This window comes from Mesocricetus auratus, unplaced genomic scaffold (genome assembly GCF_017639785.1).
Source record: "Mesocricetus auratus isolate SY011 unplaced genomic scaffold, BCM_Maur_2.0 Super-Scaffold_4256, whole genome shotgun sequence".
NCBI lineage: Eukaryota > Metazoa > Chordata > Mammalia > Rodentia > Cricetidae > Mesocricetus > Mesocricetus auratus.
Window position 1 is genome coordinate 93,074,867 of NW_024429182.1, and position 72,089 is coordinate 93,146,955.

At 40.0% G+C, this 72,089-nt stretch overlaps 6 protein-coding genes and 1 pseudogene across 6 annotated transcripts in view; 5 read left to right on the forward strand and 2 right to left on the reverse strand.

The window, feature by feature from the left end:
- The window catches only part of LOC101828880 (olfactory receptor 52B2), a 1,665-nt gene extending 1,274 nt beyond the window's left edge, over positions 1-391 (forward strand). The window contains exon 1 of the mRNA XM_005087458.3: positions 1-391. This exon is cut by the window's left edge and continues 1,274 nt beyond it. The gene's annotated coding sequence lies outside the window, so the exon portion shown is untranslated.
- A 6,521-nt stretch (positions 392-6,912) lies between these two features.
- LOC101829144 (olfactory receptor 52B2-like) lies at positions 6,913-8,127 on the forward strand. Its single transcript, XM_005087459.4, has one exon. The coding sequence runs from the start codon at positions 6,961-6,963 to the stop codon at positions 8,002-8,004; it is 1,044 nt and encodes a 347-aa protein (XP_005087516.2). The 5' UTR covers positions 6,913-6,960; the 3' UTR covers positions 8,005-8,127.
- Positions 8,128-18,218: 10,091 nt separating this feature from the next.
- LOC101829409 (olfactory receptor 688) lies at positions 18,219-19,798 on the reverse strand. Its single transcript, XM_005087460.2, has one exon. The coding sequence runs from the start codon at positions 19,357-19,359 to the stop codon at positions 18,394-18,396; it is 966 nt and encodes a 321-aa protein (XP_005087517.1). The 5' UTR covers positions 19,360-19,798; the 3' UTR covers positions 18,219-18,393.
- A 4,901-nt stretch (positions 19,799-24,699) lies between these two features.
- LOC121135088 lies at positions 24,700-27,563 on the forward strand (annotated as a pseudogene).
- Positions 27,564-35,416: 7,853 nt separating this feature from the next.
- On the forward strand, positions 35,417-36,367 carry LOC101829682 (olfactory receptor 52L1). Its single transcript, XM_005087461.3, has one exon. The coding sequence runs from the start codon at positions 35,417-35,419 to the stop codon at positions 36,365-36,367; it is 951 nt and encodes a 316-aa protein (XP_005087518.2).
- A 19,087-nt stretch (positions 36,368-55,454) lies between these two features.
- On the forward strand, positions 55,455-56,401 carry LOC101829953 (olfactory receptor 56A4-like). Its single transcript, XM_013126242.2, is given in 2 exon segments — positions 55,455-55,758; positions 55,761-56,401. Coding segments are annotated over 2 exon segments (930 nt in total). The 5' UTR covers positions 55,455-55,469.
- Positions 56,402-61,118: 4,717 nt separating this feature from the next.
- On the reverse strand, positions 61,119-62,069 carry LOC121135098 (olfactory receptor 52L1-like). Its single transcript, XM_040733401.1, has one exon. The coding sequence runs from the start codon at positions 62,067-62,069 to the stop codon at positions 61,119-61,121; it is 951 nt and encodes a 316-aa protein (XP_040589335.1).
- Positions 62,070-72,089: the final 10,020 nt, after the last annotated feature.

Genomic DNA, 72,089 nt, shown 5'->3' on the forward strand with positions numbered 1-72,089 from the left:
GTTTAATGTTTGCTACTCACTTCATATCCTTAAGAACTGGAAATGATAAACTAAGTGTATATTTCTCTGATATGAGAATTTGACTTTATCAGTAATTGGCTTTATCACAAAAAGTAAGGTTATAACAAATTAATACATTTAAACATATTTAACATATGGAGAAGCCCTGATATTTTAAAGTCCCTAATACTGTTTCTTTATATAGAATCAAGTAATCTGGGCTTGGTGGTTCATGCCTGTAATTCCATCACTCAGGGAGCTGAGGCAGGAGGATTGATCTGCGTTTGAGAACAGCCTGGCTTGCATAGTCAGTTCAAGACCAACCTGAGGTATAAAGCAAAACTCTGTCACAAGCACCAAACAACCAAAGCAAATAAAAGTTCTCCACTAACTTCTATGGTATCAGATGTTTTTTTTGTTGCGAGTTTGTTTGTTTGTTTGTTTTTCGAGGCAGGGTTTCTCTGTATTGTCTTGGAGGCTGTCCTGGAACTCGCTCTGTAGACCAGGCTGGCCTCGAACTCACAGAGATCCGCCTGCCTCTGCCTCCCAAGTGCTGGGATTAAAGGCGTGCGCCACCAACACCCGGCTAAGATGTACAAAAGACTTGCATGTCTTTCTGCCTTCTGGGAAATTGTCTCCTTTAAATTTCACCTCAAGAACTACCTTCTCAGACAGGTAGTGGTGACACATAATTTTAATCCCTTTAATTCTAGCAGAGGTCGGCCAGGGGAGGGAAGGTAAGTAGGGGTACAGGAGGACAGCTACCTTCTCTGTCAAGTCTTTCTCTTTTTCTCCAGATAAGTCAAGCCTCCTTCTTTTGCATGCCTAGATCATCTCACACAAATCTCTACCTGTGCAGAATGAGTTGTAATAAGCTGCTCATTACTTTGTAACCAGAAGTGACTGTAAATGTCTTGAACCAGAAGAATATGTATGCTTCATATTTGTACCTTTATATGTGAAAAATGTTTGGCATTTAGTAAGTGTTTGGGGAATAAGGGAAAAGATGATGACCTCCCTGAACTTAGAGCATGAATCTCTGGATACACTGAAATGGTCAGTGATGTCAGTCCACAAAAACCAGTAATGGTTTATCATCCCAGAGCTAAGTCAGTGGCTGCATGCAACTCTGTGTCTCAAACCTTGGCTCTAACTTGGACACTAAAGAATAGATAAGGCAGGGAGACACACAGCTGGCTCCTGACATACATAACAGTGCTCATGGGACCAGACTGGCAGAATTGGAGTACTCTCTTAAGGGCTCATGTCCTTGACCATTGCTCCTTCATACTTATCTAGGAAAGGTCATGTCCATTTATTTCTTCAGCTACTACATACATTGTGAGCCCTAAATTCGTGTCTCTAATCTCTCTCTCTCTCTCTCTCTCTCTCTCTCTCTCTCTCTCTCTCTCTCTCTCTCTCTCTGTTTAGATACACATATCCTCCTATCCACTCTGGAACATGGAATCTTCTTTCAAGCTAGATTTTTCTCTGTGTTCCTTTTCTTGGGGAACAAATTAGGGCAATCTCATCAACTTCACCAAACAGGAAACCTTAGAGTTTTCTCAAATTCTTCCTCTCGGTTTGGCTTCTCCAAATAAGTTATTATCAATACTACTAATGATGAAATGTCTGCATATTTATATAGGTGGCACTTGGAATCATAAAATTTCATTTGAGTCTTGTCCCCATTATTTTCTGTCTATGAAGACCTGGAAATTCATTTAACATTTTTTACTTTTCACTTTTTTTTATCTTGTGGTAACTATGGGGAACTTTCATAGAGTTGTTGAGAAGGTTAAATGAAATAATCCATAACACACACACACACACACACACACACACACACACACACACGTGTATATCACTTATGTAATTGTTAGCTCAAACTCTGCAGAAACTTCTGCTAGTACTGCTATTTGTTTAATTACAGTTTTATTTTTAATACTACCTCTGCAAATTACTAATGAATTTTATCATTTTATCTCCGGTTTTGTATTAATTCCTTCCTTCTTTCCTTCTTTCTTTCTTTCTTTCTTTCTTTCTTTCTTTCTTCCTTTTTTAAAGACAGTTTTTCTCTCCGTATCCTTGGCTATTCTGGAACTTGCTCTGTAGACCAGGCTGACTTTGAACTCAGAGATCTGCCTGCCTCTGCCTACCGAGCACTGGGATTAAAGGTGTGCACCACCATGCCTGGTTTTAATTTCTTAACTGAATTAATGTTTTACATATTTTATACTTTAACCTATTTACAAGTGACTTTATGTTAATCATTGTAAAGGGTGAATGCATCAAGTTGCTCCTTTCTGCCAGATCCTCAGAGGGTCCTTCATTAATTACAAAATGTTTTTCAGGCTGGAGAGATGGCTCAGAGGTTATGGTTGCTCTTCCATAAGTCCTGAGTTCAATTCCCAGCAACCACATGGTGACTCACAACCATCCATAATGAGATCTGATGTCCTCTTCTGGCCCACAGGCAGAATGTTTTCCATAGAATAGTCTGTAGATGTAGGCATGAAATATTGATACATGCTTTATATTTGATGTTCCTTGGTCAAATAAGAGTGAAAGATACTGACATCTTTGAGTTGTGCACATGACTGTCCAGAAGAAGATAGCACTCCCAGTTTTTCATTATTTCTGGGACCATAGATATCTGTTTCCATGTCCACAAAATTATTGCTGATTTCACAGAAATTTAAATTGATAATAAATATAGTCTAGTATTCTAGTAATTAAAGCATGGGAATTTGAGTCAATAGTAAACTAAGCATTAATTTAATAATATGGTCCTGACTTAATGTCACTGTACAATAATATATTAATATATAACATAATAAATAATATCAATGATGGCAATAATGCCTATCATGATGTGGGTATAAAGTGGTCCCTACAAAAGAATCATGTGATTAAGACTTGGGTCCCCGTGTAGCCTATTTAGGTGGAACTTTTCTTTTCTTTTTTCTTTATTCTTCTCTCATACCATATATCCCAACAGCAGGCTCCCCTCCCTCCACTCCACTTCTGAGAACCTCCTGCATCCCCTCTCCCCCAGATCCACCCCTTCTCTGTTTCCCTTCAGAAAAGAGCAGGCTTCCCAGGGATAGCAAGTGAACATGGCATAACAATATGCAATAAGTCCAGGCACAAGCACTCATGTCAAGACTGGATGAGGCAACTTCGTTAAAAAATTGAATCAAAATAAATGAATTCCTGTTTTTACAATTAAAAAAAGATTAATTTATTTAACTTATGATTATTTTGCCTTCATGCATGTGTATGCACAACATATGTGCTTGGTGCCAACAGAGACCAGAAGAGATCATTGTATCTACAGAAGTGAGCCATTACATGGGTGCTGGGAGCCAAACTTAGGTCTTCTGCAAGACAGCCAGGGCTTTTACCTGCTGAACCATCTCTCCAGCTCTTGCAGGTGGTAATTTTGAGATGTGATTAGATTATGATGGCTCTGGTTTTATCAGTGGATTCATCCGCGTATGGATTTATAATTTGGTGAAACTATTGGGGAGGTGGCAGAGTTCATGTCTTACTCAACATTATAGTTTCAGCATAATGGGATAACGGTTAATCTCTCTCTTTCCCTCTCCCCTCTCTTTCTTTTTCATTTACATGGTCCTGCATACTTAGCTCTTTCTGATCTACTGTTTCTTCTTTTTCTCCAATTCTCTATATATTGAGGATTTGTGGGTATAGGTGGGATCTTAATAATCCACACACTGAGTAACAGCAGATCAAATTCACAGATGCCCCTATGCTAGTGATCTGGAGTCATCAGCAGATGTTGTATGTGCAGAAACTGTAGGAAGGATTCTCTCTGGTTTCGGAGCTGGTGATCTCTGGAGACTAGCTCTTCTGGGGTTTGCTTCTGTCTAACCAAACCAGACACCCTCTACAGAACACGGGGGAAGAAGCTAACTCCCGATCTTAGGGATCCTAAGATGAGGTACAAATATCATCCCATTTCCACCCCAGAGCCTGCATCACACGTGGAGGAAGAACTTCCTCTTCAGCCCCGGTAAACTTTGGGATAAGTGTTTGGTTCTTACGATTTTTAGGTTTTCCCTGTATGGTTTCCCTGTTGATTTTGGTAGGATGGATTTTTTTTTAATGTCGTCTGGGGAGTGGGCTATGGTAGAAGCACTCATTTTTACATCCTGAACTGCTGTGTTGTACAGGAATGGGACTACAGTTATTTTTCCCCAGAATATTAAAGTAACCAACTTAAAATATTGAAATACTGAAAGCAAGCATATTAAAAATTACAATTTCAGTTTGCTTCAGTTTGTGTGTGCATTGGTTGTGTGAGCATGCCCTTGTGCATATGCAGAGATTAAAGGACATTCCATATCTTGTCCTGTCACTCTCTGCCTTATTCTCATGAGCCTGTCTCTCACTGGACCTGAAAACTAGGAAGGTGACAAACAAACCCCAGTGACCCCCTTGTGTCTAGCCTCCATAGAGTTGAGATTGTAGACTGGAAGGACCATGGCTGTCTTTTTTGATGCATAACAAGCACTTTTGCAGACCGCACCATCTCCCCTTAGAAAGCTTTGTATTCAGAAGCAGAGTAAAGACATTCCTGTCTCCTCAAGCCACAGTGGGTTTGGCTTTTCTGTTGCTTATAATGTAAAGTAGTGTACCTCACAGACAGAAATCAGATTATGCATCTGGAGCTACAATTAGCTTTTTGTTTACTTAATTATGTGGCATGGTTGACACTTCTTTGTGCATATGTGTGTGTGTTCATGTGTGTAGAGGTACACATGTGTGTGCTTGTGCATGTGTGTGCAATCCATGTAGAGATCATATTCAACTTCAGTTGTTTTTCTGCAGGAGTCATCCATCTTGTTTTGTGAGACAGGGTCTCTCACAGAGATCTTGGACTTTGCCAAGTATCAGGCTGGACTCCAGCAAACCCCAACAATCCCCCTGTTTCACCTCCTCCCAGCAATGGGACTACAAACACATGCCACCACACACAGCTTTTTATGTGGGTGCTGGGGTTCAAATCATATCCTCATGTCTGTGTGGCAAGCTCTTTACAGAGAGAGTTATCTCTCCAGGGCCTATACATTGAAAACACGGAAACAAAACATTTTGTTGCAATATAGCTATCTTAACTTACTGCTCTAGGGTGGTTATGAAGTCATACAACTTGATATTGTAAGAATGTAGATGTTTGTAGATCCTTCTGCTGTAATTTCAGAAAATAGATGGCAGAAGTCACAGAACAGAACATTTGCAAAGTTAAGGCTTTTAAAAGCTATTGTCAAGTTGCTGTCCAAAGTGGCCATCGAAAGTTACATGTCTCAGCATTGGGAGCCATTTTCCTTATGTTTTAAAGATGATATAGTTTGTTTCCTTAAATTTTATATGATTTTAATTTCTTTAAATTTTATATGATCAATCATCTATTCATATGTACAGACTGATTTTATTATAGTATATGTCATCCATTTTGATTCTTTGCATGTTTGAAAATACATTATGTATTTCTCTATTGCAAGATTAATGTTAATATATGTCTTTTTCCTAGAATTACTTATTTTTGGAATCATACATTCTGTTTTTATAAAATTGTAAGTCATTTGCTACTTTCTATGAAATTTGGTTCTTTTATTTTACTCAGATCTTTCCAACACAAAAATATTTATATTGAAACACTTGTTTTAATTTTAAAGTTTTATTATTTAGACATCAGACTTTATCTGTAGTTTCTATATGTTCAACTAATGAGTTGGGAAATAATTTTATATCCTAATGACATCAGTTGAATAGATGTTTTTTTCCCATTAGATTGAAATTGTAAATTCCAAATGCATTTCCATTAGTTGCTTGGGTTTCTGTTCAGTTGTACTTATTCATTCACTAACAATAATTAGTATTGATTTTGTATTTTTCTGCTAGGCATGATGTTGGGCAGTTTGTGGAGTGTATTTAATTTTGACAAGAAAAGTATGACTGATTCACCATTACAGATCTTGCCAAATTTCTAAGATGTAAAAAACTTGCCTTTAAAAAAAGTCAGGAATCCAGGATTTGAACTGAGGAGGGTTTCCTGGGTAGTAATATACAGTTTGTAAACTGAAAGACTTTCAAGGTAGAAAAATTTGTTCTAGATGAAGAAATGCTTGTCAAAAGCGAGGAAAACTGGAAAATTCAGGTTGAGTGGAGAGCAGGTGACACTGTAAATTAACCTTGACAATGTGTCTAAAGCTGGAAAAAAGAGTAATTCAGGCTTGTGGAGGGTTTTCTATGTTTGAAAGTTTTGGCTTTAATTTGTATGTTGGTAGGGTTATTAAAAACAACAATATCATAGGGACTGGGGAGGTGGATCCGTGGACAGGAGTGATAGTGAAAACAAGAAGACCTGGGTTCAAATCTCCAGCACCCATATAAAAAGTTAGGCATGGTTGTAAAGTGCCTGAATTCCAGGATTGGGGGGTGGAGGTGAGACAGGAGGGTCCTGGAAGTTTGGTGGCCAGTCAGCCTAGCCAAAAGTGAGACATCCGGTGATGAGTGATGAAGACACCAGATGTCCTCTTCCTCTAGCTATCATATGCACATGTTCACACACACACACACACACACACACACACACACACACACACACACACACACACACACACCCCAAACCACCCAGTTATCCCTATACTTCACATTCCCCCAACAAAACAAACCTTGTAAGCCTTTTGTTTAGAGTCTGTTGACTGTAAAGGTGTGAGGACTGGAAACAGGAGATGGGGAGCCTTGCCTGGCATAGGAAGCAGTTGTAGTGAACATGGGAATGATCAAAGCCTGGGAAAGAGTGAAGGTGCAAGTGAGGACACAGATGTGTGTGTGGGTTCTAGACACTGCCAAAGTGTGGAACACTCGTTTGTATTTGCAGTGCTAATGTGGGAAGTGGAGGAGGAACATTGTACACTTTAAGTCACTATGATGTTTGCTCACCCCCTACTAGAACTTACAGCTGACTCTTCCTGCTGCCCCTGCCTCTCCTTTAGTCTTCACAAGGAGACATCAAAAGCAAGTATGCTTGGAGCTAACCTCACCATCATCCATCCAACTGTGTTCATCCTACTTGGAATCCCAGGACTGGAGCAATACCACACTTGGCTTTCTATCCCCTTTTGTCTCATGTACATCACTGCAGTCTTGGGAAATGGAGCCCTCATTCTTGTTGTTCTGAGTGAACACACCCTCCATGAGCCCATGTATGTCTTTCTATCCATGCTAGCTGGCACTGACATTCTCCTGTCAACTACCACTGTGCCCAAGGCCTTGGCTATCTTCTGGTTCCATGCTGGGGAGATCCCCTTTGATGCCTGCCTTACTCAGATGTTTTTCATTCATGTTGCTTTTGTGGCTGAGTCAGGAATCCTGCTGGCCATGGCATTTGACCGCTATGTGGCTATTTGTACTCCTCTGAGATACTCATCCATCTTAACTCCTATGGCAATTGGAAAAATGACACTGGCCATCTGGGGACGGAGCATTGGGACCATTTTCCCTATCATATTCCTGCTGAAAAGGCTGTCATACTGCAGGACCAATATCATCCCACACTCATACTGTGAGCATATTGGTGTAGCCAGGTTGGCCTGTACTGACATCACTGTCAATATCTGGTATGGCTTCTCAGTGCCGATGGCTTCAGTTTTGGTAGATGTTGCACTCATTGGTATTTCTTACAGTCTGATCCTCCAGGCTGTATTTAGACTTCCTTCCCAGGATGCCAGACACAAGGCTCTCAACACCTGTGGCTCTCACATTGGAGTCATTCTCCTTTTCTTCATACCATCATTTTTCACTTTCCTTACCCACCGCTTCGGCAAGAATATCCCACACCATGTACACATTCTTCTGGCAAATCTGTATGTGCTAGTTCCCCCCATGCTTAACCCTATCATCTATGGTGTGAAGACCAAGCAAATCAGGGACAGCATGACTCACTTGTTGTCTGTTGTGTGCAAGTCTTGAGAGTGGTCTCAGTTCTCAATGCTTTCCCAGTTTCTCTTACCAACATGAAAAAAGGGAGGCCCTGGCAGTGGGACCAGGACCTATCCCTGGGTACATGAACTGGCTTTTTGGAGCCCATTCCCTATGGTGGGATACTTAACTTACTGGAGGATAATTTGGAGTTATAATGCTTTATTGGGAAGGTTCTATCTTTACGTTGACCATTGCTGTTAATTGCTTTATGTAAATTGTTTATTGGGTACCCTGCTCATATCACAGACTTTTTCCTTAGACATTTTATTTAACTGGAAGTTTGGTTGGGATATTTTTGCTAGAAGATTTGAAAAAAATCACTTCTTACTGTTTGATGTTTATTGAGAAGCAGTGCATTTTCTATATCTACAGGATTCAGCTTATTTTTAATTCAGTGTGCCTCCTCCTGACATATATGTATTCCAATCTGTGGGATGTGGGAATTGGGTTATATGGAGAAGGAAAACTCATGTTACAGATTTGATTAATATCACCAAGCAGCAGATCTTAAAATAATGGAACATTACCCTGAATTTTGGGAGTGAAATCTGATTTAGTCACAAAGGCCCCACAAATGACAAAAAGCCCCACAGATGTTGAGATTAGTGTTGTGAGTAGGAAAGACACAACTGGATTTTTGTTAGTGTTGGAAATGAACTGGTATATACCAAGAAATGTGGGCAGAGGAGACAGATTCTCTCAGGGCTTGTGGAGTTATTTCCAGAAAAGTGCACAGCCCTGCTCACACCTTTGTTTAGCTTTGGGAAACACATTTCAGACTTCTGACCCACAGAATGGGAAGAGAATAAAGACATATTGTTTCAAGCCACTAAGTGTGGAAATTAGTGGTGTTGACTGTAGGAATCCAATATACTCACCATTAACATTTTGTTTCCTGCTTGGAAAGTGACCAATTATTTCCACACATTTTCTGCCCAGTTCTCATTTAGCTACCTCAGAAATGCAGCCAACACACATTACCAACCTTTTCTTTCCCAGCATCTCTTCTGCTAGTGCTGTGAGTTTAGGGACAGGTGGTCTGATCACACAGGACACCCATGAACCAAATCCCCCCATTGTCACTAAGGTCTCCAGTTTCTGACATAACTTGGCTACTATTCAAATTTCACAGACATTGTGTGAAGAGGGTGAGAGATCACCAAGAACACACATCCTGTTAACCACCAGCAACGTAAGATAAATGTTCCTGGGAATCGATTGGAGACTTTGTAATCTGGCCTCTAGATGGGGCCACCAGACTGACTCATCAAGAAGTATGGCTAGAATATATAATGTCTCTTTCACATTAAGGTGATTAGGTATCCTGCAGATTTCCCATGGCCTCTTGAGGACACACTGAAGACAGCAGCACTGAATGCGGAGTAGTTTTAGAAGTCTAGGTAAACACATGGGGAAGTACCACCAGCAGTCACTCATCCAGAAAGATTGCAGAATTTTACAGTTTTTGGTGAGTGAACAGCGTAGTGTTTTGTTGCACTAAGCAACTGAACATTTGAAGTTGTTTTCTTACTAACACTGTCACTGATTCTTAGAAATGCTGTGGGCCAAGAGGCAGATTTAAGGAACTTCGAAGGACAGTGCAGCTGTGTTTGGGGCACCTTAACACTGACCACAGACATAGCTGTTATTTGTTTGTTGTTTCATCAGGTGTACTATTGGGTTAGTTAGAACAGTTCCAGTTTATACATTTTCAGCTCATTTAAATGGGATGATGTGCCTGGAGAGGCACAGAGCCAGTCATTATTAAAATTACAAACATCCAAGTTTGAGCCTGGTCTACAGCATGATTCCAGGACAGTCAGGGCTACACTGAGAAACCCTGTCTCAGGAAAACCAAAGTACAAACATCATTTCATCTCTCGTTTGTCACGCAAGGTGGTCAAGTAAGTTTTCAGAACTGTGTGGCATCTCTTCCTTGAAGGCAAGTTTTTCTCCTAGTGACACTAGGGCTTCAGAATGAGATTCCGGGGGAAGTTGTAATTTTCTGGAGTTCATTGTTTCAATAATCTTTTGCCAAAGGGAGGGACATACGTGTTTCTATTTAAAATATTTCCTATCCCACCAGGATGATTACAACTGTTTTAATTCATTTGACAGATGTAGAGCATAAGTCGCTTGTACCTTTCATTGGGAGGCCAGCTTCTGCTCAGTTTCCTGCATCCCTGTTAAAACCCTAATTTCTCAAGTGGAAACAAATGGGGACAGGCTGACAGTCAAAGGGAAGAACAGGGTGTCACCCCTAAGAATGTCTCCTCTCTTATTGTTCAGGATTGTTTTAGCTATCCTGGGTTTATTGTTTTTCCGTATCAAGTTTCCATTATTCTTTCAAGGTTTGTAAAGAATTGTGTTGCAATTTTGATGGGGATTGCATTAAATCTGTATATTGCTTTTGGTAGGATCCCTATTTTTACTATGTTAATTCTACCAATCTATGATCATGGGAGATCTTTCCATCTTCTGATGTCCTCTTCAGTCTCTTTCTTCAAAGACTTCAAGTTCTTGTTATACAGGTCTTTCATTTACTTTGTTAGGGATACTCCAGGACATTTTATATTTTTGTGGCTTTTGTGAAGGGTGTTGTTTTCTTATTCCTTTCTTAGTCCATTTGTCATTTGTATATAGCAAGGCTACTTTTTGAGTTAATTTTGTGTCCAGCAACATCACTGAAAGTGTATATAGGCTGTAGGAATTCCCTGATAGAATTTTTGGGGTTGCTTGTGTATATTTTCATATGATAATCAATATGGGGGTTCCTTAGAAAATTGGACTCAGTTATATTACCCTTGGACATATACCCAAAAGACACTCCACCCTACCACAAGGACACTTGCTCAGCCATGTTCATTGCAGTTTTATTCATAATAACCAAAAGCTAGAAACAACCTAGATGTCCTTCAACCGTAGAATAAAGAAAATGTGGTATAATTGTACACTGGAGTATTACTTAACTTTTAGAAAAGAGGTCATCGTGAAATTTACAAAACTACACAGAGAAACCCAGTATGGAAAAACCAAAAGAAAAAAATGAAAGAAAAAATCATCCTGAGAAAGTAAACCCAGACCCAGAAAAATAAACATGGTCTGTTCTCACTTATATGTGGATATTGTCTGTTAATTAAGGATCATCACACTACAATCCAGAGACCCAGAGAGATTCAGTAACAGGGATGGCTCTGGGGCGGGGGGGACATGGATCTTCCAGGAAAGGGGAAATAGATATTGTGGATGAACTGGAGACAGGTGGGGATGGAAATGGGAGGGATTAGATGTAGGGGAGGGATGGAGTTGGGTGGGAGAGAGTATGGGGAGAGAGTATGACTGGAATGGGGTATTTAGGGGATTATGTGGAAACCTAGTGCAACAGAAATTTGCTTGAACTTATGAGGCTGACCCTAGTGAGAAGGCCCAGTGAAGTAGGATATGGAGCCTGAACCAGTCATCTTCTGTAACCAGGCAAGGCTTCCAGTGTTGGGACTGGGACACCAACCCAGCCACAAAACCTTTGACCACAACCTGTCCTTTGTTCACAACCTGCCCTGTCTGCAAGATCTGCTGGGACAATGGTGGCTCAGAGCTTGTAGAAGTGGCCAACCAATGACTGGTCTAATTAGAGGCCCACTCCACAACAGGGAACCCATGCTAAACACTGCCTGAATGGCCAGGATCTAGAAACTGGATGGCCCAGAGACCTAGGGTAGAACCAAACACAACTGGCAAAAACAAACAAAACAAAAGTCAGTGACAAGATTCATCGGAGAGACTTCCTCTGGCAGCTGATGGGAACAGATGCAGAGACCCACAACCAAACATTAGGTGTAGCTTGGGGAACCCCATAGCACAGGGGGAAGAAGTATTGCAGGAGCCAGAGGGGTCAAGAACAACATGAGAACATGACCTACAGAATCACCTAAGCAGGGTTCACAGGGGCTCACAGAGACTGAAGGGACAATTATGGAGCCTGCATAGATGTGTTCTAGGTCCTATTCATACATGCTGTGGATTTTTAGCTTGGGGCTTCTGTGGGACTATGAACAGTGGGACTGGGAGTGTCTCTGAGTCTTTTCTAGCTCTTGGGACCTTATTCCTCCTACTGGGTTGCCTCATTCAGCCCTCATATGAGGGTTTGTGTTTAGTTTTATTGAATCTTGTTATGCTGTGTTTGATTGAAATCCCTGGGAGGTCTGTTCTTTTCTGAAGGAAATGGAGGAGCAATGGATCTGGGAAAGAGAATGTGTGTGTGTGTGTATGTTTGTGAACTGCGAGGAATGGAGAGAGGGGAAACAAACAAAAAAAGTAAGTGGTGTGTGTGTGTGTGTTGCATATTTCTCTGCATCTCACCTTCATGTTGACACAGTATACTGTTTTACAAATTATATATGAAGCCATAGTTTTGTCCAGGCTCCTGCTCAATGCTCCAGCAGAACAAAGCAGAAAGGAGTCACTTGTGCTAAGTCTCATGTAATTCACCTGAATTTTGTATTGACCAGGTTTGGTTCTTTTGTTTTTGTTTTTCTCATATAAGAGACTCTAGTCAACTCAAGTCAGTACAAAAAAGAAGTTCCTTCAATTTTAACCCTTAGGGACAGTAACAGAACCAGCTAATGCACATTTTGCTGTCTTTCTTTTCTTCAGCACTTTCTCGCAGCCTCCTCTGCTCAGTTCACAGAAACATTCATTGGATTTTATGAAGTAAGTTGGTGTTAAATTCTACAATGATAGATAAAATTCAATTTAACCCATAAACTAGGTTTATCATAATTCTGCCTTTTAATGCTGCATTCATTATTTCTAGTGGGGAGAGATGCTCTTAAGAAAATATGAAATTTAGTTAGAGTCAAATTGTTTTCTAAAATATCAGTAATTTTGGAACACATTTATGTATTTAAAATAAGTGATTACATCCCCCTTTTCCTCTCTGAAAAGTTTTCCTCCTTCCTTCCTTTCCTTCTTTCTATACATCTTTCTTTCCTTTCCTTTAATTGTTTTCTTTTTTCTTTCCTTTTTTGAGACAGAGTTCCTCTGTGTAGCCCTGGATATCCCGGAATTTATTCTTTAGATCAGGCTTGTCTCAATCTCAGAGATCCATCTGTCTCTTCCTCCCAAGTGACCAGCATTTCTTTTCTATCTTGAATAATGCCCCTGAGATTATAAAGGTGTTAACGGCTTCTAATTTAAAAAGTAATGTGTATTTCAAACATTTTTTTCCTTTGATCTCCCATCATACTTCCTAGTTTCACTCTGTATTCCTAGGGTCTGCCTTTCACTGACCTAAGTTCTTTGTATATTGCTTTCACTTCCTAATTTCTTTAGTGTATGTCTATACATCCAGGGTCATATCACAACACTAAATCACCTTTTCTACAAACTTCATAATCCAACCAGTCTTGTATTAGAATCTCATTAGATAGCAGATGGCTTAAATTAGAATAATTTGAGAAGTGTTTCCTTGTAAAAGGATACTGACAGTGACAGGGAAGTAGTCAATTCAGATATTCTAAGTGACAGCCACTTATCTGGGGGTATTTCTGCATTTCCTAACCCTGTAGGGACAATGGAGAAGTTGGTAAAAAGAAGTTCAGTTTGACAGTGTTTCTGATGTGAATTGTTGAATGAATACATACTAATCTCTATGGATGTGAGCTGTTAATATTAATGCCTCTCATCTGTGTAGATGTTACTAAGAAAAAAAACCTGATTGTTTTCAGTGCTAAGGAAAGATTGCACAGGGCATATCATGCAAGCAGGATTTTACTTTTCCTTCCCTCAGTGCTGCTGCTATCATGGGAGAGAGCAGAGACCAAGCCTGGAAATTTTGTTTTGCTAGAACAAAAATGGGCACGAACTTTGGGAGTGGTGTGATTGAATCTATGAACTGGGGTGAGATAGTGTGAAACCCTTTGAGGACTTTGGTGGAAAGTTTGATTGATGGTATTCGTGCACACATTGAGCTATTCCTGAGTTATAAATGGTTTTCTCTGAGGATAGGCCATTGACATATGTTAAGTGATGCCTGTTGAAGTCCATCTTCTAAGCACCTAGAGACACTGAGACTTGGGCTGCTATCCTCTTCAATACCTACACTTCAGGAAATATTCTCCAGGTCTTTGGGAAAGGCATGGCATGATTGTAAAGTAGATGATATTTCAGGATAAGATTTAGGTAAGTTTCACATAAAAGCATTTACAATAACAAATTTATGAAACAAATGCTATGAGAAAGGGAGGTTAAGGCTTATAGGTGGGAAGAAACCTATTTAAAGTTCTGCCAACCTCATCTAGCCATTGGGTGTGCAGTTGTCGTCATTTCTATTAGATTATCGTGGGATGTGACTGTATGTCTTTGATGCAACTTGTAGGGGAGTGATGGAGGGTGGTAATGGCTTGATTTATTTTCAAGCATCATTCCTCATAAGGAATGACAATTTATAGCATTGTAAGTCCATGTCCTGTCTACCTGTTCAATCTCCAACATTTTAGGACCATTATCACTCATTATTAATGTGAGGGTTATGTGTGGTAGGACAGAGCTGCCTAGATCTTTCTGCTGTGCTTCATCGTTATCTACTAGGTTGGCATTTTACTATTAGACATGCTATGTTTGTTTTGTAAGACTTCAGAATGTAAAAATTGTGGAGTCGTGCAGATACTTAAAGGCCTGAGAGTCCAGGCAGTGTATGGAATGGCCAGAATCCTTATAGGTAGGGCCTCAAAAGACAATGAACACAACTATGTAAGTAAAATTAGAGCTAGAATGAAGAGCTCTTGTAGTTAGAGATGCCAGGAGCCAGGAAGATCTGCTGAATTAAGAAAGTTCCCCAGTAAGCAGAGCTAGCCCAAGAGACATTCCAGTTTGACTATACCAAGGGGAATCATATGAATGGAGCTGTCTCAGTCCTTTGGAGCATACATCACAGCATCATGTGCCATTGATGATGAACATGGACTTGCAAGTTCATGCTTGTTCTGGATTTTGATCTTGCTGAGCTACTATTTGTTTTTGTTCCCATGTCCCTCCTGTTTTCCTTTTGGGGAATGAGAATGTTAGTTCTATATCATTATATTTTGGAAGTGAGTACATTTTTGATCTTTTTGCCTGGGCAGGAAACTCATGGTAAGAGTGTGTCTTGAGTTTCAAAGTGGAATTTGAACTTTTGAGAAATGTTGAAATAGACACTTATGGAAACCATAGAACTTTATGCATTTTTATTAGAAGCTGGACAAGATATCAAGAGGTAGAATGTTAAAGTTAAAATATGAAGGTTCATGCCAGCCTACAATCCTATGGCCAGAGAGTCTGGGAAAAAGAAACTTCATTTAGTGGCTGATCGAAGAAGAGGCAGACTCTCTTGGTTAAGTACTGAGCTGAACTCAAGAAAGCCAGTAACAGAGAGGGAGGACTGATGATCAAAGGGATTAAGACTGGGCTGGTTTAACCCCCAGAAACAGCTGACCAGACAAAGGTTAACTCTTGAATCCCAGGCATCAGCCTGGGAATCCAGCATGGGACTGATCAAGACCCCCCTAAATCTGGGTGTCAGTGAGGAGGCCTAGGGAATCTATTGAGCCTTGGGCAGCAGATTAGCACCCATCCCAAGTATACACATGGACTTTGGACTCCCATAGAACAATGTGAGGTGCACTCTCACCCTGAACTCTTGGGGAAGGGTCTAGGCCCTGCCCTATATGAAATGACAGACTATGGACACCCCCATGGAGGGCCTCACCCTCCCTGGGGGAATGAGGGGATAACGGGGGGGGTTGGGGGGAGGGCACGGGAGGAGGGGAGGGAATAGGAGAGGGACCTGGAACTGACTTGTGAAGCAACCTCGTTTCTTATCTAAATTTAAACTGGAAAATAAAATATAAAAAAAATAAAATATGAAGGTTCTTACCCAAAGTTGAAGGCATTGTCCCTCACTACTAGAAATATTGGGGGATACAACTGGATTATGAAAGCACTAACATCATCAAGAAATTAATCCATTGATGAGTTCGTAGGTACACATGATCTTAGGAAGTGTCGCTTAGTTAGTTCATGTAGGTTACTAGAAGCATGGATTTGAAGGCTCTTTTTCATAAACCTTTCTTACTCTCTCTGTAGTTTTTGACTTCCGTGAAATGATCAACTTTATTACGCATGCTTCTATACTCTGAATACTTAGTCTTGACACAGACATAAAAGTAATGGCGTTAGCTGGGCATGGCCTGAAACATAATGTCCATTTTTTTCTCTGAGTTTTTTTCTCAAATATTTTGTCACAAAGATGGAATGCGACCAACATAGTATGCCTGAAGAATGTCAGATAAACACATGGGGTCAAATTTTGCTCTATCTACAGGAGGATGTCCATGTCATCTAATTGACTCTACCAAAGGGAAGACGATTTAACTGCTTGGGAGCCAACAGTCTAAAGTTTCAAACTTAGGTTTCCAAATTTACTGACAGTTAGTCTTTTCCCAAAGTCTATCACAATGTCATGCTACTGTGTCAGGAAAATGTCCTAATGTACACACATTGTCTCAAGCCAATATGTCATCTTTTTAATCCATAATTGGACATTTAAATAGGTGATAACCAAATTTGCTCTATACATTCTCTGTTCTACTCTGACATCCCTTTTCTTATGGTGTGATTCTGCTTTAGAGTCTCTGATATTCTTTATATTGCCAGTGAACTGCATAAGAATTTTTATGTTTCACTAGAGAAGTGTGAGTCAATTTGAATGGTTTATTTTTTAATATTTTTGCTTTATTTTTTTGCAGAGCTCCAAGGCAAATTAATTCAAGAATTTGTGAACTGAAAAAGTAACCCCTGTCAAACCCATTCTAAAAAAGTTATCTAGAGTGACTTCTTGTAGCAGATTTAAAAATTACTGTATTTTTCACTAGATAGGAAAATTGCTGCTGACTCCTTTGTTTTCCTCAAGAATGGAAGAACCCATTGTCTGGGGACCAGAGACTGTGGCTATGTCCATATCTTCACATTTCTAAACTTTACTCTTTAAATTTTTGTTCTGTATGGGTATACTTGGCAAAAGACACTATAGAAATGGGACCATTTCATCTTCATAAAACAAAGAGACAAATAAGTTTTTCACAGGAATGTTTTTCTATCTTAAATGTGAACAATCATAAAAATCTTCTGCGCTCTGCTGTTTACTGAAGGAAATAGAGGAGCTGTGGATCTGAGGGAGAAAATAGGGGAGTTGGGTGGGGACTTGAAGGAGTGGAGGGTGAGTAGGATGCAATTGGGATGTTTGCATGAGAGAAGAATAAAATAAAAATTAAAAAGAAAAAAACAAACCTCTGGTTTCTCTTCATTATAGACTTGCCTTGTGGAATATGATATTGCTTTGGTTTTTGTTTTGTGAGGGTTCATGGACAGTGATAATTTCCTTGAGATTTTATTTTGCTGTTGGGAAGGGTTTCTTGGTCTCAGTTTTGTCATGTGATTAGACATGGCTGTTGTATTCTCTTCAGTTGCTTCCACAAAAGTATCTACCAGTGCATATAATTGTACGTCAGTCATATGATCTGAATGTCCACACTCCTGATTGACTGGAGGATACTTGAATTGTTCCACAGTCAAATTATAGTCATGGACATCTTCCCCTTTTTTTCCAAAAAATATTGTAGATTAATTTATTTTATTATGTTTTCTATATGAGTTTTTTTGTCTGTATTTCTGAGTACCAAATGTATGCCTGAGGAAACCAGAAAAGAGGATCAGATCTCCTGGGACTGGAGTTAAAGACAGTTGTGAGCCACTATGTGGGTGCTGGGAATCAAAATCTAGTTCCCTACAAGAGCAACAAGTGCTTTTAACTGTTGAGTCATCTCTCCTGGCTCCCATCTTCCTCTTTCTGCTGGTTGTAGAAATATATATAGTTTATTGCCACTGTTCATCTCTACTCTCATGGTCTAAATGGACTTTTACTAAAAATGAGTAATATGTAGTTTTAACTAACTTATCTTCCTCTTCCAAAATTATAAATGAGGTGGATGGAGAGAAAGAATTAAGAACAGAGACTCCAGAGACTATCTGGACTCAAATCTCATGTAGTAACATTCTAAGCTACCTTGGTATTGTTTCCCTATTCATTGTCCACATCTTCAGAACTTACAAAATACTATATACCCATGATAGGATGTCTCAGGAAGTGAGAATTGACATTATAAAAAGCTTGCAGCAGTGCTTTGTAAATGCAATGTACTATCCAAAGTAACTGAGTTTGAGTCGATGCCCCTGGAAAATGGCAGAGATGGAATCTTAACAAGGTATTTTGGGTTCAAAGTCTGTGCTCTCTCTCTCTCTTTTTGCAATGATGCATTTATTATTCTGTCATATATAGTCAGTTTACTTTCTAGACATAAACTGATTCAAGTTGAACACCTTCTGGAAGCCCACCCTCAGCTCCTGTGTCCTAAGTGCATATACCATAGGATTAAGTGATGGGGGGATGACAATATGCAGCACGTTGAGGAGAACAGGGATGAGGGGAACCTTTCTTCCTGCCAAGTGAGTGACAGATACTAGAATAATAGCTGTGTAATAAAACAGAATGAGGATGAGGTGGGAGCTGCAGGTGGTGAGGGCCTTAGTTATTGCTTCAGTGGAATTCAGCCTCAGTACTGAGCAAATAATCAAAGCATAGGAAGCAAAGACCAGAATCATGTCACTTCCAACCACAAGCCAGGCCAAAGCCAACTGGTAGAACTTGTTGACAGTGATATCATCACAGGCTAGACTAGTGACCCCCAAGTTAGAGCACAGGCAGTGATCAATTTCATTCCTGGAGCAGTATTGTCTCTGGGAAGCTAGTACAGGCACAGGAATGGTTAACAGGCCATTCCTCAGAAACATGGACAGTGTGGCTTTGGTTACAAAAGCTTCAGTGACTATTGAAAGATACTGAAGGGGATAACATATGGCTACATATCTGTCCACTGCCATGCATAGAAAGATGCCTGACTCCATGCACATAAAAGAATGGATAGCATAGATCTGAGCAAAACACTCAGGGAGGCTGATAGCCTTGGCATCAAACCACAGGATGGCCAGGATCTTGGGCATACTGGTGGTAGCCAAGCCAATATCTATTGTAGCTAAGATACCAAGGAACTGATACATTGGCTGATGCAGGCCAGGCTCCCTGTAAATGGTGATCAAGATGAGGAGATTAGCACTGAGAGCTACAAGGTAAAGCAGAGCCATGGGCAAGGAGAACCAGTGCTGCCACTCATGAATGCCTGGAAATCCGAGCAGGATGAACTCAGACACTTGGGACTCTGAGCTGTTGGTTGCCTGCAGAGTGGTACCCATATCATGGGATGTCTTGTTCTCAGCATCTGCCTGTGGATTAAGGGGAAACAGAAAAAGACTGTGGTTATCTAGACTGAAGGAGACAGAATAGTTCCCACCAATAATGTGGTGAATTCTCAGTAAGTTCCTTAAAAAAATCCAGATAGGTTCAAAAGAACCCCAACTCCCCAATTTCTCTTTGCTGGTTTTTACATGCTGTGAAATATTCACTTAATTTGCTATATATAAGCTTTAAAACACTTATGTTTATATTCCATTATCCAAGCAAAAAACGATCGTAGAATATTATTCTTTCCTCAGTTTTTAAACCAACACTTGTTTCTGAATGAATATTAATTTTTAATGACTAACTTTTTGGTTTGTAGCAAAACTAATTTACATGGAATTGATTTTGCTATTAATGAGGGGTATGTAAACAAACTGATTATGAATAGTTAAGCATGGGTTCAGTTCTCTAATCAAGTTCAAGTGATTATTATGCATCTTTTATCATATGGTGAGTCATCACTCTATGGCACTTCTCTGTAACACACATAGATACTCCCATTTGCATGCATGTATACATACAGAGTACAATTCTATTCTTAGAATCTACTGTTTTTGGCTATTCTCTTTAATTTTGATTTCGATTTATGAATTAATTTCTTAGATTAACTTAAAAATTTCTGTGTTGACTCTTAAAACAGCACTGTGTTTTGGGGGGTTACATGTGGATACATTTTTGGAAAAAGAGGAACTTTTGACTTACATCTTTTCATTCACAAACATGTATCATTTTTACTTTATTTATATCTTTAAAAATGCTCATTAAAATTTTGTACTGGGCAGCTAGAGTGCTGTGAAATATTCCTTTACACTGTGTGAATATATGTTGCTATGATTGGTTTAATAAAGAGGCTGACTAGCCTGTAGCCAGTCAGGATAACATTAGGTGGGAAAGCCAAACCAGGAGAATTCTGGGACAAGGAGGGCAGAATCAGAGAGTTGCCAGCAGATGCAGAGAAACAACATGGGCACACTGGACTGAGAAAAGGTACCAAGTCAAGTGGAAAAGCACAGATAAGAAATATGGCTTAATTTAACTGAAAGAGTTAGCTAGTAACAAGCCTGAGCCACAGGCTAAGCATTTATAATTCATATTCAGTCCCTGAGTTGGTTATGTGCTAACTGGTAGGCAGGAGAGAAACGTCTGTTTACACTAGAGAGATAGCTCTATAACTAAGAGTTCGTGCTGCTCTCCTAAGGACTGGTGTTTGGTTCACAGCACTCACTTATATCAGGGGGCTCACAGTTGACCCTTATTTTTGTTATTCTTGTGCTCATTAACTTTAATAAGCTTGAGCTGTTTCTATTTCGTATTCTTTTGTTTACTTTTTGAGATAGAGTCTTATGTAACCCAAGCTGGCCTCAAACTAGCTCTGTATCCAAAGATAACTTTAAACTCCTGATCCTCCACCTCCCAAGTGATGGGATTACAGCATTGTGCCGCCATGCCCAACCCGTTTAGTGCTCTTTTTTTTAAAGTTTTGTGATTTTTAGAATTTTATATTGCATCACATAAACAATTACTGCTCATTAAAAGTACCTTATAATTGTTATTTTCCACATTGCAGTTTTATTTTTTGTCTTTTATATCATCCACTTTTTAAAGTATTACTAATTTCTACAGTTTCTCATTGGTATTATTTGTTAAACATCTTTTTCCAGATAGAACAAAAAGTTACATAAACAGTATTTTCTTCTTTCTAAATATTTATGTCCTGTCATTTTTGTTTTGTGTCCTAATGAAGTGGTTAAAAGGTCATGGATAGCATATCAGTGTAAAACAATGACACTATGACTACATGGAAATCAACTTTTCAAATTATGTTCTTGAGAATTCACCCAGGATTTACATGAAATACCAGATATTTTTTATTCTTGTCTTTGACATTATATACATTTTATCAAACACAATAAAACAGTCTTTGGAGTTTATTGCTATTTTTTCTGGGAAAATGGATATAGACTATTACTTAAAGTCTCCTGGTCTATCATCACTGATCAGCTTAGATTTCTGCCTCATTTATCTCTTCTTTCCTGATAACAGATCCAAATCTTACGTAAGTGAAGATCTGAGAGGAGGAAAATATTGAAGATGATGAATTTTAAAAAGAAAAAAAATCAAGTATGGAAGCCAGAGATGAGAGTTGTAGTCAAGAGACTAGGATAGAACTACAGGATAGAGACTCTATCACCTCACCTCTCACTCAGAGATCAGGATTGAACTATAGGGCTGGGACTCTGTCCTTTCACCTCTGAACTTGCAGCCCTTCCCTGGCTCACTTACCCCTTCAGGAGGGTGTGAAGAGGCTCCCAGTTAAAGGTTCCTGCCGCATCTTCTGCTGTCCACGCTACAGTGACCCGTGTACAGCCTATCGTCCAGAACACATCCTTCCCTCTTCCTCACGTATGGAGTCTGGGGGTTTAGTATAATTCCCCAAGTTGCCTGCTTCTGTTGTGCTGATTGCTGGGCTCTCCTTACTCTATCCTCAAGAGCCCCAATGTCTTAAATGTTGCTGAGGGGAAAAGACTCAAGAGCTCTTTGGCAAGTAGCCTTGGTCCCAGGAGTAGTCTCGCAGACCACTTTTGACTCAAGGTTCCTCACGAAGTAATTTACTCCAGTCTCATCAATCATTTCTCTAGTAATAGGAAGGTTCTGAAGTCTTTTTTCCTGCTAAGGTCAATATCTCTTCTAGAGACAACACTCTCTTTTACTTCCTCGTACTTGTGTTGTGCCGACTTTTAAATCTTACAGACATTTACTTTTGTGTTAACCCATGTATTGTTCTTGCTAAGGATTTAAAAATGCCAAAATAATGGATGCACTTTAGAACTTGATATTACTAAAATCCATGTTGATTAGTGCCTCCATCTATGACTATTTTCTCCTTTTTGACAAATTCTAATGTTAAATTAGAATAAAAGATAAAGATATTATTTTCCCTGACAGAAGCATTAGCCTGATTTGGTAAGGACCATTATTTGTAATAGTTTTCAGTAACTGATCTGTTTTGAAAGGAAATGAATGAACACAATGGTGGTTGGTGTGTGAGGAGTGCTGGACAGATGGATAATTTGTTAAGAACATTGACTGCTCTACTAGAACAGCAGTGTGTGTGTGTGTGTGTGTGTGTGTGTGTGTGTTTGTGGATGGAGTGTTTTACTACTGAGCTACATCTCCATGCCAGAAATTTTAAAATTTGGATCCTTTATTTAAAAATTCTCATACCAAAGTACTCATTTTATTGTATTCTACCATAGTTGAAAGAGTTCCGTTACCCAAGAGAAAGGGGGTTGTGCCTATTCAATGGAGGCAAGTGGACTATATGCTATATATCCATAATAATCTCTTAAGTATGTCTTAGTGTGTCTTAGTGTTTCTTTGTCAAACATTAAAAGTTAATGGAAGGAACATAAACTCAAAACTTGCAGTTATGTGATCATAATGGTAATGTCTTACATTGGTATTCTAATCATGAACTCTATTAGCAATCAGCTTAATGCATCTTGAACACAAACTTACTTGTTTTGCCTTGTCTGTAAAATGCCTCTGGAACTTTTAACTAATACTGTTCTTTCAACAGGAACCAAGCTATGTGTTTTCAGTATAAGGCATGAGGAGAATTTAGAAGTTTCCCTTTTGCTGGCATAGAATTCATAAAACATGAAATCGCATTTCCCACCTCTCTGGTGTGCCAGCAAAAATTTTCAAAGATGTATTGAGAGAATTAAACTTTAAAGAAAGATTCTATTTTGTGCGTTATTAAGAAGTCTCACATGGACATATCAGATATAGAAGAGGTTTGTAAAAACTCTGTAGATTGAAGACTTTCTCCGCTAACCTCACTTACCAGTATATACCTCAGGCATTTGTACAACCCTGGCATGTGTGCACATAACTTCTTCTATCTTTACAATCTGTACTCTCATTGTCCTGTTTACATCATTAGGACCTTCAGCACAGTGGTCAATAGGAGTGGTAATAATGTTAAGTAATGAAGAAAGAAACAAAACCCCCATTTTTAGGGGAAGGTTTTCAACCTTTTACCATCATGTACCACGTTTGCAGCATTTGTTATCTGCAGGCTCATCTTCATGCTTGTGAAGGGCCATGCTGCTGTGTGCTGAATTTACATTTTTGTTTCTGTGTCATTGAATAAGACATATGATTTTTCTCATCTTAATATGTGGAATTATCTTGAGTTATTTTAAATGACAAATTATCTTGTAATCTTATTAATCAGTCTCTTTATGTACTCCTAATACATTATTCTTTTTACCTACTTCTGAATTTTATTTGCTCATTAATATGCTGAGAATTTTATGTCCATATACATTACTTTGTAATGTCTTTATTATTATCAGATTTATAGTGATCCCATAACTTGATTTGAGATGTTTCCCTTTAAGCCTCCATTTTCTTTTATTTTGTTGTTAATTAAATACATTAAAATTTAAAATTAGTTGATATTAAATGCACAAAATAACATAATTCATTATAACATTTTCATTGATGTATACAGGGCATTTCAATTATATTCAGTCCTTTATACTCTCTCTTGTCACCTTTCTCCAATAGTCCTGTTCTACTTTCATGTATTTTTATTTTTAGATCTAGAGTCCACATATGAAGAGGTACAGTATTTGTCTTTCTGAATTATTTCATTATATATGGCAGATGACTGAATACTACTCCATTGTGGAGAAAAAAATCATATTTTATTTGTCCATTCTGTTAGTATTCAGGCATCTGTACTGGACTGTCCTTGGGGTTCTGACAGGATATGCCCTCAGCTGTAGCCACTAAGAACACCACCTGTGCATAGTCACTATGTTCCCCTTTAAAAGGGCCCTGATCTGTTTTGCCTCCATGCATGTCTGCCCATCATATATGTGCCTGGTGCCTGAGGAAGGGCATTAGATCCTTTGAAATGGAGCTACAGATGATTGTGAGCTGCCATGTAGGTGCTAGAGTTAAAGCCATGTCTTCTAGAAGAGCAGCTGCTGCTCTTAGCCACTGAGCCATCAAAGTAGGAGATTCTTGATGAACATCTCAAAGATCAATTTTGAGCAGCAGGAGAGATGGCAACTGTTCAAAAGGAAGGTTAGGCCCAGTATGAGAGGGCTTAGGTTCACCACAAAAAGCACTTCACAGTATATACGAACTCAAGAAAGAATTTGAATTGACACAGAAGTGATCTAAGGAGAGCTGTGGTTTTATTCACTTATGCAGATCTGTGATACTTGTTCATTTATTTCTTCCTAGATTTCTGTTTCTCTTACAACATACAATGATGACATTTAATAGGGAGCATCTTGGGAACACAGATAATGTTGCAAACTATTGCTGTGATAACTTTCTGGCCTTAATATTACCGATACGGAGGTGTCCAAGAGCTGTTTACTCTCCATGTCACCAAAATGTTATACACCAACACACCAGCATCTTGAAGGAGAGGGAGACGCAGTGGGCGAGGCAGTCAGTTACTGAGATATTGGGTCGGGAAGCAAGTGAACAGGATGGAATAATGCAAGGCGGCGTCTGATCAGCATTGGGATCTCCAGGGACTGCATCTTATTCTCTAGTGTTGGGAGTCAAATCAAATATGGAAGAGTGACTTGCCTCTAGCTGGAGGATTTTCCAGATGTTAGTATTTTTGGCAGGTTCAGGAGTTCAGTGGACTTAGGTTTGCTGACACTAAGGTCAATGATGATTACATCAAGTACCAGCATTTGGAGTATGAGCTTGAGGGGAAAGATTTTTAAACTAACACTACTTACTAGATACTTACAGTTAAATAAATTAGTCCAGAACATACACATTGGATCTAAACTTAGAATCTGGTTTCTGAACTTCTCATCAATATATTTCCAACTGTTTTACCTCTTCTGGGTTGAAGATGTGCAGAACCATTGAATACATTGAATTTTTTGAGCATTTCTTTAGAACCAACTGTGGTGTAGGAGTGATGTGGTGCTGGGATTGACATCAAATGAGACTGTACATACAGACTTCCTATTAATCCTCACTCATTGGGTCTTACATCCCTGCCTTTTTTGCAGTGACTGTTTGCTCCTCGGTGTGAGATAACGACCATGATTCTTTCCAATAGTTCTCATCTCCTTCCATATACTTTCTTCTTGGCTGGCATCCCAGACCTGACTGCTGCACACATTTGGATATCCCTTCCCTTCTGTTTTATGTTTGTCCTGTCACTAACTGGGAATGCAATCCTGCTTGCTCTCATCTGGACTGCACACAGGCTTCACCATCCCATGCTTCCTGTTTCTTGCTATGTTCTCTTTTATCGACCTGGTCCTCTCCCTCTCCACTCTGCCCCAAATGCTGACTATTTTCTGGTATGGTGCTACAGCCATCAGTTCCTACTCCCGTCTGTCCCAAATGTTTGTCATCAGTGTATTCTCTGCCATGGAGTCAGGGGTGCTGGTGGCCATGGCCTTGGATCGCTTTGTGGCCCTCTGCAACCCAATATATTATGCAACCATCCTTACTCCTGAAGTTGTCACCAAAATTGGAGGCCTGGTGGCAGTGCGAGGTGTGGGTTTAGCCATCTTCTTTCCAAGCCTGGCTCATCAACTGTCTTATTGCGGTTCACACACAATTGCTTATACCTACTGTGAGTACATGACAGTGGTGAAGCTGGTCTGTGGGGCCACGACAGTGGACAGTTTCTATGCCTTTGCTGTGGCACTCTTTCTTGGTGTGGGGGATGTGGCCTTTATTGCCTGCTCTTATGGGCAGATTGTCAAGACTGTGATGTATTTTCCTTTGCCTGAGGCACGTGGTTAAGCAGGAAGCACATGCACAGCCCATGTCTGTGTCATCCTCTTCTTCTATGGACCAGGCTTTCTTTCTGTGGTCATGCAGTGCTTTGGGCCACCCACAGCCTCTGCTGCCAAGATCATCCTTGCTAACCTCTACTTGCTCTTCCCCCCTGCTTTGGACCCCACTGCATATGGGGTTAAGACCAAGCAGATACGAGAGTGTCTTTTCGCAACTCTACACACCAAGAATATTGAACTCACATGACTATCATTTTTGTCAACTGGGATTCAGGAGTCAAGGTGTCCTTTCTCCATAGATTAGAAACTCTACTGCCTAGGTCATTTGCCTAGTGGGGACAGAAGGCATCCGGGATATTGTAAGAAGGGAAATCTTTTCTGGGTTCTCTGAGGTTTGGGTATTGGAGTTAAGACTTAAAAGATCTGTAGAATCTGTTACTTACATCTTTTTCTTCTAAAACTTGATAGTTTGTGCTGATCATATAGCATAACAGGTAGTTAAGAAACAGGATGTTAGCTGGACATGGAGATACAGGAGGGAAACTGAGGCAGAAGAATCATGAGTTTGAGGTTAGCCTGGGCTACATGCTGAGTTGTAATCTGACGAGGGCTACACAGGACGACCATGTCATGCAAGTACACACACGAGGATTTTTATGCACCAAAATTCCAGGAAGTTAGTGAGAGTTGTAAACTGGGTACTAATTCTGCACACTTGAGGAAATGAGGCAGCTTCCACCATGCAGCATGCACACTCAACCTCTACATGGGAGCAAATAGATCCTCTCTACTGGAGAAAGTCTAGCTTCAGAGACGGAGAGATAGCAAATCATAGAGATGTCTTGGAGTTTGAGTTTATGAGAAAACACTTCAGACTCTTAATGCCCCACTTGATTCCAGAGTTGCAGGTGAAGTGCGGTTTCTTTATTTTGTATTCTCTCTCAGCTTAATTTTGTGATAGACTGTTCTCTAATGCAATGTGTGTTTTTAACCCTTGAGAATAATGTATTCTTCACCTTCTCCATTTTCAGTCTGAAGAATAGAGACTCAAACATAAAACTTTACACAGTATTTCTCTTGATTCTCATTCTATTTGCTTATTTTCTCTCTTCTTTTCTGTCTTGCTCATTTCCTCCCAAACTCCCCTATTGCCACTCTAATGTAGTTGTTGCATGTTTTTATAACTTTACATGTCCTTGAAATACATAGTGTTGTCCTAGTATTATTTATTATGTACATGCAAGTGCCTTTCTTTAAGTTTCTAAAACCTAAGAGCCTAACTTCAGTCAGTTAGCCAAGATGCCTGTTCTTAATTTCACCATTTTTGTTCACCTTTATTCATCTGGAGAATTTTCCAATCATATCAAATCACTTGTTTTCCACATCAGAAAACTTGATTTACATATTTCATCATTTATTATAGTTTACAAATGTGTATGTATTTTTGAATGGATGAATTATTTCTGCATCCACAGCCGACAATGATTGTGTTCTTGATAAGTAATAAATGTTTGCTTAATAAATAAACAGTTATTTGACTTTACTGAAATGCTCTAGCAATAGCACATTTCTTAATCAGCTATATAAGTATAATAAGTGTTTGGAATAAATAAATAAACAAATCTTTATAACAGTGAGTACTCAGTATATTTTATTGAAGTGAAATAAACCATTGTCATCCTTATCATATCACAAATAATAGTGTCTTTACCATCATAATCATGACTGACATCTTCCTTTCTTTCCAAATGTTAAAATTTCATATGGTTGTGTTTCAGGCACTGCAGAGAGCACTAGAAGACATGTTTGCCCTTGCACGGTAGACTTACAGCTGTATGTAATCACCAAACAGAAAACTAGCATTTGTCATCTGTTCTTCACTCATTCCTCCTTCCTTTTCCTAACATTATTTTCTTTCATATTTGGAGTGTTTCTCAGAATTTCATCATGTTAGTGAGATGAAGATCTGGGAGAGAGATGGAATTGTGAAGGTGTGTTCATTAGGTGGGTGAAAGGTTGAGTAAGGGTTTTCTCCAAGGGACTTAGAAGCCTCTGAGGACTTTGCATAAACTACTTTGAACATTCCTCTAAATATCCTGGATTATTGAAAATATTGTTATTAAAGGCAGATCCTGTGTACTTAGCTCTTACACTGTGGTTCCTTGAGATAAAAGCAGGTTTATGTTCCAATCTATGTCCTCCAAGTGCAAAGCAGTTTATGCTATTATTATTTTCATCTGGTGTATGATGACAATGTTATATTCACTATCAAGAGGGGACTGTTTATTTTCTCACATCTCTGGTTTGATAATCAGTTTTAGTGTGCTTGGTTCTAATATGTTGTCAGCTCATTTCCTGTGAAAACAGACAAGCACAGGATAGTGTCTCCCTGATGTTCATACCATGAGGCACATCTTCCCCTGCCTCTTCAAGTTAGTAGTATCTTTTCTCATTTAACTCACTAAGTAATGACAAGCTCAGAATGTTCTATATGCCCAATCCTGGTTATTGGTATAAATGTAGATGATACACTGAACTCTGGCTTTAGAGGATGTCTGTGTCCTCCAAAGGTGCCCACCTACCTGATCTACCTATTCCCATATCATATCCTTGAACATTTCTAGGGCTCCTTGAATTTGTTTTCCAACAGGTCTAACACTATCATTGTTTAAACTCTTTGTATCTATTCTCTCAGGGTGATATTTGATTGGTGAGGTTCTGGTAATTTGCTTGTTTTTATTTAACATGACTCAAGATTCTATACTCTCAAGCCCCTGTTTATATTCCAGTATTATATCCGCAAATTATAGGAACCTGAGAGAAAAAACCTAGCAATTCTTCATGTCTTTAAAAATACCAGATTCTCTTTCTTCCTTTGGGTACCCCTAGCCTACCCACATTTACTTTTAACTAATACTTCTGATTACTGATTTGCATTAGGGAGGTATTTCTTGAGTTCCCACACACGGGGACTGTCTTCATATCATATAACATTAAATACTTCGGCTTAAATCTGTAGCATTTATTGGGGGGCCTGGTGGGGAGGGATGGGGAGGAGAGGAGGGAGAGGAAGCTGGAATTGACATATGAAACAAACTTGTTTCTAACTTAAATAAAAAAAGGAAGAGAAAAAAGAAGTACTTAAAACATAAAAAATCTGTAATATTTATGATTGTTATCAATATTTATGTTACATTACCTACTATAAAATTAATCCACAGCTCATAATGGCAGCTGTGTCACATTTAGCACACTGCATGGAGTTGGTAGATTAAACAGGCGTTCCTCAATTATGATGGTGTGATACCCAATAAATACATCATAAAATGAAGATGTTGTAAGTCACAAATATACGTACATGTAACCTGTTGAACATATGAGCTTAACAGCAGAGTATATCATAGCTATCGGGTTTTTTTTTGCCTTCACAATTGCATGGCTACCTGCAAACTAGAGCTCAATGACACTGTGTAGCATTGTGAGAGAACACTATCCCACATCACCAGCTTGGAAAAGGTCAAAATTCAGAATTGTGTGACTTAGACTGATTGCATAACACTTTTGCACCACTGTAACTCCGGACACTAGGAAGTTGAGAACTATGTGTAGTTATGTGATGAATGAACAGATGTAGCTTCCTACAATGTGTGAATGAAATAGCTGTTGACTAGAAGAGGGAAAGGATTATGAGCTGAAGCATTACTGTCATGGAAACTGTAAACACTGGGCATGGTGATGGGATTGATGTCTTTGAGAGCCACAGTCTGAGACAGTTGGCAATTGTTTTAGTCTGAGAACTTCAGAAGCAGACTGTGAAGCACAGATTCAAATGAAAGGAATATTGAAGAATGAGGGAAACATGATGGCCTGATGAAATGATACGGTGATCTGTATTTCTCAGCTACATTGGTATTTTTAAAAATTTGAATGAACTGGGTTGTATCTTTATATTCTTACATTACCAGTCAAGTGAGTGCTGAATGGAGAAGGAAAATAGTCTGGGCCAAGAAAGCCTCTTAATTTTTTTCCTTCATAGGAGAGATACTCAGTTATGAGCTTCCAGCAGCTAATGCTTCTAGATCTGGGATCATAGCACCCATTCAAGATAAAGAATTCACAGGGGCCTGAGACTGGTTTGTGAGAATAAGAAGTGTGTCCCAGCATTTATACACATTTAAAGTTTGTGGCTCACACAGAATGCATTTTCTAGTGCAGCTGCCAGGGTGTTCAGGCTTAGGAGTCAGGTTCAGCACTGCACAGAGCCTAGCCACACAGTTCTGAGTGGGAGCCGCCATTAGCCTTGCCTCTCTGCCATCCACTCATCCCTCTGGGAAGTTCACTCACCCTGTGACTCTTCAGCCAGTCACAAGGACGACTTAGGCTTTGACCAGATGTATCTACAAGTCCTCTGAGACCTGCCAGTGCTATTAACACCCTTTCCCAGACACTGTTCACAATCATTGTCTCTCCTTTAAGGGAACATGAAGAAGAGACTTCCACAGCTTTCACAACCAGTGACAAGATGAAGCACAGTACTTGAGCTGTGGAATATGAGGTCAGATTGGGAACTTGGTGTTCAGGGAAACCTACTGACAGTTGATTTTTTTTTACATCCTAGTGGCAAATACTTTCTCAGCTTGGTTAGCAGGGCTACAAATCTGCAAGTGCACTGGTTTAACACATCTGGGTAACATGTATGTGTGTGTGTGTGTGTGTGTGTGTGTGCGCGCATGTGTGTATTTGTGTGTCTGAATGTGTGTATTTTTTTGTGTGTACATGGTTTTATGGGTGTATGCACCTGTGTGAGTGGATGAACATACACGAGGAAGACAGAGGAGGATGTCAGGTGTCTGTCTCAGTCTCCACCCCATGATTTTGGAAAATGGGTTTCACACTGACCCTGAGCTCACTGACTCAGGTTGGCCAGTGAGACAGCGCATCTGGCCCACAGTGCTTAGGCTTTTAACTGACTGAGCTTTGTCTCCAGGCCAGCACCTCTTAGTGGTTTTGGATTTGTTTGTCCTGATTCAGAATGGTTGTCCTTTTCAGGCCTGACCTAGGCACTGTCAGGGAGAGTTAAGCACATGACACAGAGATCACAGAGGACACATTGCTGTAAGCTGACTGTTACTGCACAGACACCTACTGACCTCTCCAGCCTCAGGGTCAGCTGGAGACACTCAAGCCATTCCCCAGGGTCTCTTTCTCCTCACAGCACACTAGCACAGGAGGATGCAGGCCCTTTCTCTGAGTGTTCTCAGAGCTACTAATTGGTTTAAACTTTGGAAGCATTAGCTTCACAAGCCTTGAGTGATGCGTTTAATTTTCTCTTCATCACTCAGAAACTGCTATGCAGCCCTTCTGAGCAAAAAGTCTCCCTCATCATCACTCCAAAGCCTGAGCACTGTTGCCATGGAGGCTGCCCTGGTGAATGGAAGCTCTGGGGTGCTTGAGGGTTGCAAACTCTGGGACTGATATGGGGAGAAGTGTAAGCTCTGGGGTGGGGCTGCGGTGGTGTCAGCTCTGAGGTGGGGTGGGGTGAAAACTGTGGGCCTGGGAGGGTAGAAGCTCTAGGGTGGGGTGGAATCTATGGGGCTGGGGAGGTTGAAGCTCTGGCTGAGGGAAAAGGCTTAGTGGAACCTTCCTGAGTCTGGCAACTTTCCCCTTTCCCAAGTTGTCTGCTGCCGAGTATCTTTCAGCTGACACAAATCTTCAGCAGACCCATCCTTGAGGACAGTCCAAAGACTAGGAAGACCGTCTCCTGCCTGTCATATTAGGTTCTCTCAGATGTGTTGGCTGGAGCTGTGCCTCTGAGTGTTTGACTCTGCTCTCCTCCTCCTCCTCCTATGTCAGGGTGTTAGAATCTACCCACTATTTCTACACCTCTGCTGTGTTCTTGTCTTTCTCTTTCCCTGCTTTCATACAGTCCAGGGCACTGTTAAGCAGATTAAGGAGAGAGAGTCATGTCATAGCCCAGAGAGGAGACTTGCTGCTCACTAGAAGCAGTTGAAGAAGAATTGACTGCTAATAACCCTTATTTTCTATGTGCATCTAGAACTTACAGCTAAGATTCAGCAGAACCCACATTCCTATGAAGCAGCAAGAGTGACTTGTAGGGTGGAGAACATCAAGGCTCAGTGGTCACCTTTCAGTAGACATTCTTATTTATTATATACTTATCTCTTAAGTCCCGCCTCTGCTTCATCAAGTACCCACAATTTCAGATCTTTTAAGACCTTTGCATACTTACTTACTTGTTATGTAATTTCAACATTTGGGTATGTGTTTCTTTAGCCAGTCATATGCAGGGCAAATTGGATTCCAGGTATTCTGTGTCTTGCTCTGGGAAGTCTCCTGTATGCAAGAGATCATCCTCACTCTTCAGGGACTGGGTGATCCTATGATGCAAGGTAATCAGTGCAGTGACACAGTGGTGAGAGAATTATAATTGAGAACAAAAAGAGACATGTCAGATTGCTCTACAGTACTCAAACATGACTTGACAAATTACAGATGACTTGGGCTGGATCTGCATGGGTGTAAGGGAAGTACAGCCCTGGTTCTTTTCTGTCTTTCATTTCCTGGTGAGAGAGCAAAATGCATCTTTCTGTTCAGATTCCTGTAGATGAAGGCTTCTCTTCTTTACAGTAAGTCTCATAGAGGACCACTTCCTTACACGAGAAGTGCAGGCTTTTAATCTGGACACACAAGCCACAGAGTGCAAAGAGGGAGCTGATGTTGAGGAATAGCATCATTACCCCTCCGCTCTCCTAGTACTGGTCCTATAAAAGCTACAGACATGCTTCCCCAATGCATAATGGTACATTCGCTTCCGTACTGAACAATGCAAAGCAGGCTGAGGATTGCATAGGAAGGAGTATCTAAGAAAGAGAATAAATTTTCTCTTTGTGTGGAACACCAAGCACCAATGGAAGAAGTTTTGTATGTGGTTAGATTACCGTGGAGCTCTCAACAGAACTATCACTATTTCTTTAAGCTCAGAGGGGAAGAAGAGCAAAGGCTGGGAGATGTGTATTTGATAGGCATTTTGGGTTTTGTAATTATTATAGACAGAGTGTGGGGGGCAATACCATAGTCACTACTGATTTATTTTAAATCACTCAGAGTGATTTATAGATGTGGGATCCCCAAGAATCGAATCATGTCTAACTTTTTGTGTGTATGTGTTTACATCTCAGAAGAGATTAATACTGTGTCAGAATGTATCATTTTCTGAAGGCAAATAGAGTCACAAATGTATCATCTAATCTTTTGTTGCAGTGCTCCAGGGGTGAATCACATAGACCAGATTAAACAGGACACTTGTTTCATTTACTTGTAACCATTGCTAACATTTATGGAGGCAACAGTAATGTGTTCTTTCAAGTCAGAAAGAGACAGATATTTGAAGCACAGAAGGAGATTTGTGAATGCAAAGAAAAAAGGAAAGACATTTGGGATTTCATTCTTTAATAATTTATAGCAATAATATTAGTACTAATGAAAGCCATATCTTGTGGAATATTGTCAGTCTAGACTTGAATTGCATACTTTTATTAATATTTATAGTAAGTCGTGTGGCTCATCTTTATTTTACTGTCAGATGAGAAGTCAAGGCTTAGAAATTTTAAGTAGACTTCTCAAGTATTATTACCAGAATATAAAGTAGACATAGCTTAAGTTTAATTAAATTTGATGTTATACACTGTGAAGGGTCCACCAGGCTGGCTTGTGGTTACCAAGTTTAATGAGATCTGATTCTGTCTTCTGAAATAAAATACTACGACAGTGAAAAGTTTTTTTTATTATGCTGACAAATCAGAATGTCATAGATAAACAAAGGCAGATTATAAAATATGGACAATATTATCACAGCTGGCAAACCATTGTGAATAATTTTAGGGGAGAAGACGACACTGGACTCTGAATACTGATGGATGAGAAAGGCCAGTTTAGATAAGAGAGGAAGGAGAAAGAAGCATAGATATTTTGTATAATATGCCTGTATGATCGTATAATTACAACAGCAATTCAAGGTGACAGCAAATACATATGTGTAACAGGGAACATGCCTGCTAGGAAAGCAATGCAATAAGATAACCCTGCAAACTCTGTGATCCATTCTATGCAAGAATTTCACCAAGGAATTTTACATATTTATGAGTTAATTTTTAGGGAGAATTTGTGATTTCAGGATTGAAAGTAAATTAAAAGAAGTTCATAACAAAGTTACAGAGTTTCACTGACTGAGTTCACACTAGATGTTCCTCCAACCTGATTTTTCCATTGTGTCTGCAAAAATTTAGGTAAAGAAAGTTGGATTATGAATTCAGGGAGTAGTACTGGGTGCCGAGGAAATAAGAATGGCTATGAGATATTAAAGGTAAAACCAATGGGGATTGTTGAAAGTATAACAGGAATCATTTATAAGGATGGGTAAAGACAGTTTTCAAATTGAATACATAGATAAGGATTTATTCACAGGAATATTGACATAAAGGAGATAGAGAATATTTGGGAAGACTGGGCAAGCCACCCAGGTTTGAATATTGAGTGTATGGGTTTTGGAAAGCAAATGGAGAAATAGATTTGTGCCTCACAGAGATAATTTTTGCACCCAAGATAAGCTTGGAAAGAACTGAAGCATACTAACTAGTTAAAAATGCAGTGGATTAGTTAACAGAGGCCAGAGGAAGGGTGGAGATCCTGAAACCATGGAAACAACCAACCCTCAATGAGGTGGAGAACATTGTGGGATGCAGCCTAGCTGAGGGACAACTACTGAGCATCTGTGTCCTGAGGATGCAGGAGATAAGTGACAAAGTGACAGATGACAGTCTTCAGCACTACCTACACAGTCAGTAAAGACAATTCTTTACAGTTGACAGTTTCAAAGTCATTGAATATATAAGTCATCGAATGACAGGGTTAACATGTCTCTCAAGGCATCTGTGTTCAGTGTTTGCTCTTTTCTCACATTACAGCTAGATTGCACCTACTTCAGATATGTGGAGAGCTCATCAGAAAAAACATCTGTATCCAGAAAGGGTTTTCTTCCTTGAGTCTAATTTTATTCCCTGTTGTTGCAGATTAAGTCACCTGTTGTTCTGATGAACATGGTAGCCTGAACTGCACAATGTCTTAGCATATCAAAAACGGAGAAGTCATGGCTTGGGTGTCTTTTCACTCTTCTTTCTCTGTGCTGTTGATCATGTCCCTAAGCAATTCTAGCTGGAGGCAGCCCCAGCCCTCTTTCTTCCTAGTAGGCATTCCAGGCTTGGAGGAAAGTCAGCACTGGATAGCGTTGCCCCTGGGTGTCCTTTACTTCCTAGCTCTAGTGGGCAATGTGACTATTATCTTCATCATCTGGACTGACTCATCCTTGCACCAACCCATGTACCTCTTCCTGGCCATGCTTGCTGCTATTGACCTGGTCCTGGCCTCTTCCACTGCACCCAAGGCCCTCACAGTGCTCCTGGCTTATGCTCATGAGATTGGGTACATTGTGTGCCTGACTCAGATGTTCTTCATCCATGCCTTTTCCTCCATGGAGTCAGGCATACTTGTGGCCATGGCTCTGGACCGCTATGTTGCCATCTGCCACCCTCTGCGCCATTCCACAATCCTGCATCCCGGGATTATAGGACGCATTGGGATGGTGGTGCTGGTGCGGGGATTGGTCCTCCTCATCCCCTTCCCCATCCTATTGCAGAACCTTGTCTTCTGCAGAGCCACTGTCATAAGCCATGCCTACTGTGAGCATATGGCTGTGGTAAAACTTGCCTGTTCTGAAACCACAGTGAATCGAGCCTATGGGCTGTCAGTGGCACTGCTGGTGGTTGGGCTAGATGTGCTGGCCATCGGCATCTCCTATGCCCTCATTCTCCAGGCAGTGCTGAAGGTCCCAGGGGGTGAAGCCAGGCTCAAGGCCTTCAGTACATGTGGGTCTCATGTTTGTGTCATTCTCATCTTCTATGTCCCTGGAATGTTCTCCTTCCTCACTCACCGCTTTGGGCACCATGTTCCCCATCACGTCCATGTTCTGCTGGCCACACTCTACCTCCTTGTTCCACCTGCCCTCAATCCTCTTGTTTATGGGGTGAAGACTCGACAGATCCGCCAGCGAGTGCTCAGGGTGTTCTACATAAAAGCATCAAGTTGACCACATCCTAATCACTGGCTGCAGAGGCCCCTGCCAAGGACTCAGTCAACAGTTCATGTTCAGCATGGAGTATATAGACAGAAGCCTTTCTATGTGAATATTCCTTCCTGCTCCTAGTTGTCTGTGTAAAGAATACCCCCAGGCACGTGGCTCAACTCTGTATTGAGATTTACCTGCATATGTATGTTACAGATATTTCTCATTTCATCTTAATATTCTTTCCAACCCCAATAATTCTCTGCTGTTTTCAGGGTACTGGGGGATAGATTTTTTTGCCTTAATCTGATAATGGATCATATAACACTGTCTGGAAAGAGAAGGGCAAATCCCAGTCTGTGTTTGGTTTAGGGTCCAGAGTGTCTTCTCAATCTCCACAGCAACACAGTGCATGCATATCACTGTCTCATGGAGTCTCTTAAAGGAGACTCAATGGCCACATGATGAAATACCACCTCTCATTGTAATGGGGATACTACTTGTTCATTTAAAACAGGCATAAGTGAAGTAGGAACTCTGTTACTTATTATTAGAGAGACAAGATTTTCTAGGGAGAATTATATTTCCACATAATGATTTTCCTTCTAAAAAACTCAAGCTTTAAATTTTTTTCACATTTTTTGTTTGGCATAAACAGCAGACAAGGTGAAGTATTAATTTCACCTGGTTTTTTGGTATTTATTTAATGAAAGCAATTGTATGTTATTGGAATCTAACAAAGCTAACACATTGTACTTGGCTCTCATGCAGAGCTTCAGTAAAATAAGGAGTGGTTTTGTTACTTACAGTGAGATTCTCTCTTGGAGATGGTAAATATATTGTGATGTGGATCATTTCATCCATTTCTGAGGCTAGGAACCAAGAAAAAACTCATCGGTGTCGGACATCCATCTGCGATCTTTTGCGCTTTAAAACTGTAAGATATTTTAGCCAGCCTCAGAGAAGACAGTATTGCTCCATTGAGTTATAATGCTCAGGAGGGGAAGGCAGGCTGTTTGGCGAGTTCATTTCAGAAGTGGTGGAGAGGGATGTTGGTATTTCTGCTCTGACCTTTCTTTGTATGTTTTAGGACTGATGAGTGCTTTTCTTTCAGAAAGACTGAACTTGTGTAGTTTGGCTAGCATCTTTGCATGAAGTACTGAGGATGGATATGAGGTATACTTATCCCAGGAGGAATTATATGTTTTTATTAGGCAGGTGTGTCTAATTTAATTAAACTCTGTAAGTTGTCCTAGGGAAACCCAGACCATGACATACTATAACCATTAGGAGAAAAAATTTTTTTGATCTTGTAGGCATTTTGTTTTGTCATCCTATAAATGGAAGAGTGTTCTGTTTCTCGTTACTGACATCACTTGGTGGTTCTTGGACTGTGGATGTGGTGGTGAGCTTTTTATTTTTTCAACTCCAAGATGGTAATGCAATGCTGTCTGAAGATGAGAGAGTCGCAATCTGGAAGAGCTTATGTCTCCGATGTTGTCTAGGTAACAAACTATGACTTGAATCTGAAACAGAAAGAAACTAGTGTTTGGATTAAGCCACCATGTATTTGGGAAATCCTCATTGCAGAACACTAACTTATAGCTTAAAAAGTGTGTGCTAGAGCTGGTGAGATGGTTATTCAGTGAGTAAAGTGATTTCCACATGAACATGACGATCTAGACTTAGTGTAAATCTATTCATGGTGGCATGTCTAATTCTAGTGTTTCTCTATGAGATAGGAGGCACTGGCGTATTCAGTGGTGAATAGGAGGCCCTGTCTCAAATGGGACGAAAGGTAAGGACTTATATACCCTTGAGTTCATGCAGAGCCAAAAGTTGATGTCAGGTGTCTTCTTTCATCACTCTCAGCTTAATTGTCTTATTTTTATTTTTGAGAAAGGGTCTTTCCTTATATTCAGAGCTCACTGGTTGTCTAGACAGACAGGTCAGTGAGTCTCTGGGTTCCTCCTGTCTCTACTTCCAGTGCTGGGATTACAGGCACATGCTGTCATAGCTGGATTTTTTTTTAATGTGGGTGCTTGAGAGCTGAACTCATGTCCTCAGACTGTACAGGAAGCACTCACTGTGTCATCTTCTCTCTTATTTGAAAAATCTCCTAAGGCAGAAGCCAGGGTCACAATGTTAAGCAGTCCTTAATGACTGAATCTGGTGATTGGATTTCAAAACTATTAAATTAAAGCCATTTAAAATATACAGAGCACTGATTAAAAAAACCAAATACCATCATCTTTGTTCTGTGAAACATCTCTTTAATGGAAAATTGAAAATATCAATTAAGTGTGTATTATGTGTCATTATAGTCTAACAACGACTCAATGAATGGTGGGACACAAGAACTATTGGGTTAAAGAAAAGTGATTGTAATTCCTTGTAAAGGAATTTCTTTGGATATTGAGAAGAACTTGATCATCAGTTGAATGTGTATTGAAAGGGAGAGGAAGAGAATGAGAGAGAGAGAGAGAGAGAGAGAGAGAGAGAGAGAGAGAGAGAGAGAGAGAGAGAGAGAGAGAGCACTACGGAGCATGAGAATACTACATTTCAAACTTGCATGATTACACTTCTGTGGGTTTCATCAGTTCAGCACTGGCTGTCCAGGGATAGATGCTTCTCTTCCTATGGTTGATATGAGAGATCTGGCCCCCTGGAGCTGAATGTGATTGACCTGGAGTCCTATAGCCATTCAATTGCTCTTGCTTAACTTTCTCTACTCTCTTTTTGTTTTCTGTCAGCTGTTTGCATGCTCCACCTCTTGATCTATAGTTATTATATATACTCCTGTTTACAATATTTAAGCAGAAAGCTCTTGGATTAAAGGTGTATGCTAAGGCTGAGCCACACTACAGCTAGAAGCATGTTTTCTAATAAGTAGCTGGAGCAGGCTTTCTTTTAGGTCACCAGTCAGCTCCCAGATCACGACATGAAGATTTATTAGTAATTATGAATGCTTGGTCTTATTTTAGCTCTTTAAAAATTTGTTTCTCTTTATCTACATTTTGCCTTAGGGCTTTTTACCTTTCTTTCATTCTGTATATCTTAATTTCCCGCTTCTCACGTCTGGCTAGCTGGTGGTTGCCTAGCTTTTTGCCCTGGGTGCCTCCCTCTCTTTCTCCCTTATTCTCTCCTCTTCTTCTCTTTGAGGCTAGATTTTTCTTCCTACTTATTCTTTCTGCCCACCAGCCTTGCCTATCTCTATACTGACTAACTATTGGCTGTTCAGCTTTTTATTAGGCCTATTAGGAGGCAGGCAAGTTAAAACAGCAACATGTCTTTACATAATTAAGCAAATGCAGCATAAACAAATGCAACACATCTTTGCCTAGTCAAAGTAATATTCCACAACAAATAACATAATCTCTGGGTTCACAGTGTGATCAAATATCCTGTAACATTTCCCTCTTTTTTTCTAAATAAAAAAGTTTTTTTTAAAAAACTGTAACACAGTAAAATTATTTGCAATAACGAAGCTAGCTATTTCTGTCAAGTTTTCCCAAAGTCCAGCTTGATTGTATTTGTCAGTCTTAGGATTAAGTATTTTTGAGTTCAAAGTTTTGTAAAATACTGCTGTTAATCTTATATGAACTCAGTGATTTGAATGCCCTGACAAGTCTATAGTTCGAAGCTGACTTTGGGTGACATTTGTCATCATAATAGAATTGCCACAATCCAGGTGAATTCATTGTTGGAGTGCACTTCATCTTCTTGGAGACATCAAGAGTCATAGATATAGTCATAGACCATGAATACTCATGATTTATTGTAGAAAACTTAAACTTTTTAAATGCCATGTTCAGAGGATTTCCAAATGGTTAGAAGACCACAATCTATTTAAATATATCCAGGGTACACAAACTTAGTTTCTAGTTATCTGCTTTAGACTCAAACCTGAGAACACATACAAGAAGCTAGATGAATCTTATTTTGGAATTAGTTAGTACTCTTGTATGACCACTAATATGACAGAATCTACACTAGACTGTTTTGAGATTTTCTCTGCCAACAGAATTAATTCAAAACTCTTCAGCCTCAGGGAGACTCTTTGGACAAGGGCAAAAGACAGCCACTTTCTTCACCAAAATATCTCAAGAACGATCTCTAGGTAACATATTAAGATTTTTCCCCTCTGAAACATGGACGTGCTGTCTTCCATGCTCCTACTATTATGGCCCATTAAGCAGTGCTTAAAACATTTCACTACTTTCCAAATCCAAAGCACTAAAGCCCAAATCCCTTCAAACAAAAACATGGGTTAGGCCCATCAGAACAATATCCCAGTTTCTGGTACCAATATCTCTCTTAGTTAGGATTTCTATTGCTGTGAAGAGACACCATTACCATGGCAACTCTTATAAAGGAAAGCATTTAATTGAGGTGGCAGCTTATAGTTTCAGAGTTTAGTCCATTATCATCATGGTGGGGAGCATGGCAGCCTGCAGGCAGACACGGTGCTGGCTACATTTTGATCAGAAGGCAACATGAAGTGGACCCAAGGTCATAGTGTTTTGAGAACTGCAAAATGTATCCAAGGAATTTAAAGAAAATATACAGGAGGGAACAGTTTGAAAAATACAAGTTAACTAACTATATGCAAGCAGTTTATGGAAAAAGCACACCTATCCTGTAAACATGCTTTGTTAAGTTTTGAAAGATATTGTTGCTCTTGAGAATGTATGCTTATGTTTATCACCTTTTAGCTTTGTAAGGACAGGATGTGCCTGGCTCCATATTTGGCCAAATTAACAAAATACTGATCATTGCTTTTGGCTTAAAAGTTATTTTGCCTTAAAAGTTGGAAAAACCTATTTGTTTTTGCCCGAGGTTAATGCTGGAGGGTGTTTGTGAAGTATAAATACAGCTCAAGGTATTCAGGGCCAAAAAAGAAACATGCAGAAAAAGATAATGGCGTCTAAAAACTGGAAATAGAGTGAGATATGACTGAATAGGATCTTTGATATTAAATGAAAGTTTTCTAAGTGAAGGGGCTAGCAAAACTTTCTTCCTGTGTGTTCAAATAAGCAGTTATGTGACCAGATTTAATGTGCATTTCATGTACAAGATCATGTAACTGTGAATATTTCTCATAGGGTTGAGAAAGAGCAACTGAATGACTATAGGACTCCAGGTCAATCACATTCAGCTCTAGGGATCTCTCAAATCAGCCATAAGAAGAGAAGCATCTTTTCCTGAGATTTCAATTGTAACTTCAGCAGCCACACAGAGCCCTGTGTGAGGTCATGGCGTGGAAGGGGTTCTTTTGCACTACAATGTGCAAGAAACAAAAGAAGATTTTTCTGTAGTCTCTTTTCTTTCCTTCTGTTTCTGTTTAGGTGTCAGCCTTTTCTACCAGGTCCTATACTTTCTATTTTACTTTGAAACCATTCCCTGATGCACATTCCAATTTACTAGGTGTTCCATAAACAGACTTCCTAAAGCCTCTGCTCTTTATCCTCTGAGACTTTGCTTCCCAAGTCATCTGGGTCTAGGAAATGGTAAGAATAAAAACTCATATGACTTTCATGGTTTATTAACCAAAGGCTGGGCTGGGTTGCTATGACGGCAGACTCATCTGTGAGCTCCAGGGTCAAAGGAGGAGGGTAAGGCATACAGGGATAAGCAAGGAGAGCAGCTAGGAGATACAGCAGACAGGGATCTTCCTTCACAAGCCTCTACTAAACAGAAAATAAAGGAAGGGTGTGGGAGCTACAGGAACTGGATGAATTAGTACCTCAAGTCTGAGCTCACAAGGAGACACCTCCTGGGCGACCTTTCAGTCATTGGCTTTTGTACAAGGAGTCCATTTCCTTGTGTGAATGGGAGATATCAGGTGAGTTACACTTCCTCTTGCCTACAGTGTGTTAAGGTGTAGGGATGGATTAAAGGCAGATATGGTGACTTTAGCTTGTTCATTGGATGGTGGGTACAGGAGGTCAGAGAAAGCTCTGACAAGCTGGTCAGTAATCCATCTCTCCTTGTTTCAGAGGAGAAGTTTCAGATAGGCAAAGATACTTTGCTTAGAAAAGTCCCTATGGGAAAGCTTTTTCACATGAATTCAATATTAATTTTTCTGTAATTTCTCTCTGGTAGTTAAATTTTTATTTTTCACCCAATGTAGTCATTCACATTTTTTTAAGGGTGAACAGTGGTATTTTTATTTTCTGCAGAATGTACACCTATAACTTGTAAAATGATCCCCTTAGTTGGGTGTGGTGGTAAATGACTATAATCCCAATATTTGGGAGGCTGAGGAAGGAGGAGCCAGAGTTCAAAGTCAGCCTAAAGTCAGCCTGGTAGCTATATTGAAACTCTCCAATGTTGTTTTTCAGAAAGAGCAACAGCAAAAAACATCCAAATGGTCTCCCTACAAAAAAACACAACAACAAACAAACAAACACCCAGCCAAGCATACAAACAGCTCTCCATCCCACCCTAGAGACCACACCCTGCAGGTACTTATGGCTGTGTCTCAGCTTGACAAGGAATATATTAATACATAGTGTTCTGTGTTGGACAGGATACTTTGGATAGAAGAGAGTTGAGAAAAATCTGACTATGAGGTTCTTCAGTGAAAGCTTGCCTAACACATTCTATATCCTAGGCACATGCTGGTTAACAGAGCCAACCCAGTTTGGGAATTTTGCAATTAATTTTTATATTGTAAACCACAAAATTAACTTCAAGAGTATTCCTCTTTTTTCTAATTTTTCCAACATCCATTCTTCAATGTTAAATACCATAGAAATTAACTTTAACAAAGCTAGAGCCCAAGTGATGTCACTGAGTATCACACAGTTTTCTCATAAGTTACCAGGCAGAGTGAAGTTTGGTCTTCTGGAAGAGCAGGAAATGCTCTTAACCTCTGATCTAGGTTCCCAGGATCCACATTTTGTCAGTTAGCAGGAAATCTATTAAGGGGCACTTTGCTTCTGCAGGTTGGTTGTGACCTTCAAGTTTGGGACATCAAAGTTGCACAGCCACAGAAGCTGAACAATATTAGCATTATTGCCAGAAAGGAGACTCTCTACATTATTGGCAAGGCAACAGTGCCTTCATGTGGCTAAGAGCTGGAATAGCAGTACAGGAGGCATTCCAGTTCTCCACTGCTGTTTCTTGTTTGAAAGAGGGCTGAAAACTCTTCTCAGAAATCACTGAGGGATTTCTAAACCTTAGTGGGGTGGACCAGGAGCTTCATGAGGATTCTGTACTTCCTGATTATATAGCATATGGGGATTTTAGTGGTTAATAAATAAAAGACACTAAAACTTCTTTTTCTCTGATTATATTTAAAGTCATTATCTAGCCAATGACATAAGTCAAGTGTTTATCCAGACAGCATATATCCTTAGTATTTCACAATATATAACTTTATCAGTATATGTCTGGGAACTATGTTTAGTATACAAATTAAATATATAATAAGTTTACTTATTCATTTAATTACTGTAGCAGGGTCTTGCCATGATGCCTGGAACTCATTTAATAGCTCAGGTTGGTCTCAAAATTGATATCCTCATGTCTCATCTTCCCAAGTTCTAGACCTAGAGATATAGGCCACCACATGTAGTTATAATAACATTCATTTAGTTCTTCATGTATAGCGAATTATTAGTTATTGGTTTTTAAAGCACGGTTAGTAGAGGCCCACTCATCACCTCCCAGCATGGATGGGTGGGCACCACTGTGATGAGCAAGTACATGGTAGAGAGAGGGGAGAGAAAGAGAAGAGATGCTTGGATCTGTGGCCCTACTTCAGCTGGGGTCTGGGTTGATGTCCACGGTCTGTGTTACCACCAAAGGCCATGTGGATGTCCATGGTCTGAGCTGAAGCTGTGTTGATGTCCTAGGGCTGCACTGAGATGTCACTCAAGGCTTCCCCTTGCATGAGTAGCTCAGGAATGCTGATATCAATGGTGTACAGATGCAGGAGAAATTTTCCTGCCCCTCTCTGGGGGCTGTGAGGGAGAGCTGGCCCCTTTCAAACACAGATGCAAAAATATACAATAAAATACTTGCAAACTGAATCTAAGAACATATAAAAAAGATCAGCCACTATGGTCAAGAAGGCTTCATCCCAGAGATGTAGGGATTGTTCAATAAGTGAAAATCAACAAATGTAGTACACTACATAAACAAACTGAAAGGTAGGAAACACGTGACCATCTCATTAGATTCAGAAAAGGCCTTTGACATAATCCAACACCACCTATGATAAAAGTCCTGGAGAGATTAGGGATACAAGGGACATATCTCAACATAGTAAAGTCAGTTGACAGCAAGCCTATAACCAACATTAAATTAAATGGAGAGAAACTCAAATAATTCCACTAAAATCAGGAACAAGACAAAGTTGTCCACTCTCTCCATATCTATTCAATACAGTACTTGAAGTCTTAGTCAGAGCAATAAGACAACTAAAGGAGATCAAGGGGAATACAAATTGGAAAGGAAGAAGTCAAAGTATCATTATTTGAAGAAGATATGATAGTATACCTAAGTGACACTAAAAATTCCACTGAGGAACTCCTACAGCTGATAAACACTTTCAGCAAAGTAGCTGGATAAAAATATTAACTCACAAAATCAATAACCTCCTTTATACAAATGACAAATTGACTGAGAAAGAAATTCATGTATAAAGACCTTTCACAATAGCCTCAAATAATATAAAATATCTTGTGGGGGTAACTCTAACCAAGCAAGTGAAAAATTGTATCATAAAAACTTCAAGTCAACAAAGCATGGCATATCAAGTTGTGGCAGGACTAAGCTCCTACCCCTGCATCAAGGCTGGATGAAGCAACCCAGCATGGGGAATAGGTTCCCAAATGCCAGCTCAAGCACTGGAGACAGATCCTGGTGTCAATGCTAGGAGCCTCACAAACAGGCCAAGCAACACAATTGTCACATACATACAGAGCACTCAAGTTAGTCCCATGCAGGCTTCCTAGCTTTTGGTCCAGAGTCTGTGAATTCCCAAAAATCAAGGTCAGCTGTCTCTGTGTGTTTTCTATCACAACCTTGACCCCTGGCTACTACAATCTCTCCTTACTCTCTTAAGCAGAACTCCTGGAGCTCAGACCAGTGCTTGACTATGGATCTTTGTATCTGCTTTCATCAGATTACTGGATGAAGGCTCTCTGATGACCATTAGGGTAATCATCAATTTGATTAAAAGAGAGGAGGGAGAGGAAAGTGCAGTCGTGATGCAAAATAGATGAAAAAACTTAATCAATAAAAAACCTTCAAGTCATTGAAAAAGATATCAGAAAATGGAAAGATCTCCCATGATCATGGATTAGTAGGATTAACATAGCTTAAAAAAAAGACCATTCTTCCAAAAGCAACATACAGATTCAATGCAATCCCCATGGAAATTCCAACACAATTTTTTCACAGATTTTGAAAGGACAGTTTTTAGCTGTATAATGGAAAAACAAACAAACAAAACCTAGGATAGCTAAAGTAATCCTGAACAAGAAAAAAAGTGCTGGAGGTATTGCTGTTCCTAATTTCAAGGTGTACTAGAAAGCTATAGTAATAAAACCAGCATGGTATTGGCATAAAAAATGAACACGTTGATCAATGGCATAAAATTGAGGACTCTGGCATAAATATACACATCTATGGACACCTGATTTTTTGATAAAGAAGCCAGAAATATACACTGGGAAAAAGACGGAATCTTTAACAAATGGTCCTGGTCAAACTAATGTCTGCTTGTAGAAGGGGGCAAATAGATCCACACTTGTCAACCTGAACAAATCTCAACTCCAAATTAATCGAAGATCTCAACATAAAACCTGGTACACTGAATATGATAGAAGAGAAAGTAGGAAATAGCCTTGAATATATTGGCACAGGAGAGGACTTTATCAACAAAATATTGTTAATACAAACACTAAGATCAACAACTAGTAAATGGGACCTATTGAAACCAAAAACTTCTGTACGGTAAAGGAAACTGTCATTTGGACGAAGTAACTGCCTATAGATCGGAAAAATGATTTTTTTAACAGCTCTACATCCAGTAGAGGACTAGTATCCAAAATATATAAAGAAAAATGAGGCACAGATCTAAATAGAGAATTCTCAATAGAGGAACCTCAAATGACTGGGAAACACTTAGAGAAATGTTCAACATCCTTAATCATCAGGGGAATGCAAATTAAGATGACTTTGATATTTCATCTTCCATCTGGTAGAATGGCTAAGATCAATAGCTCATGCTGACAAGAATGTGGAGTAAGGGGAGGCACTCCTCCAACACTGGTGGGAGTGCAAATGTGTACAGCCACTATGGAAATCAGTATGGTTGTTCCTTAGGAAAATAGGAATTGATCTACCTCAATATCCAGCTATACCACTCTTAGGCATACACCTAAAGGATACTTCATCCTACCAAAGCAACTCTTGCTCACTTATGCCCCATTCATTATGGCCAGCAACTGGCAACAACCTAGCTGTCCCTCAACAAATGGATGGATTAAAAAATGAACTTAATTTTGATTTTTATAAGAACTCACAATTGAGAGATTTTGAACTTTTAAAAGAAAAATTGGATTTTTAAAGAGATTTTGTTTGCTTTTTTATTTTTTTTAAGAAACTGACTTCCTTCATTGTGGAAATATAAGACAAATAAAGGCTGCCCCCATCCTGTCCAAATGTGGTACATTTATACAGTGGACTCAGCTCTTAAAAAACATCATCATGAAATTTGTAGGCAATTGGATGGAACTAGAAAAAGTTCATCCTGAATGAGGTAATCTAGACCTAGAAAGATGAATATGCTATGTATTTACCTATATGTGGGTATTCATCATTAAATAAATGATAATTGTCTTAATTAGGGTTTGTAGTAATCTTCACTATGGGTGTGGCATGATCAGTGCTTTAAATTCCTATCTTGACTTCCCCACATTGGTGGACAGTAAACCAAAAAAACCTTTGCTTCTGTCACAGTCACAGAAAAGGAAGCTAAGCTGCTTAGAATAGAGTAAGAACTATATGCTATTTCAGGAGGTGAGTGTTTGCCTAAATCTAAACTTGCTTTTTTAAAATTTATTTTTATTTCATTATTATTATTTCTTGAGGCAGGGTCTCTCTATGAAGTGCTGGCTGTCTTGGAACTTGCTTTACAGACCAGGCTGGCCTTGTTTATAAAGGTTTGTCTGCCTTTGTCTCCCAAGGGCTGGAAGTAAAGGCCTGAGTCACTACACCAAACTTATTCCCACTTTTATAAAAGCAAATGCTAAGTGTGTGAACATTAGCCAAAAGAGGGGTATTCTTTGGTCAATGAGTCTTCTTTCCTCCTGCATTGTCTCTGGCTTAAGAGGCCTGAGGAACTCTGTAGTTCCATAACTAACTACTGTCAACAAGGGTACATTTCTGAGATCATTAGACCAACTTTCTATTCATTTCTTCCACATCCCTAGCAGGTAGGCTAAATACTTTCTTGTGAAATGCCGTTAACTTTAAGTTCTTAGTGACAAGGCTTGCATAGATCGCTAGGCCAATAAACTTACGATAATGAATGCCTGGTTTAATTCTTCCTCTTCTTTACAGAATGATGGACTGCACTCTGCTTAAGTGCTCTCATGAAAATGCCACTTTATTTATTTATTTATTTATTTATTGTTTTTTCGAGGCAGGGTTTCTCTGTGGCTTTGGAGGCTGTCCTGGAACAAGCTCTGTAGACCAGGCTGGCCTCGAACTCACAGAGATCCGCCTGCCTCTGCCTCCAGAGTGCTGGGATTAAAGGCGGAAATTCGCAGGTAAACAGATAGCACTGGAAGAAACCATCCTGAGTGAGGTAACCCAGTCACAAAAAGACAAACATGGTATGTACTCACTCATATATGGATTTTAGACATGGATCAGGATAGGCCAGTCTGCACTTCCACTGACAGAGAGTCTGGGAAACAGGAAAGAACCTAAGAGATATGCATGGTACCCAAGAGAAGAGGATTGAGGCAAGATCCTCTGAACAGATGGGGAACACGGCGAGGGGTGGGGGGGAGTGGGAGCTGGGAAGAAGAGAGGGGGAGAAGAGGAAGAGAGAGTAGGTCATGAGGGAACAAGAAGGTTGAGTGGGGGGGGTAGAATAGGGGGAAGAGGGAATCATAGGTTAGAAGACACATCAGGCACCAGTGTGACCTCTAGTGATCTAAAGGGATGACATCAATTGGCAAGCTAAGCAATAGTGGAGAGACCACCTCAAATGCCCATTCCTGATAATGAACTTGATGTCTATAACCATCCTGGAGCCTTCATCCTGTAACTGATGGAAGCAGAGGCAAACGCCCACAGTTAAACCCTGAACTGAACCCAAGGAACCCAGTGACAGAGAGAGAGGAGCGATGAGCAAATTGGCAAAGAATGGGCTGGCAAAACCAGCAGAGACAGCTGATCTGAACAGGGGAGAGCTCTTGGACCCCAGACTGACAGCTGGGAGGCCAGCATGGGACTGATCCAGATCCCCTGAATATGAGAGTCAGTGAGGAGGCCTGGGCAACCTATGGGGCCCTGAGCAGTGGATCAGTGTTTATCCCTCGAATACTAACAGACATTGTGTGTCCATAACACAAAGAGGGATGCTCTCTGAGCCTGGACTCTTAGGGGAGTGCCTGGACCCTACCCTGAGTGAAATGACAGACTCTAGATGTCCCCTATGTGGAAGGAATTGGCAATAGGGTGGGCGGCTGGGGGGGGTAATGGTGGGGGGTGCGGGAGGAGGGTAGGGAGAGGGAACTGGGATTGACATGTAAAACAAGCTATTTAAAATTAAAATAATAAAATAATAATAAAATAATTAAAAAATGGCTACCAAAAAAAAAAAAGAAAATGCCACTTTACACTCACTGTTTTCATAGTGAGACTTGGAGTTGAGGTTCCATATCATGGTTATATCTTTTGCTTGATTTTTTAAAAAATTAATTTATTTGTTTATTTGACATCCTCCCTCTTCTCCTCCAGGTTCCTCAATCCCTCACCCACCACTGTTCCCACACCACCTCAATCCACTCATCCTCTGTTTCTGTTTTGGAAAGGGTAGATCTCTCATGAGTATCAATAAAATATGGCATATTAAGTTGCAGTAAGACTAAGCACTTCACCATGTATTAATGCTGGACAAGGCAATGCAATATGAAGAGTAGGGTACCAAAAGCCAGTAAATAGTAGAGACAGCCCCTGTTTCACTGTTAGGAGTCCCCCAAGAGGACCAAGATACACAACTGTAATACATATGCAGAGTGTCTAGGGCAGTCCCAGGCAGGCTCCCTGGTTGATTCAGTCCGTGAACCCTTCTTAGCTGATATTTGAGTTTTCTTGTGGTGTCCTTGACCCCTCTGGCTTCTACAATTCTTTCTCTCCTCTTCTGCAGGATTCTCTGAACTCTGTCTAATGTTGACTGTGGGTCTCCACGTGACTTTTGAATTCGAAAAATGATTTAAATTCTCCATGTTTCAAATTTTTATTCAATTATATATACAAAAACATCAACTATCTTCACTACAATCACTTAATATCTTTGTTCTTCCCCTCCTTGATATCATCCCTCCATTTATCCCTTCTATGTTTTTTGTAAGACTTAAGTGTAAATTGTATGTATTTAGGATTGAGGGTGTAGTTCAGTGGCATAACATGTGCCTAGTATCCATGAGGTTCTGACTTTAATCCTGAGCATCACCATAGTAGTAGTATATAATTTACATGGGTTATGATGTGATGTTTTGATAGCTACTCACAGTGAATGGACTGCTAACTTGGAGATAACCCATACACCCATCACAGGGATTTTGCGTGTGTGACTGTACGTGTATGTGTGTGTGTGTGTGTGTGTGTGTGTGTGTGTGTGTGTGTGTGTGTGTGTGCGCGCGCTGAGAATACTTTGTGGAAGTGATTCACATTTGTAATTCTCAGGAGACTGAAGCAGGAGTGTGACTGTGGTATGAGGCACTATCAAAAAAAAAAAAGGAAAGGAAAAAAGGAAGGAAGGAAGAAGAGAGGAAGGAAGGAAGGAAGAAACCAAGCAAGCATTGGCACAGAAAATGTGAAAAATTCTCAGTGTATGTGCTGTATGTGCTATGTGTTGAATTCTGGGGTTTTCTCATCCTTCCTTACTGAGCCCTTGGACCCTTCAACCTCCATCTCCCTATTTCCCCCGCTATTCACCCCTTAGTAACTACTACTTTATTGTCTGATTCCATGAATTCAGTGCTTTTAGATTCTACACACAAAGTGAGCCTGCTGTTTCTGGCACATTTTACCTTGTTTAACATCTTTATTTATTTAGACTCTCCAAGTGCTATTGGTCTTTGTGACCTTTTATAAAAATTGCAATGCATTTTATAATTTTTCCCTTGGGAAATGGACCACAGGGCCACTTTATGTTAGCAAATAAGAGCACTAACTCCATGACCAACAGGGAGAATAGATACACAGAGGAGCCTCTGATACTATGTTGCAGCCAATAGCCAGGAGCAGAGGCAGTGCTTCCTCTGAAGTTGGTGAGTCTCAGGTGTGGCAGGGAATTAGCACAAAGGAGACACTGAGGAGTGAGTGGGAGTCTAGAGGTTGGTATGACAAGGAGGTAAAATTCTTTCAATAGGACTTAGAGTGTAGGTGCCGACCCTGCCAAGGCACCTAGATGCTTGTACAAGGCACGCTGACCTGACAGTGACTTCCTTAAGATAAAGCTGAGTTATCTGTGGCTGGTGGACCCAACATTTATGTAAGCTTAGGCCTACCAAGTGAGGACACTGAGAGAGGTGTCATCTGTGCTCCAGGGAATGGGACCTCCCCCACTTTAGATGCTGAATTTTCTAGTACCTTACTCTTACACATACTCATTTCCATACTGTTAGTAATTACCATTTGTGGTTTATACGCCATTCAGTGTAAAGGATTCTGAATGGACCGAAGTAACACCTATAGCTTATCAGTTCCCTTTTCAAAATCTCATGATTCTCTATAGTATCTATGAACACATTTAGAATGACCTCTACAGATCCCCCAAGGCTGCAACTACCTGAGAGTCTACTCAATCATTTCCCCCATAGAATTCAGCACTACCAGGTCTCAGTGTCTCATCCCTCATCATTACTCAGCATCCACTAGGTAAGTGTTTCTGCTGTTGCCATTCCTAAAAGCACAGCCCTCTCTCTTCCCTTCTTCCTGTATTCTACTCAGATGGTCCTAACTTGCTTCTGCTCCTGAATAGGACCTCAGTAAATCACAGCCCCTTTCCCTTCTTTTGGTTAAGCATATTTTTTGCTTTATTTCACAAATAAGACAGCTGAACACCAAGACTTTGGGAATCATGTAGGGTGTGTGATTCAGAACAGGAATGCATATCTGTTTGAGACCAGCTTTTAAACCATATCACACTGGTTCAGTCAGTGATCTTTCTCTCCCAGGGTTTAATAGTCACCATTCTAGCACCCACATCTCCGCTGCAATATGAATGCTTGCAGGTTCAGTTTCTTCATTAAGTAAGCTCCCTGAAGACAGCAGCTTTTGCTGTATCCTAGGATGCTCACTGTTTAGACTGGGGGCCTGGAAAGCACTGTTTTTTGACTTATTCAAACTGATCAAGTTTCTCTGAGCAATCATACTTGAGGTCAGTGGAAGGGAAAATCTTAGAAAATATGGGCATGTTTCCCATCCCTCTTATCTCTTAGATTCCCTCTGACCGTCATTTTAATGCTTGCATGTGCACACACAGCTCAAAAAGGAAGTCGACTGTATAGTTCTTTCTCCACTTTTAACCCCTCAATTTTTGCTTTGTCAGAAAGCCCTACAATGTATAGATTTCCCTAAGATATTTAATTTAATCTGCGTTTTGAGAGCCTGGGATACTAAAAATGAAAGTTCTTAAACAATTGTTTCCGTTGTCTTCCCAGCAGTCAGTCTGATGTCTTCTCATACACACCACAACCCACTGAATCGATGAGTATCACAGGGCAAGCTTGTAGGATCAATGATTCCAGCTGCCCTGGTTAAATGGCTGTTGGCCTTCACTGTGTCTTGCCACAGGTCCCTGGATCCCTCTTCTTTGGCTGCTGTCATCACTATTACCCTTCTTAGAGCTTGGCCAATTTTTTTATTGTTTCATGAATTTGTGAAAATATTTTTCCATTCTTTTTTAATTTAAATTAGGAAAGATCTTGTTTTACATGTCAATCCCTGTTCCCTCTCCTTCCCCTCCTCCCCTGCCCCCCACTGGCCCCTTATTTCATCCCCTTTCTGTTCCCCAGGGATGGTGAGACCAATTGGTTTTTATTCAATCACAGGGAAACAAAAATGGTGGTCCATAAAAGGAAAAAAAATACTATCAAAGCCCAAGTTTTCAATGATAATGAACCACAGAAACATTCTTATGGTAGAAGAATAAATAAATTCAATTTATGTTATAATTGCATTGTAATAAATACCAGAAATAGCAATGGTGAGAAACAAAGATCCTCACTTCATAATAAGATCACTGCAGACTACGAGTAGCAAAGGTGAGGCAGTTTATTTTACAAATTTGCCAAGGCGTGTGTTAGCCTCAGAGGGCAGGAGTGTGAGGAAAACATAACCCTGGACACATGACCCTGCCTCTATTTCCTCATTAACGAACAACCAGGAGGCTACAATTTTACACTCCATGTAGGTCATATGTTTTCTTTTGTCATAACAAAAAACACAGGTGGTTTCAGTTCTATATTTCATTCCTATTTATTTTAAAATCTATCAGGCACATACCCTCATCACGTCTGCAGGTTGTTGGGTAAGTTGGCTGTCGATAAAATTTTTTGCTTCAAACTTTTTGTTTTAGGGTGGGGACTGTATCAAGACTAGCAGAGTTTGGGTGGGGGAAAAGCTTGACTAGAAGGTCTAAGCCAGTTAACTTAGCTAGTTAGCTAGGGTCTAGTGTTTGCTGTTCATTTGTAGCTAGACTTGAACTAGATTGGAGCTCCTTTGAACATCCAGATTTCATGTCTTACACTTACTACTGTAATTAAGGGAAATCTGGAAACAGCTTATCTTTTTGGTAATTAATTTTCTTAATTACAAAAAGGTAAACTCACCGTCTTTGTCTAATAATCTTTACTTATCATTTACAGGGGTATCTCTTATCTACTAGGCATTTGTGTGTTTACTTTTTTAAAACAGTTTCCTCCTATTTTGAGGAAGTAAGAAATAGGTTCTGAAAATTTAACCCATCAATTTTAAACAGTAGAAACCAGGTTGAAATAAGAAAGAAAAAACAAACAAAAGAAGGAAATTAGAAAAAAAGTGTCTTCTTTTATATGCACATCGTATATATTGCTAATCTTAACTGTGCAGGGATCCGGGGTCCCCAAGCTTAGGCAAGTCTGTTTATCCTGTGTGCAGTATTAGTGAACTTGACACATTAAGAGTGTGAAGCTTTTATCTTTTTTTTAATCAAAAAACCCCAAACGAACAGGCAAGCAAGCAAACAAACAAAAACAAAAAACCAAACCCATTCAGGACAGTCCTAGTTACAAGTTTTCTTCTTATATGGAAACATAGTTTGAGTTCTAGGAATCAACCAGTGACAGTTGGACTTGCCTTGTAAGCACAAGAGTTCATTTCAACTAAGGACATTTAGATCTGCATATACTTGTGCCGAGTTTGCCAATATTGAGGCAGATGCTGTGTATTTTGCTATTTTATTCTGTATTGTGACATTACCCACATACCTAACAGAAGGGCACAGTATTGTCATGTGAATAGTTCTCATACTCTGTACTTGTCACTTTTCATGGTCCTACAGAAGGGTCCTTTCCAGTGTTCTCCAGCGCTATGTCCCATGGCATATCCTTCTCCTCTGACATCATGGTTATCAACTCCACTTAAAATTTTTTAGTCTAGCCGGACGGTGGTGGCACACGCCTTTAATCCCAGCACTCGGGAGGCAGAGGCAGGCGGATCTCTGTGAGTTCGAGGCTAGGCTGGACCGACAGCCTCCAAAATAATACAGAGAAACCCTGTCTTGTAACCCCCCCAAGCCCCCCACCAAAACCAAAACAAACAAAAAATTCTTAGTCTAGAATTAAGACTTTAAAACATGTTTTGTTTCCCGGCCACCATATTGCATGCCAATACTTCTTTATTTAATTTCTTCCAGTACAATAAGAGGCACATTTTCATTTGAAATCTTGAATTTTCTCATTTCCAGTGATACTACAGTTTGAATGATTGTTGGAAAACTGGATGCTATGCACATTTCTTAAGATTTTGTGTTTTTATGGGATTTCTCTGTGTGCAAATGTGTGTGTCTCTGCAGCTGTATGTGTTTCTTGTGCTTTTTAATTGGCTCTTTTTTCCCTGTTTGTTGGTTTTGTCCTACTCTGTTTTTTGTTTGTTATTTTAGTTGAATGTTTTCTAGCAAGAGGTAGAAATAGAAAAATAAAAGGTGTGGATTTGGGTGGGTAGGAATGTGGGTGCGGATCTGGGAGGAGTTGGGGGAGGTGAAACCATGATCATAATATGAAAAAAATCTATTTTCAATAAAAAGACAAAAGATTTCTTTGCCTATAACAAGTTAATTTTCTTGTCTTTAAAACTCCTTATTTCCTCTATCACCATTTCTCAGGAAAATTTCATTCCTTATGCCACAAAAACTAAAACAGAAGTCATCTTTGTATCTGTGATGGCACCAAGGACTTTGCTTCCTGTTACTTCAGTTTGGTCCACATTACCTTTGTCAATTGAATTGATCAATAGGGATGGCCAGAATAATGAATGCATAAAGCCTTTCTTTTTAAAAGTATTGTTAAAAATGCATGCATGTGTGTATGTGTGCTTGCCCATGTGTGTGCTTGTGGAAGCCCAGGTTGATTTTGGATGCCTTTCACTGACAACCTTTAGCCCACCCCACAAGTAATTTTTTAAAAAAGGAAACTAATATAATTAATGTAAAATATTCAGCACAGTGCTTTTTATAAGTAGTAGTGATATTGATGGCTATTTCACTGGGACAGGTTCAAGCATGAGGGAAACTTGAGCTCTACTCCTTCTAAAACATATCTTTTATATGTTCATTCACTTCCTTCAGTATACAATTCTCTGGATTTCTGGTTTGATTGGCATTTCTTCCATGGCACTATCCAGCAACAACACTGAAGCTCTGATCTCTGAATTCCTTCTCATCTGCTTCCCTAACTACCAGACCTGGCAGCATTGGCTCTCCCTGCCCCTCAGCCTCCTCTTCCTCCTGGCTATGGGGGCCAATGCCACCCATCTCTTCACCATCCGGGTGGAGGCCTCTCTGCATGAGCCCATGTACTACCTGCTCAGCCTCCTCTCCATGCTGGACATTGTGCTCTGCCTCACTGTCATACCTAAGGTCCTGGCCATCTTCTGGTTTGACAGCAAATCCATCAGCTTCTCTGCCTCCAGATGTTCGTCATGAACAGTTTCCTGACGATGGAATCCTGCACCTTCATGGTTATGGCCTATGACCGCTATGTGGCCATCTGCAAGCCTCTGCAGTACCCATCCATTATCACTGACCAGTTTGTGGCTATGGCTGCCATCTTCATCATAAGCCGGAATGCCCTTTTTTCTCTCCCTGTCCCCATCCTTTCTGCCAGACTGAAGTACTGTGCTCAAAACATCATAAAGAACTGTGTCTGCACCAACCTGTCAGTGTTCAAACTCTCTTGTGATGACATCACCTTCAATAAACTATACCAGCTTGTAGCAGGTTGGACCTTGTTGGGCTCTGACCTCATCCTCATTGTTATTTCTTACTCTATTATCTTCAATGTTGTGCTCCGGATCAAAGCTGAGGGAGCTGTAGCCAAGGCCCTGAGCACATGTGGTTCCCATTTCATCCTCATCCTCTTCTTCAGCACAGTCCTGCTGGTGCTGGTCATCACTAACCTGGCCAGGGAGAGGATTCCCCCGGATGTCCCCATCCTGCCCAACATCCTGCATCACCTCATCCTCCCAGCTTTGAACCCCATTGTTTATGGAGTGAGAACCAGGGAGATCAAGCAGGGGATCCAGAACTTGCTGAGGTTGTAAGAGGTACTCAGAGCTTTTAGAACTGTTAATAAGTACTAGGAATATAGAAAATAATTTTTAAATTAAATTAAAATTTTAAATCCTAAGTGACCTTTGACTATGAGTTTACAAACATCTTAGGCAGCATGAAAAGCATTCACTTACAAATACCTTTCTTTATTGCTTCTCTAAAGGGAAAATTGCAATGGACAAGATGTAAACAAGTTTTCATGGTGTGTAGGAAAACATCTGCAGAATTTGTAAGGGACACAGAGTCCTTTCCTGTCTGACTCATGTGGCAGAGCCCTGCCTGGATTTTGTGCCACAAAGGAAGAATTTAGAGAAAACACAGACAGTGGTCTGAGATGTGTGGTTCTTCCTGTGGCATGCTTCATCCTGAACATCTCAACCCAATTCTTGGCGAATGTACCTTTCACTGGCTCCCTAGATGCTTTCCCCCTCTTTTTTGTCTCTTATACTCCACCAGTCCATAGCCCAGGGTGGTCTCATTTTATACCATATCTGATCAGAAGAGACTCTGAATTTTTTAATTAAAATAGTTTATTTTATGTGTGTAATGGTTTTGCCTGCCAGGCTGTGGATGCCAGAAAAGGGCATCAAATCCTGGGCATAGAATTAGAGACGGTTGTTAAGTCCCACATGGGTGCTGGGCACTAAACACGGGTCCTATGAAAGAGTAGAAACCACTATTGAGGTATCTTTCCAGTCCCAGCTTGGAAAATTTTCATACAGTTTCTAACATCAGCCTTGTCTATTCATTACCCATCCTGGGTACAAGTGAGATCATTTGTCTTTCTGTCCTACTGTCCATGGCTTAAGCCTTTGTCTTCAGCAGTGCTTGATAAAGTGTACCCACAGTTTTTCTACCATGAAAACTCCAGAATTTGTTTTTCATAGTAAAATATCTTCAACTATTTAGAAGTTTTCTCCCAATGACATTAATGGACAGGCCAAAGTGGATGGGTAAAAACCAATGAGGCCAGATAAAGGACTAAGGCAACTGAGGAAATTTGTGAGTGAGAGAGGTGGTCTTTTCCAGTGAGAGAAATCAATTGGTTGTCCAAAGCCAAACTGGCAGCCCTGAAAATGTACACACAACATTTTACATATGGGCAGATTATAATTAGGAACTTATTCATATACACATTAATGAAAAATGGCTGTGAGTCTGAAGGAGAGCATGCAAAGGTATATATGAGTGTTTGGAGGGAAGCAAGGGAACGGAGAAATGTGGCAATTATATTAGAATCTCAAAAAGAAAAAGAGAAAAAGAAAAATGAGATTACTACCTAGTGTGTTGGATATGCAGACTTCTCTGAGTTGATCACTGTTCAATATACACTTAAAACATCCCATCTTTACAATATGTACAAATATTACATATTAATTAAAATATAAAATTAGTTAATTGAAATATATGTAAATACTGCAGAAAGAGAAGATAATAAAATCTTGACCTTGTGACAGTGTGAATGTATATGTATGTTGTAGAAGTTTCAGATTTTGAATTATGGTCTTTTCTGGTAGTGTAATGGCGTGATACTCTCTTGTGATATTGGGTGGTGGTAACACTAGATCCAGCACTGGCCGTCTGATGACCCAGCAAACAATGGACACTACAGAGTATTGAGTGACTAGGTAGTGCTGTTCAGTGGGCTAAGAGCATGGCATATATAAATGTGTGTGTGTGTGTATGCGTGTGTGTGTGTGTGCGTGCGTGCGTGTGTGTGTTATATGTGTGTTTGTGTGTTTATGACTGAGGGGAGGTCTCTTTGCATCTGGGAAGCCAGAGATCAATGTCAGGTGTCTGCATCTTACACTCTCTCTCATTACCTTACTTTTTGAAGCAGCACCTCTCACTGAATCTGAAGCTTACCATTTTGGCTAGAATGAATGACCTGCAAACTTGTAGGATTCGCCAGTTTCATCCCATTAGCGCTAGAGTTACAGATGGTTTTTACACGGGTTCTAGGAACCTGAAGCTTGACATGCGCAGGAAGCTGTATTAGTTACTTTTCTATGGCTGTGAAGAGATACCATGACCAATGCAATTGTAGAAGAAAGAGTTTATTCTGGTTTCAATTTTAGAGGGTGAATCTAGGGCCATCATGGTGGAGACCATGACAGCACATAGTCAGGAATGGCATTAGAGTAAAAGTTGAAAGTTTCCATTTGATCTGCAAGCAGGAGGAAGACAGCTATCCCTATCTATCTATGTATCTATGTATCTATCTATAAATACATAATGATAACTGGAAACAGCTTGGGCTTTTGAAGCGTTTAGAAACCTCAAAGCCCACCTTCGGTGACATCCATCCTCCAACAGGGACACACCCAATACTTTCCAAACAGTTCCACCAATTAGGGACCAAATATTCAAGTCTATAAGTCTATGGGTCCTTCTCATTTGAACCACTGTACAAACACTTCACCTACTAGCCATCTTTCTAGCTTCTATAATATATATTTCAAAATTTGAATGGCATTCAGTTTAAAATGTGTTCATTGTCATGCAACCACTTTGGAAGTCTGCCTGCCTTGCATCCTTATTTAAACAGATTTATCTAAGAGAATAATTAATCTTGAAATAGTTACATTCTTAAGATTAGAAATAATTGCTTTCAAATATATATGCTCTCTGTTTAGAATGTCCTGTTTCTTTTTAATTTTCTTTCATTATTTTCCCTTACCCAGGATCTTCCCATACAGCACTCTGTCTTCTGTGCTTTCTCATCTAAGTCCATGAAGAATGTGCTGTAGCTCCCCATTTAGATACCTCAAACAGCCTTACCCTATGTGACAGTGAAGAAAAAAGTGATTAAATGGAACTCAGAGCATGAAAATTCCCACCAGTGACTCCTAAAGTCTGGTTTAATTGGTGCAATCAGCTGCCATAGGTAGGAATTGTGATGCAACCTCTAGGACAGTGGTTCTCAACTCGAGGGTCACAACTCCTGTGTGTGTGTGTGGGGGGGGTGCAAAGAAATCCTTTCAGGGATCTAATACCCTTTCACAGGAGTCACCTAAGACCAATAAAAACCACATATTTACACTATAGTTCATAACTAGCAAAATTACAGTTTTGAAGTAGCAACAGAAATAATTTTATAGTTATTTCATGGGGTCATCACAACATGAGGAACTGTATTAAAGGTTCACAGCATAAGGAGGGTTGAGAACCACTGCTCTAGGAGCTGCTAGTACTGGCTTAGAACCAAGAATATATGAAGAAGAGATGGGGAGGTGTGTGGAGACTTAGTGTCAAACACAGTCAGGAGGAGGAATCACTCAAGCAGGATTACTGCAAGCCTAACATTGTAACCTTAGATGCCAGGAGCTTCCTGAATCAGGAACATCTGTAATTTATTAGGAGTCTAAGGTTTGTTTTTTAAATAAACTTATAATTTTAATTAAAGAAATATTTCATTTTTAAATTAAGTATATAATTTGTTTTAAATAAAATATAGTTGTGTCATTTTCTCTTGTTGCTTCATGGTCCCTATTTACTTTTCTGGTTCCTGTAGTTAACTCAGAATATATTCTCTCTGAAGATTTGTAGCTAGAAACTACAGAAGATAGAGAGCATGTGGTATTTGTTTTATTAAATTAATACTTATAAAACAGATGTATTCATGGGTATTTCCCTAGTGCCAGGTTTCTCACTAACCCCATAATGATTCCCTCTATCAAGGTATCTCTTTCCTTGCTCTCCATCTCTGTCTTTCCCCCAATCCGACCTAGTGCATGAACTAGCTTTTTGGAGCCCATTCCCTGTGGAGGGACACCTTGCTCAGCCCAGATACAGGGGGAAGGGCCTTGGTCCTGCCTCAAATGATGTAACAGACTTTGATGGTTCCCCATGGGAGGCCTTATACTCTCTGAGGAGTGGATGGGGGGTTGAGTGGGACTGGGAGAAAGTGGAGGGGGTGAGAGGATGGGAGAGAGAGGGTACTGGGATTGATAAAATAAGATTGCTTTAGAAATGAAAACAACAACAACAACAACAACAAACCCAAAACAAAAAACCAGATGTATTGAATTCTTTGTCTTGGTATTATACTAAGCAAAAAATGCAACCATTTTAAAGCACAAAACAACTTTAAAAAAGAAATTCACCATATAAAAACATAAATCTTACTTAAAATACCTTGTTATTCCAAGGATAACTTCCATACAGTACCTACTTCATTTACACGTATTTTAAATAAATGAATTACATCCTATGTTACAGTGAGTGATGCTATTTCACATTGTGAATATTTTGGCTGCTTTAAAGGACTATTTGTCACACAGGGGCCATTGATCTGCATTTTATTGCATTAACCTAGAGATTTTGAAGATACTCTGAACAGCACGCCAGGCTAAAACTCACCTTTCTCATTCTAGATAGTGTTGTGTAATCAGTTATTGGATGAAAGCAGGAAAGATGGCATAGCCAGAGCTGCCTTACTTCTATTTCCCAATCCCTCTATCAGGAGTGGAGCATTGCTGGGGTTGGAAAGAATATTTAGATGAAATGAGAAATATTTATAAACTTAGTTATTCAGATAAATCTCAATAGACAGTTGAGCCACGTGCCTGGGGGTATTCTTTACACAGACAACTAGGATCAAGAAGGAATATTGTAGAATGACTTCTGTTCATACACTCCATGCTGGCCATAAACTCTTGACTGAGTCCTTGGCAGGGGCCTCTGCAGCCAGTGATTAGGATGTGGTCAACTTGATACTTTTATGTAGAACACCCTGAGCACTCGCTGGCGGATCTGTCGAGTCTTCACCCCATAAACAAGAGGATTGAGGGCAGGTGGAACAAGGAGGTAGAGTGTGGCCAGCAGAACATGGACGTGATGGGGAACATGGTGCCCAAAGCGGTGAGTGAGGAAGGAGAAAATTCCAGGGATATAGAAGATAAGAATGACACAAACATGAGACCCACATGTACTGAAGGCCTTGAGCCTGGCTTCACCCCCTGGGACCTTCAGCACTGCCTGGAGAATGAGGGCATAGGAGATGCCGATGGCCAGCACATCTAGCCCAACCACCAGCAGTGCCACTGACAGCCCATAGGCTTGATTCACTGTGGTTTCAGAACAGGCAAGTTTTACCACAGCCATATGCTCACAGTAGGCATGGCTTATGACAGTGGCTCTGCAGAAGACAAGGTTCTGCAATAGGATGGGGAAGGGGATGAGGAGGACCAATCCCCGCACCAGCACCACCATCCCAATGCGTCCTATAATCCCGGGATGCAGGATTGTGGAATGGCGCAGAGGGTGGCAGATGGCAACATAGCGGTCCAGAGCCATGGCCACAAGTATGCCTGACTCCATGGAGGAAAAGGCATGGATGAAGAACATCTGAGTCAGGCACACAATGTACCCAATCTCATGAGCATAAGCCAGGAGCACTGTGAGGGCCTTGGGTGCAGTGGAAGAGGCCAGGACCAGGTCAATAGCAGCAAGCATGGCCAGGAAGAGGTACATGGGTTGGTGCAAGGATGAGTCAGTCCAGATGATGAAGATAATAGTCACATTGCCCACTAGAGCTAGGAAGTAAAGGACACCCAGGGGCAACGCTATCCAGTGCTGACTTTCCTCCAAGCCTGGAATGCCTACTAGGAAGAAAGAGGGCTGGGGCTGCCTCCAGCTAGAATTGCTTAGGGACATGATCAACAGCACAGAGAAAGAAGAGTGAAAAGACACCCAAGCCATGGCTTCTCCATTTTTGATATGCTAAGACACTGTGCAGTTCAGGCTACCATGTTCATCAGAACAACAGGTGACTTAATCTGCAACAACAGGGAATAAAATTAGACTCAATGAAGAAAACCCTTTCTGGATACAGATGTTTTTCTGATGAGCTCTCCACATATCTGAAGCAGGTGTAATCTAGCTGTAATGTAAGAAAAGAGCAAACACTGAACTCAGATGCCTTGAGAGACATGTTAACCCTGTCATTCGATGAGTTATATATTCAATGACTTTGAAACTGTCAACTGTAAAGAATTGTCTTTACTGACTGTGTAGGTAGTGCTGAAGACTGTCACCTGTCATTTTGCCACTCATCTCCTATAGCCTCAGGACACATATACTCAGTAGTTGTCTCTGAGCTAGGCTGCATCCCACAATGTTCTCCACCTCATTGAGGGTTGTTTCCAGGGTTTCAGGATCTCTACCCTTCCTCTGGCCTCTGTTGACTAATCCACTGCATTTTTAAAACTAGTTACTATGCTTCAGTTCATTCCAAGCTTATCTTCGGTACAAAAAATATCTCTGTGAGGCATAAATCTATTTCTCAGTTTGCTTCCTAAAGTCCATACACTCAATATTCAAAACTGGGTGGCTTGCCCAGCCTTTCCAAATGTCATCTTTCTACCTTATATCAATGTTTTGTGAAGAAATAAGTATGTGTCCAGTTTCCAACTCTTTTTTGTTTATTCTAAAGCTGATGCCTTTTGTCCCTCCTACAATTCTCATTTGCTTTACTTCAACAACCCACAGTCACTCTTTTTGTTCTATCTGCTCCAAATCTCACTGCCTGCATATAAATCCCATGTTTCTCTTACCTGAATTTTCCAATTACACAGTTCTTTTTGTTATGTGTCACCTTAGTCAACTCTCAATCTTGAAGTCACAAGATCTTCCTAAAATTCAAGTATTACTAGGTTACTCCTATATGTAAAACATTTTGGTGAATGTAATAAATACATGGAATAAATCACAGGCAGCTATGCCATGTTTTGAGATTATCCTCATTGAGTTGCCTTTTTAGAAGTTGTATGTTTCCAGTTACACATATGTCTTGCTGTCACCATTGTGACACTATTGTAATTATATAATCACACAGACTTACATTACATGGAACTCTTGTGCTCCTGTCTCCTCCATCCTTTATGTGAACTGATTCCTCTCATCCACTAAAATCCATATCCCAGTTCCATCTCCTGTATAATAACTCACAGCACTTTTCAAACCCTGATAATATTATCCATATCTTATGTTGCTCCTTTATATATCTATACTATTTTGACTTATTATCATTAGAAAAGCTCTTTCAGTGCCTTACAATTTTAGAGTCAGATCTCATTAAAGTCAGTAATGCAAGCCTTCCTACTGACCCTTCACAACAAATAATTTCAAAACAAATAAGTTTCAAAACATCTAAGCTATGTATATTTCATATTCTAGTAATAAAACTTCATTGGGCCTCTTAAAGTTTCTAAACCTTGATTTCTCATGTAATAGTAAAATATGTAATAGTAAAATATCTAATGCTATTAATCTTCATCAAGTTATATATTTAAAGTTTAAATGTATTTTATTTTATGAATTATTGATACTGTTATTAACATTATTAATAAAAGATGACCAAGAATAAAATCTCAAATACCTTTTCATTTTTATTGGCCGTCAAGAATCCCCTGTGTTTCAAACTTTTCATCTGTCAATCTTTTGATCTTATAACCATTTGTTGCTGTTGCCTCTGTTTTATGTTAACAACATGCATAGGAAAGTCACCACACTGCTTAGTCTTGTCCATGTGATTCACACCTCAAAAGTTACAACAAAAAGTTGCGATGATGTATTTGTGACTTTCTGCCTTAAGAGATTTATGTACTCTGAAATAGTATTAATCTACACAGGGGCTCAGACACATATCCATAAAGAGTCAAGCATAACTCATTTCTTGGAGACTGCACATCAGCGATCATTCTGAGTGACTTTTCATAAATCAAAAATGACTATGAAAGGGACCTGAGACTGTATATAATGACTACAGAATGTCAACTGCCAATAAGCACAGATCTCCCAGCCTTCGCTCTTCTTCCCCTCTGAGCTTAAAGAAATTGTGATAGTTCTGTTGAGAGCTCCATGGTAATCTATCCAAGTACAAAAATTCACCCATTACTACTTATCATTCCACACAAAGAGGAGGCTAATCCTCTTTCTTAGCTATCCTCTTCAGATATAAGCCTCAGTCTGTTTTTTCCATTTATAAACTGAGAAGCAAAAACACCACTATGCATTTGGGAAGCATGTCCATAGCTTTTATGGGAGCAATGCCGAGGGAACTAAGGGATGATGATGCTGTTTCTTGGCATCTCCTGCCTCTTTGTGTTCTGTGGCTTGTGTGTCCAGAGTAAAAGCCTGGAACTGCTTGTGTAAGGAAGTGGTCCTCTGTGAGACTTACTGAAAAGAAGAGAAGTCTTCATCTCCAGGAATCTGAACAGAAAGATGCATTTATCTCTCTCACCGGAAAGTGGAAGACAGTTAGGAAATGACTGGGGCTGTACTTCCCTTACACCCATGCAGATCCAGCCCAAGCCATCTCTCATTTGTCAAGTTATACTTGAGTGCTGTTGTTCTTAATTATAATTCTCTCACCACTGTGTCACTGCCCTAATTACCTTGCACCATAAGATCACCCAGTCCCTGAGGAGTGAGGATGATGTCTTACTAAACTGACCACAGAATTATGCAATGAGAGTTCAGGGGCCAATCCATCAGAGATAGCTTATCTCTTGAGGGACATACCTTATTAAGCAAGGCAATGGAGAATATTGTCATCAGAGATTCATAGCTCAACCTCATCTGCAAGACAATAAGGAATATTGCCTTCTGGATGTGTCAGCTATTCTTGTGAAGAGCTCTTTCCCTCACATTACAGCTTGGAGATTCTTCCCATAGCACTACAGTATATTAATCATTTTCTGGGCACTTATAACTGTAGATGGCCCGGAAGATGACTTTTCATTTAGTTATATACTTTTGATATATAGAATATATACTGGGACATGTTTTGTAACTGGATCTATATGTCCCACAAGGACTGTGGACACTTAACAGCCTGCCTTGTTCTCTTGCTCAGACTATTTCACATAGTCAGCTCACTTTCACCTCAGATCAAGTTCAAGCTAGACTAAAGGCTTTTTGTAAAAAGAAAACTTCACAGCTTACACAAGGTCAGAGTCACAGATGCCTACCAAGATTACTAAGAAAATCATGCCAATTCTTTGCTTGCCAGTCTACTAACAACAAATCTGTGTCTTAAAGTTATCATTGAGCACTGTGTCTTTCCTGTATGGTTGCAATGTTGCTTCTATGGCCTTGGATCCTTGTGTTGCCAAGGTAAACGGCTCAGTTCTTTATTGTTTCTTATAAGAATGTGGTTTTGACCAATGAGAGAAATATCTTTATCACTTCAAGACTCCTAAAGGAGAAGAGTTTTTAGAATAGAAGAAGAACCTAGAGGAAGAAGAATGGAGAAGTTAGAAAGTAGGACAGGATTATTAGTGTAGAAACAAAACAGTAAAGAGCATAGGAAATAAAGGGCATGATCCTCAGATTGTGTGTGAAGTTACTATAGAAATCTTTCACCCCCTCCTGAGAAGCATTTCACTTTTGGAACCCTGGATAGAGGTTGGAGCAGGTTTCTTAGCCAGAGAAAGATGCAGCATTCCTTGAATCCAAATTGTCCTGCATGTGACTGGCCAAGGAAACACCTAAATGTTGATATTACATAACAAGTAAGTAAGTATGCAAATGTTCTAAAGACTGAAATAGTGGGTGCTTGATGAAGCAGAGACTGGACTTCAGGGATAAGTACATAATAAATAGGAATGTCTACTAAAAGGTGACCACTGAGCCTTGATGTTCTCCACCCTACAAGACACTCTGGCTGCTTGATGGGAATGTAGGATCTGGTGAATCTCAGGTGTAAGAGACTAGGACAGAGTTCTAGATGCACATAGAAAATAAGGGTGATTAGCAGTCAATTCTTCTTCAACTGCTTCTAGTGAGTAGGAAGTCTCCTCTCTGGGCTATGACATGACTCTCTCTCCTTAATCTGCTTAACAGTGCCCTGGACTGTATGAAAGTAGGGAAAGAGAAAGACAAGAACACAGCAGAGGTGTAGAAATAGTGGGTAGATTCTAACGCCCTGACATAGAAGGAGGAGGAGAGCAGAGTCAAGCACTCAGAGGCACAGCTCCAGCCAACAAATATGAGAGAACCTAATATGACAGGCAGGAGACGGTCTTCCTAGTCTCTGGACTGTCCTCAAGGATGTGTCTGCTGAAGATTTGTGTCAGCTGAAGGATACTCGGCAGCAGACAACTTGGGAAAGGGGAAAGTTGCCAGACTCAGGAAGGTTCCACTAAGCCTTTTCCCTCAGCCAGAGCTTCAACCTCCCCAGTCCGACAGTTCCAACCCCACCCCAGAACTTCCACCTCCCCAGCCCCATAGTTCCCACCCTACCCCAGAGCTTCCATCTCTCCCCCAGCCCCAGAGTTTGTACCCCTAGCCCTGCAGCTTCCACTCCCTCTGGCCCAGAGCTTCCAGTCACCAGTGCAGCCTCCATGGAGACAGTGCTCAGTCTTTGGAATGATGATGAGGGAGACTTTTTGCTCAAAAGGGCTGCATAACAGTTTCTGAATGCTGAAGAGAAAATTAAACACATCACTCAAGGCCTGTGAAGCTAATGCTTCCAAAGTTTAAACCAATTAGTAGCTCTGAGAACACTCAGAGAAAGAGCCTGCATCCTCCTGTGCTAGTGTGCTGTGAGGAGAAAGAGACCCTGGGGAATGGCTTGAGTGTCTCCAGCTGACCCTGAGCCTGGAGAGGTCAGTAGGTGTCTGTGCAGTAGCAGCTAGCTTGCAGCAATGTGTCCTCTGTGATCTCTGTGTCATGTGCTTAACTCTCCCTGACAGTGCCTAGGTCAGGCCTGAAAAGGACAACCATTCTGACTCAGGACAAACAAATCCAAAACCACTAAGAGGTGCTGGCCTGGAGACAAAGCTCAGTCAGTTAAAAGCCTAAGCACTGTGGGCCAGATGCGCTGTCTCACTGGCCAACCTGAGTCAGTGAGCTCAGGGTCAGTGTGAAACCCATTTTCCAAAATCATGAGGTGGAGACTGAGACAGACACCTGACATCCTCCTCTGTCTTCCTCGTGTATGTTCATCCACTCACACAGGTGCATACACCCATAAAACCATGTACACACACACACACACACACACACACACACACACACACACACACACACACACACAATTACCCAGATGTGTTAAACCAGTGTATTTGCAGATTTGTAACCCTGTTAGTCAAGCTGAGAAAGTATTTGCCACAGGGATGCAAAAAATCAACTGTCAGTAGGTTTTCCTGACCACCAAGTTCCCAATCTGACCTCATTTTCCACAGCTCAAGTACTGTGCTTCATCTTGTCACTGGTTGTGAAAGCTGTGGAAGTCTCTTCTTCATGTTCCCTCAAAGGAGAGACAATGACTGTGAAGTGTCTGGGAAAGGGTGTTAATAGCACTGGCAGGTCTCAGAGGACTTGTAGACACATCTGGTCAAATCCTAAGTTGTCCTTCCGACTGGCCAAAGAGTCATAGGGTGAGTGAACTTCCAAGAGGGATGAGTGGGTGGCAGGGAGGCAAGGCTAATGGTGGCTCCCACTCAGAACTGTGTGGCTAGGCTCTGTGCATTGTTTACCCTGATTCCTAAGCCTCAACACCCTCGGAGCTGCATTAGGAAATGCACACTCAATCACACAATCTGGTCTTAGGCCCCAGTTAAATGTTCTTTGCATTTTATTGGTTCCGTGATTCCATGTACAAAAAGTATGAGTTACTGGACTCTAATTATAGCCATTCTCCCATGGCAAAAAAAGCCAGTCATCCCACCTCAAGGAGTCCTATTGTGTTAGCCAAGGTGTCTGAGAAAATTGGAGCACAGTATAACTTCAACTGTCCCACCACACCTCCCTTATAACTAACATTTTTAGCTCCCCTATCTACTTAACAATGAACTCTTTGAGTTTGCACTACAGAGTCTGTTTTTGAAGAAGTCATACCCAAATAAATGTTGATGGTCTCAGACTGTAGATCTTCATGGACATAAATTCCATCATCATACCCAGTGCTAAGAGTTCCCCTGTAGGGCAATGCTTCTGCTCACTATCCTTTCCTTCCTCTTGACAAGAACTATTTTATTCATGCTTGCTGGGAGACCATCTCTATTCATTCATCACATAAGTAACACATACTCCTCAACTTCCTGTTTTCCAAAATTGATACGCATCACTGCCAAGTCAAATCTTTTTTAATGTAATGCATATGATGGCATCTCTTGTAAGTGCTGGACAGTGTCACCGGACTGTGGTTGCCAGGTAGCCAGGCACTCATGGAAGCAAAAGGCTCATACGCACAGTACACTCTGCTATTATGCTAGTATGTTCAACAGAGCAGGTAATGAAGAACTTTATGACTTACAATGTCTTTAATTTACAATAGGTTTATTGACTGTTTACATTATCATAAGTTGATGAACACCTGTTTTATCTTCCATTCCAGGTACTATTCTAAGTGTTGTGAAAAGAATTCATATGGTACAACCACCCTAGGGTAATATATATATATATACATATATATGCATATATATATTAAGTAAAGTGTAACATAAATATTAATAACAATAAAAGTGGTATAGTTTAAGGTTAAGGTGTGTTAGGTACATAATGGGAAGACCTTCCAGTTGTAGGGAACACAGGAATACCTTTGTGGTGCAAATGATAACCAGAAGACTTGATTAAAAGTGAAAGTATCTGTGAGTAGGCTGATAGTACCAGCATGAAGAAAGAAAGGGATTCTGATTCTTCTTTTTAAGACAAGAAAGAATTGCCTTCCTCTGTTGTTTTTTACCTTAAGTCTTGGGTCATGGTCTCTCACTCTACCTGGAACCTACCAATTTGGTTGTTCTGACTGAGCAGCAAGCCTCTAGTATGCACCTATGTCCTGCTAGAGCTGTGATCATAGATGTACACCTCCACACTTGGCTCTTACATGGGTGTTGGAAATCTGAACTCATGTGCTGGTGCTTTTATAGCAAACAGTTTGTTTGCCCACTGAACCTCTTCCTCAGTTACAGTTGCATACATTTAAATTTTGAACAATTTTCAGTTTAAAATCAATCACTGTTATGAAACCCCATAAAATGTCAAGAAATTCTTGCATTACACCACTGCTTAAACAATTTTTTTCTGAGAGTACACTTCATCTTGAAATATTTGAGTTCTTAGTAAAAAATATTTGCTTTCAATTGTATGCGTATATTCTCTGTCTACAATGCCCTATGCCATTTTTATTTTACTTCATTTATTTTTCAGCTTGCTTCCATATTGTGTTTGTCTTCTACATTTTCTCATACAACTCCATAAGGAATAAGACATATGCTCCCAGTTCAGATACCTGAAGTGGCCTTAGTCCCTGTGGGCAGTGAGGAGAGAAGGGATGGGGTAGAGCTTAGGGCATAAAAATGTCCTGAGAGACTGGCCTAGATGGTGCAATCAACTGTCACAAATAACAATTGTGGTGTAGCTTCTGGAAACTGCTGATCTTGGCTTAGAACCAGGAATATTTGAGAAGGAGATGGTGATATATGTGTAGATATGGGTGTCTAATACAGGCAGGAAGAAAGACTCCTTCCAGTAGGATTGCTGCAAGCAATTTAGAATCTGCCAAATTCTTGAAGCCAGGAACACCCAAAATGGGTCCTCCATTTTTCAGTGTGAGCTATTTAGAAAATAGATATTTCCAGGCTAAAGATTCTTAAATTATCTATATTTTTATCATTGTCTATATGAGCCAGAAACTAGGAGAGTCTCAATAAGTATATGTTAGCAACTACAATTCAGCCTCCATACCAAAGTTTGCTGTACAGGCCTTAGATGACTGAGGGCCAGTAATCCTAGCTCCTGTGGTTACCCTTATGTGTTCCCATTCCATCTTACACGTTAGAGCTCTGTTGCCTCTTGGGATGTATCAGATTATCTCTTCCATTGCTCAAGACACCATATTCCATTGAAAATTCTAGACAGGATATGGATATTATCTTTAATCTTGTTTTAATGTTTTAGGAAAAAGAGTTCTGTAGCCAATTGAAAATGATGAAGAGGACTTTATATAAGGACATTTATTTCCTTAAGCTGACTATTATCTAGCCCAGGTAAGTTTGTATAGTATAATTTCTAGGAGAGGATATATGTGGTTTTATTTGGATTTATATGTGAAATTGCATTTTTTTTCTAACTCAATTTTTGTCTTTTTGAACTTTCCTGTTTTGTCTTTCTTTATTAACATTAACTGGTACTATTTTTCAAATATTTCTTATACAAGAAATGATATGCTCAGTGCCATATTTGATGATATCTTAAAGGGTTTTTCTGAGTAGATCTGGCTGTCCTGGAATTCACTCTAGAGACCAGGCTGGCCTAGAACTCACAGATATCTGCCTGCCTCTGCCACTCCAGGATTAAAGGTGTATATCATCACCACCCAGCTGATATCTGAAAAAAATTGGCATTCCACAGAAAATAGTAGCCATGTTTCTTAATAAGAAGTAGATATAAACTCCCTGCTTGAAGGAAGAATGAAGGATGACAGGATGTGAGACGGATGGAGGTAACTGAGTAACTGATAGAGAGCTAGTCTTTGGAAGACGCCTGTGCTGGGACAATGCATGTGTTGATTGTCCTGTCTTTCATGGGTTTCCATTCTGAAGCAAAGAAGACCAATTCACAAAGAAATCCTTAAAGGGAAGCTATTTATAAAAGAAACCAAAACTGTAATTTTGAACGGACCCAGAGATGAAACTAAATAAAATAAATTCCCATAAACCATGTAAAAGTAAGAGAGGTCACTAAATTAACATCAAGATTACCTTCACATAGTAGTCAAAGTGAAAGGATAAGTGCTAAGCAGGCCTGTCTCATACTGTACTCAATAGCCATTGGGCAGTCATGGTTTGTATTACGGTTTTGCGCTAGACTTTATAGTGCTAAGAAGCCTGTATAGGGTGATAAGGTAGTGGGCAAACAGACAAGTAAATTAGTTTCTTTCTACTTCCAAAATGCCTTTGGCTACTCACACTTACTTCTTGCCTTTGAGAAAGCCACTTCTGTTCTCTCAGACAAGGCGGAAGCTGGTGATAAGCCACCTCAGTCCTCAGCAGGACCGTTATCATCGCTGGGTGAAAAATAGTCAAGTGTGGGCTTTCTCAGAGCACTAAAAACATAGCATCACTGGGGTATATCAACCAATGCTCAGAGAACAGCCCTAGTGTGGAAACCAAGTAAAACTTTGGCTCAATAAGTGTTTCATAAGTTAGTTATTACTTACCAGGTCTGTAACTAATGGGAAGCTGCTTAATAACTCATGGGGAAATCACGAGAGCTAGTGGATAGTATCTCAAAAATTGATGGTACCAAAAATCTCTTGTTCCCATTTCTCCCGCTGTCTAAGACATCAGGGAGTTTTCTTATTATATCTTAACACAGAGTCTATATTTTATGTCATTAAGGTAATTTTTCCTGTCCAAATAAAGGCTGTATCTCCAGTGAAGTCACCAGTGATTCAATTGCGTCTGGCTTCTCATTTGCCTGTGATATCTTCTCTTGGAAGAAGGCAAAAGACTGTCAGTCAAGTGAAGACTTATGGCTGATCAACTTTGAGGCGTGAGTATTTTGTTTCAGTGACAGGAAAACATAATAGTGAAGGTTATAGACCTTTTGTTTTCACTACTGTGATTTAGAAAAGCAGTTTTACTTACCTGTACCTTTGATATTTCCTCTGTGAAATTAAACAACAATGACACTCCATCTTAAGAAGGATGGTAATATAATTTATTA

Excerpts from the sequence above, each read along its gene's own strand:
- LOC101829144 (XM_005087459.4), top strand. The coding sequence starts at position 6,961 with ATGATGTTTGCTCACCCCCTACTAGAACTTACAGCTGACTCTTCCTGC.
- LOC101829409 (XM_005087460.2), bottom strand. The coding sequence starts at position 19,359 with ATGGGTACCACTCTGCAGGCAACCAACAGCTCAGAGTCCCAAGTGTCT.
- LOC101829682 (XM_005087461.3), top strand. The coding sequence starts at position 35,417 with ATGTCCCTAAGCAATTCTAGCTGGAGGCAGCCCCAGCCCTCTTTCTTC.
- LOC121135098 (XM_040733401.1), bottom strand. The coding sequence starts at position 62,069 with ATGTCCCTAAGCAATTCTAGCTGGAGGCAGCCCCAGCCCTCTTTCTTC.